This window comes from Embiotoca jacksoni, unplaced genomic scaffold (genome assembly GCF_022577435.1).
Source record: "Embiotoca jacksoni isolate LCO1_2020_lvr unplaced genomic scaffold, fEmbJac1.0.p SCAF_8, whole genome shotgun sequence".
Classification (NCBI taxonomy): Eukaryota; Metazoa; Chordata; class Actinopteri; family Embiotocidae; genus Embiotoca; species Embiotoca jacksoni.
Window position 1 is genome coordinate 4196854 of NW_027185436.1, and position 61171 is coordinate 4258024.

The following is a 61171-nucleotide window of genomic DNA, read 5'->3' on the forward strand; positions in this document are numbered from 1 at the left end:
TCTGCGTGCCATCAAAACCTAATTTAAAATCCACATAAAAGATATCATACTTATGAAGACAGTTGGTTTACAAAACGCACCTGAACACTGCCGCTGTTGAACGCCTCCCTCACTGGACGAGGAAACATGGCGCAGGTGAGTTACTCATGTTGTGTTTTTAAAGGCTCACCTCGGGCTGTCTTTTGTTTCATCTGCAAGATACTTCACGCCGAACAGTAATGTTTGAGATAAATGTGGCTCCGAGTATTTCGCTGGACTTATAGGACGACGTACAGAGGAAGGAGCCGGTCAAAAACAAAAAGCGCAGCGGACTCAATGGGGTTTGGTTGACAGTCGGGGGGTCAAACGTGTTTCCGTGTGTGAACTATAAACATCCAGGTATGTTGATCACATCTTAACATGTCAGAGGTTTAGAAAATAAAATACACTTTCATTGTGTAACTGCTGTATTTATGTTGAATACAGTATATTCGCTATGTACACTATATTTCCTGCTTTTTATGTTGACAAGGTCATTTGTATGAAACAGGACAATCAAAAAGGACTCATCTTATATTGAAAATGTTCTTTCTGAACTGGTGTTTAAAGATTTACACGTACTTCCTCGTTGTTGATTGAGTCACCTGTTTGTTTTTTTTTAATTTTTTTTTTTTACAACAGTGGACAGAGAAGTCCAACAGACTTTATGAGCTCCTGTAATAAACCTGAATCCAGGATGGTTAAAGGCTGCAGGCAGTTTGACATCCTCTGAGAGAAGAAGTGCTTCAGCAACCCAATGTGATCTTCATAAGTCCCTCGCTCGCTCATCATCCCACCCTCGAGCTTGAAAATCCTCTGGATGATCTTTTCAACAGCATCAATTGATATTCAGTCGACAGTTTCGGCTCAGTAACCACAGAGAGCATCTGACCAACGAGCCCGTCATCCTCCTGTGCTGTAAAAATAATCCATTCGGCCCACTTTGGACACAACAAAGATACCCAGTGTGCCGTCGAGCTCGCCTGCTCGCAACCAAGTTTTCATCTCTTAGGCTTCAGTTACCAAGAGTTTTGGAGCTTTTTCTCACTGCGCATCAGCGTTTGAAAGACCGGCTGGTGATTCAACAATTAGTTTGACTCAATTGTAGAAATATCTGTCAAGTAAAAAAGGTGCCATCTGGTATTTTAAAGAAATATTTTGAGAGGAGAATTTTCTTATCAAGTGATCATGATTAGAAATAGTGAATTATGTTGCTGCTATGTTTAACTGCTGATGTATTTAAGATGAAGCAAGTTGTGTAATCTTTGTACTTGTTTTTAAAAGACCGGTCAGTCAGTCTGAGATGACGTAACTGAGTACGCAACAGAAAAGTCAACAGAAAATGTTCGTCATCAAAAGATGTCGAATTTGTTGTGATTTCAGGCTCTTTAATATCCGGTTATGTATGATTGATGTCATGACTTGACTTGTGCTGGATATGTTCATGTGTTATCTGGCATTTTTTTATTAAATATAGGTCATTAATCAATCAGAAAATAGCAGGTAATTAAAGTAACTGTTTGTTCCTCTCTTGTGATTAATTTTTTTTTTTTTTTTTTCCAGTGGCAAGATTACTGCCTTTACTTCACATGATTTGAACTCTCTAGAAAAGTATCCTAGATCAGGGATGTAAACGACATCATGTTCAAAGTACATTTATACCCAAAATCTGTCATATGACAAACCGACGTTTCTGCTGGAGGGCATTTTTATTGCACCGTGATAATCATTTTCTACACTTGTGCTTGTAAAACAGGGAGGGAGCGTCGGTGCAGTGTGAGCGATCAGAGCGTCCAGTGATCAGCGTCGGCCCTGACTGAGCTCTGAGTGTCAGAGGATGAAGATCGCCGTGCTGGGAGCCACCGGGCAGACGGGACAGTATCTGGTCAACCAGGCGCTGCAGCAGGGCCACACGGTCACCGCCATCGTCAGGAACCCGGGGAAGCTCACCGTGCATCATGACAACCTCAAGGTAAGTTACCTGTTCAAAGTTCAGAGGAGTGTATGAGGCGAGACCTTGAGTGATGTTTCTGACCAGTAGTCCTACATGGTCTCTTAGGTTTAACACCACGGTGGGACTTGTGCACACAGCACTGCAACAAAGCGGACTTGGAACTGGGAAGATAAGCTTGACATTATTCTTGAATTTTTTCCTTCCTATGGCCAGCAAATCCCATAAAAAGACCAAAACCTGCAGGTGATTAATTCCATTGCTAAGAATTAATAATTAGTATCTTTAAATATGTCATGTCTGGGTGCTATTGTTGTCTAAAAACTATTAAAACACAACAGAGACGCTCCCTGTTGCACTGCGTGACATTAACACTGGGTCCCTTTATTTCTATGAACACACCAACTGTGGTTTCTTGGAAGTCGTCCCGTGTCCTCTCTCCTGCTGCTGGACTGTAAATACTCACCACAGCTCCACGTTTGTATGAATCCGCAGCTGAAAATAGTCCCAAACAAAACTATTATCTTTAATTGTTTTAAATATCCTCTGCCAATGTACAGTTATTTATTGTAGCCATATAGTTATGTGTAATATTGATTGATACTGAGTGCTATATTTAATTTGGATATCTAACTTGGTTATGGACATTGCCTCATTTACAAAATGTATTGTTTAATAATTGTACTGTTATTCTGCATGATGTGTTAAGTCTCTATCAAGTCTATGTGTTGGAGAAAGTGGCCAAGTTTGATGCAATTCAATTCAACTTTATTTATATAGCGCCAAATCACAACATAGGTTATTTCATGGCACTTAACACATTAAAGTCCTTACAGCAAGACTTTACAATATTATACAGAGAAACCAACAATTCAACAATTCCCACATAAGCTAGGAGGGGGAAAAAAAACTCCTCTTTAAGGGAGAAAAACCTCCAACAGAGGGAAGAAAAAACTCCCTCTGAACAGGAAGAAATCTCCGACAGAACCAGACTCAGAGGTGGAGAACATCTGCCTCGACCGGTTGGGGTGAGAGGAGAGCAAAGAGAGAAAAGGACAGCATAGAGATAGAAGAGAAGAACTGTTGGTGGAGACGACAAGCGCAGGGCAGAGACATGCAGCTCCATGACGGGACATCTGCAAAAGAAAGAACAGAAACTACGTGAGCGAAGGAACTGAATGGAGAGGAAACAGATAATAAGCAAAAACTATGGGAGAGAAAAAGATGGTGAGGTATGAGTCAGTTAAAGAGTAGGAGGAAAGAAAAGAAGCTCAGCATGTAACGAGGTCCCCCAGCAGCCTCGGCCTATAACAGCATAACTAAGGGTTGGTTCAGGTCTACCTGAGCCAGCCCTAACTATAGGCTGTATCAAACCTTGATGTAGGTCACACATTTATTCTTTGGAAAGATAACTGTGTGAAAAGGTTTATAAAGTCTTACAGCAAATATTGGGATATAAGGTTCCTGTGAGTTGTGTGGGACTTAATATGAAATTTCTCTGAACAAAGTGAAATGGAAATGAGAAATATTTGGTTCAAATGCAGCCAAAGAAAAGCAAGAAATCCTTCGAATGGAAAAACTAGAATATATTCAGAGACAAGAAGAAGCACAACTGGAAGAAGATTTTAAAAATGGACATTACAGAACTCAACGAGGAACTCACTGGAACTGAGCTGGTCAACAGGATGGCATGAATATAAAAAATTAAAACAAAATGGGTTATTTTTTCTACCATGTTTTGTTGTAAATCTCTAGTGAGTTAAGGTTTAAGGAGAAAACATATAATCTGTTTAAATGAATTAAATGTTGCTCTCTGTTTTGAATTGTGCTGCATGTGGTGAATAAATACATCATAATCATATCGGTCCTTCTTTCTCCCTGCAGGTGGTGGAAGCTGACATTTTCTCAGCAGACAGCCTGAAGACTCACTTCAAAGGACAGGATGTGATCATGTCCTGCCTCGGCTTCCCGGCCTCCCTCTTCTCGGGGGTGACGGGCTACACCCTGTCCATGTCCGCCATGGTCAGCGCCATGCGGGAGGCCCGGGTCAACAGGATCATCACCATGACCTCCTGGTACACAGAGCGTACGTACAGGACACAGATGATGGTCCGTTATGACGTCTTAAAACACGCGATTCAAAGCTCTTACCCGCGTCAAGTTTTGGCTTTTAAGCGATTGTTTCGCTGTTTCCTCATCAGGATTCAGAACATCCCTCAGCACTGAGACTGCTCTTGTTAAACTCATATATAAGATCCAACCTTCAACACAGGCAGTGGAAAAGATTAATCATTAGCACAGTTGGATCTCAGTGTTGCATTTTAAACGGTCGACCACAATTTATTACGAGGCGTGCTGGAAGCATGTGTGTGACTTTCCGGCTCGGTGAGGTGAAGGATTTCTCTGCAGCAATTCCTGACTGCAAGTCTGAGCGTGGAAAAGGATGTGGCTTTCCCGAAGGCACCTTTTTGAGCCTCTTCTGTTTCGTATCTAACTGCTCCAACTGGCTCAGATGATCGAAAATGACAAAATATAATTTCATAATTATGCATTTTATGGAATTGGCGAGAGTTCCTCCAGTTGAACAAAGATAAATCTGAAATAATTGTCTTTGGGCCAAAGGATTAAAACGACTCAGCCTGGTGAAAAATCTGAAGGAATCACAGACTCGCATCACATTAAGACAATTACAGAATCAACCTGCTGTAACTTCAAGAATTATACCCACAATTAAAGCCCTCGTGTCTCAGTAACAGAAGTAATAGCAGGACTTGTAATGCTTTAGACACTTTATTCAAATCTTGCATACGAGGGTGGATCAGAAAGTTTAGAGACTGCTCCTGTTGTGTGCGCTGACAGCGCCGTGATGTGCAGCGTGCACAGAGAAGGTTCGTCGTTTGAATCGGCTCCTGAGTTACACACGTTTTTGTGAGCAGTGTGTCGGCGGTTCTTTACACACCTGAAACTTGAGCAGTCTCACAACTTTTCAATCCTCCCTCGTTGTGTTTTTCATATCTTGCACTGCAGGTATCTATATCTAAATCAGATCATCTGTCTTGGACTCGTGTCGTTGTACTTGCTGGAAAGTGCTGATAAAGCGTTGTTCTCTTCCTTTGTTAGCTAACTCAGGAACTCAGTCCTCGTACCTGATCCGGTTCCTCCTGCTGCCCATGATCCGAAGCGTCCTCAAGAACATGTATGACATGGAGCAGTTTCTCCAGAAGGCTGAGGAAATCAACTGGACCGTGGTTCGTCCACCGGGCCTCAAGAACCTGCCGGCCACAGGTAAAGACAGACGGACTAGTTCGGTGTTACAGAGAACAGCAGAGCTTCTTTCTCAGGATGCATTTTGTCGTAGTGCCAGCTCGTACTCCCATCACTTCATGCACTGATTATGGGATCAGCCAATCACTTCCTTGAGGTTTAAGCCTGTATTCACACATATTGGTGTGTGCCTTTCAGTATCTGGAGGACCAAATTAAATCACCGTTGTTGTAATCTTTGTGTCCTCTGCAGCTCAAGAGTTTCTGACCGATGGAGGATACTTTGTGCCCGACAGCAGCGGTCAGCCTGTGGGAAGAGGAGACGTGGCTCGCTTCATGCTCTCTCTGCTCAACAGCAACGCCTGGGTCAGACAGGGAGTCGCCATCACTACCAAATGAGAAGGAAGAGGCCAGTGTCGGTCCACCAAACAAAACATGATATTTACTCACCAGTTTTTGGTCGTATCTGGCGATGGAGGTATTTTGAAGCTATCAACATTTGAAACCCAAATGCATTTTTTACAATACAACATGTCCACAGCATGTTTTATTAAATACACTGCATTGAGTAAAGCCGCAGTAAAGGACACAATGTTGATGTTGTATTTACAGTTTAGGTGGACAAAGAATCATCAGATATTACTACTATAAACAGCAAGTATTTGTAAAAAGATGATTTTTTTTTTTCTTTACCACAAACAGAAACCATTTTAATATGTTGAATCTGAACAAATAAAGCCATAAATATCTTCATGGTGAGATATGACCAGAGCTGGAGGAAGAATAGATATTGTTTCTCTGTTGGGGTGAACTGGCCCTTTAGCAAAACAGCCTACTGATGGATTTAATGTTGCCAATGTCCCATAAAATCTGTATGATGAATGTATTTGTATTTACCATTGTTTAACATATTCATGTTTGAAAATCTTTATTGCTGTCATGGTGGTTGTAGTACATGTTTTTAACCACGTGGTGGCTGCATCTTACCATATCTAGTAGCTTTAAGTGAAAGGCAACTGGATTTACCATCAGACACATTTGCTTTTTATTTTTACTTCAAGCAACTAGTATTTATCTCAGAATAAATAATAATCTTCATAAAAATATTGCACCATGTATTCACAGAGTACCTTACATTAAAAATATACTTTATCAGTTCTCTAAAATAAACATACAGTAATGGAAAAGTTTAAGGACCCTTTGTGTAAATACAAGTAAGACGAATTGATTTTCTGGGTCGACAGTTTGGTCCAACAAGTCCTCTGAACTGATCCTGTAAAAAAGTCAAACTAAATGAGTGTTTGTTACACACTTGTTCTCCAAAAGAATATGGCCACTACGGGATGTCACGTGAGTGATGAAGATGACTTTTTTTTTCATTTTTTCACCAAAAAAAACCCCTACTCAGTTTACCGGCCTATCGTAAAATGGTACGTTGTTATTGAATTCAATTGAATCTTTAAGAACGATTGTGGGTTAAAGGTCATGAAGACAGGCCCCATTATATCTGCTTCCTGGTGTTCAGTGTTGATGCCCCTCATGGATTAGACCTGATATCATCATCATCAGTGCACTTAATCCGATGTAGAGAGTCTGTCGTGAATGTACAACCATGAGCCCATCCCAGTTTAAATAGTCAAACAATGCTGGAGAAAAGAATGTAAAGATACGTTCTCATTGTGTCGGTCTCAGATGAAATGACATGCAACACAACCAGTTTGTCATCTGATACTTATGTCTGGGTGTGAGTATGGGGAATTTTATAAACACAGTCTGTCGTGAAGAAAACATTGCAGGTGACATACCAAACAAATCAGCAGGATCAGCAGTGTAGCATCATCAGAAATATAAAAAGGGTATCGCTGATCTCCACTGAACAGCACCTCAACAACAATTTAGGCCTTCCTTTCAGTAGTTTACATGTTTGCCTTTGGCTGCTGCCTGTGGCTTTGTTCCTGTAATTATAGTCCCGAAGGCTATCGACTTTCTAACTGGATCTTTTGGGTAATGAGGTTGAAGCCTGAGGGATTTATTTTTTTCATGTCTAGCTGGAGTTTTACCAAAGCACAGAGAAATGTAAACCGGTGATCCGCTCTGTGGAAAAAAGGAGTTTCATGAGGCTGTGATGCAATAAGCTCAACATTTTCAGCCAAATGTCAGTGTTCAGTTTAATGATTATAACAACAACAAACTCCACAAACTCTCTAAAGATTAAACGAAAAAGCCCAGAAATTGTGTAAAAAGTTGGTTCGCTATCACTTTTAAGAAAAGCCGATGTAAAGCCGGCGGCGGTTTGATATTTTAAAATTCAGCACTCACTGATTTTAAACTTATTTCTCTTCAGAATTAGCAAAACTAAAATCATCAGGCAAATAACTAAGATAACTAACAATCTTGATAATCAATATTCTTATTTCAAGTAATGGCTGCCATGGCATAGTGGCTCTGAGGCCCAGATTTGGTAAGCGAAAATGCTAACATTAGCACACTAGCATGCAGACTTTCAAAGACAGATACCTCATGAGGTGTAAACAGACACATTAACTATTTAAACACAAAGCGCTGACCTGAAGCACAGCAGAGCTAAATGCTAACTTTTTAATGCTAATTGGCTGATGTTTACAATCATATTTGACTTACTTCACCACAGCATGTAAGCATGCAAATAATTATATTAAAAAAAAAAGCTATAAATCAAACGATCAAGTCAAAGAAAATTCCCACAATCGTGTACCAAAACATTGTTTGGCTGGTTATGATGTGTTATGTTTTAACCCTTTGTTTGAGTTGGTTGAAAGTAAGGTAACATAAGCAGAACACACATTTGTATGTAGCATATTCAGTCATGTGTTTTTGATTTGATTATTAATAGTCATTAATCAAGCAAAAGTAGTAAATATTTCAAAAGTCGTGAGTCGTGCTTCTCAGATATTAAGATCGTCTCTCTTTCGGCGTTCTGCACGGTGCTGCATCATATTCTAAAGTGGAAATGGAGCTCATATCCACCCGATGTACATACTCACCAAATTTAAAAACAAAAAAGTGATGATTCAATAATAAAAATACACATTTTAAACCAAGTTTGGTAAATTTGTTCAAATCAGTTACTGTTTTATTGATAATCATGGAATGTGTATCACAAAATAAATATTTTAATTATTGTCAAACTGTACACAGAAGCACAAACTCAAATGCATGATATACAATTTGCAAATGCATGTGATTGGATAAATTCAATGATAGCATTCTGCACATTATAAAAATACTTATTCACTTCCAGTATTTGCCAGACGGGGGATTATCTGGAAATGTGCAATTAATGCTGTAAAATCTTTAAATATGTCGGGACAGAAATAAAATACATATGATTGAGCACTTTTCAAGCCGCAGTGGATTATTCTTGTCAGCATTTCCTTCAGAAAGTTTCCTCATGCTGATGGACACTCATTGGTGCTTTCAAACCTGCATGTGGCACGTTTGGTGCTGAGTAATAGTGTATTTACTTGTATGTGCGCCATATTGCAAGATTTGGCTCTGATCTGGGTGTTTCATTTACAAAACGTGTAGTTACTGTAGAACTGTATGTACATTCAACAGCTTAACTATCTGACAACAGACATAATCCTCCAAAGCCTCTGAAAAACTTGACAGTAAAACAGAGCAACACAAATCTCTATCCTATTAAATACAACGCAATCAGAATCAGGACTTTTCCTCGTGAATCATAAACCTCATTCGCACTTGTAGGTTTATACAACTCAGCTTGATGGTCACATTCCTCCTGACTGTCTCTGGTTTCTGTGCACTACAGTCTACTGTTTGTCTGTGGCCACTGCGTACATTTCGTTTATTTTCTCCTGGTGCATCTTCACAACGATGGGCCTCCTCAGTTTCATGGTGGGTCCTGCATACACACAAAAATACAAATCAGGTTGGTTCAAACTAAATCTCAAGCTAAAGATTCTGTTTCTGCTGAGCAACACACACACATACAAACACACACACACACACACACACACACACACACACACACACACACACACACACACACACACACACACACACACACACACACACACACATCACAGACGTCACTGGATTGTTGTTTGGCTTGCGGCGCAGTCACAAGACATGACCTCGATTAACAGCAAGTTAAAAATTGACGCCAGCAGTGAGCACTTCCTCGTTCTTTAATAATAGAACTGCCTAATGACCTGTGCTCCAAATACCAGAAGAAAAAGAAAGCTGGACATATATATGTATATTTTTTTAATCACTAACCCAGTTCTCCTCCAACGACAGAGAAGTCGTGCTCCAGTATGATCCACTTCTGGATCTTCTGGGCGTTGGATGTTGATCTGGTGTTGACGTTCTCCATGCCTTCCTGGATGGCTTTGTAAAGAGCTGGCTCCTTATTGGCTAAGATCTCTGACACTTTGGTCGCCGTGACGCCGTGCTGCCGGCAGAAGTCCAGCGCCTCGGGGGTCAGCTCGTCTGTGGGCTCGCCGTTGTCGTCCATGACACACTGTAGAAACAGAGACACGGGGGGATCGTTACGGTGCTTGTTTCTATCTACTCAGCAGGTGCGATTGTCTGCAGGAACGGGGCCTCGGTTACTTTAAGTGTGAGCATCATGGAGAGGAACTTGAGCTTGTCACCGATCAGCATGGCGTTGCTGATGATGGGCACCTCGGCCTTCACCGCGTCCTCGATGGGCACAGGGGGGATGTTCTCACCACCGGCAGTGATGATCAACTCTGCAAAAAGAGACACAAAGTGTGTCACCAGTTGTTCAGTTTCCAACACGGTGACAAAACATTGTATTGTGTTGTTTTCTTGTACTTGTTTTTTGCTAATTTTGTCTCTAAGAGAACTACCAGCTGACAAATATCCAGGTGTCACTGTTATCAGCCCTTTTTTCTAAAGCTCTGGCCTAAAAGATCCTAAAAAGTAATGAAAACAGTTATTTAAATTTTGAAGAAATAACTGTGGAGGATGTGTTTTGTCATGAAGCAGTTTTCAAGTTATGTGTTTTAGTATTTGGTTATAACTTATTTCAAAATAAAAAGAGAAGGTAACATTTCCTTGAAATACTCCAGAAAAGTACAAGTACACTAAATTCAAGTCCCGAATGCTCACATCTTTTTTCCAACTGAAAATCTGACAAGTAGAAGTCTGCAAATCCATGTTTCATAACAAACAACTCAAACATGGTTCTTGTGGTGCCTTTTCCCCCAAAGTAAGATGCACCGCTCACCCTTGATCCTTCCTGTGATGTACAGGAAGTCGTGCTCGTCATGTCGTCCCAGGTCTCCAGAGTGCAACCAGCAGTCCTCGTCCAGAGCCTCCGTTGTTTTGTCGGGCATGTTCAGGTAGCCCATGAAGACGTTTCGACCCCAGAAACAAATCTCTCCATTTCCGTCCGCATCAGGATTCTCCAGCTTTGTCTTGGAGCCTTTGATCACCTTTCCACAGCTGGAAAGAAAAATCAAGAGGTCAGCGACGTGCTCATCAAGACCTGATGACAACAGATGCTGATCTGTAGTTTAGACATCACAGGTAAACATATACAATTAATTCATGTCTGCAAGCTGAGATCTAATGGTACTCCACAATTTACAGCTATTAAAACAAAAAAGAAACCTCACCATATGTGATCTCTCTGTGAATCTCTATTTTCTGTTCATATACTTAAAAAGATTACTTGTCAACATTTTGATATTCTACAGACAGACAATATAAGCATTCAAAGAATTGTGCTTGCCTGAAGAAACGGACACATACAAATGAGTTTTTTTTTTGGCATTGCACTGACATTTGGCATCATGCTCACTAATTATGTATAAAGCATGCATAAAGACAACAGAGAGAGCAAAAGGCTTCGTCAAGGAGCGCCATGTTAAATGTCTGTGACACAAAATATCTAAACTAACAAAAAAACTTTCCATGTATGGTCGCTCATCCACGGAGAAATACCATGACTCTGCAGTTCCCTTGACCTCTAAGGAGGTTTATAAGTAACTACCAGTTTATTCTTTCGGCTCATTGGTCACCGCTCTCATCAGTAACGTTTTGGGTCACAGAAGGCGTCCGTTTTCAGCGAATAAACTCCAGTTAACCCACCAAGAAACATACGGACTGAACAAAGTGGAGCAGACTGTGTAAACCCCAGAGAGCCAGGTATTTCTCTCAGGAGTTGGAGGAGACCGAAACAGAGCCAGAAGAGGTAAATATGAGACGTACACTCATTTGGTGGCCTGTAATGTATTTCAAAGTATATGTTAATATGGTCCATCATGTCAACATTAAAAGGTGTTAATATGTTAGCTTTGTGTTTACAGCTTTTCTTGCTACACTCAAGTTGGCAAAATATATGTTCCTGCAGTGTCAAGAATGCTTGACGGTGCTTTGTTTGAAACCTATTTTACGAGAGGCAAAAACAAGAACAAATACTGTCCATCCCAAGTACTGTTGCAAAATGTTGCACATTGTGGTAAAGAGAACAGTGCAAACTGGTGAAAAATGTCTGCACATTGAATGCGCCAGTTATTGAGGATGGGATTGTAAATTTAGAAGTATCAAAATTGATAGTTACAACTAGAGAAATCTCTTCTTTTTTTTTTTTTTTTAAATTCGAAGTAATCTTCCTTGTCAAAACCTGATGCCTAAATTACCCACGATGCAGCTCGGCCACTAACAGTTCAAATATTTGGGTGTGTTATGCTCATAGCTGCTAACGTAGCCTCGCGCCACCAGCCATAAGCAGACATAAGCTACAGAAGCTCTGGTAAGTTAAACTTATTTCATTTTTAAACTTGTAGTCTCGAACCAAGAGACTTTGACTAGTAACTTCACTTCAGTTCATTTGATTTTTCACAACTCTCAGTGCAGCTACAAAAGGCTTCTTACAACCTTTTTCACATATACAGTGGGTACGGAAAGTATTCAGACCCCTTTAAATTTTTCACTCTTTGTTTCATTGCAGCCATTTGCTAAAATCAAAAAAGTTCATTGTATTTCTCATTAATGTACACTCAGCACCCCATCTTGACAGAAAAAAACAGAAATGTAGAAATTTGTGCAAATTTATTAAAAAAGAAAAACTGAAATATCACATGGTCATAAGTATTCAGACCCTTTGCTGTGACACTCATATTTAACTCACATGCTGTCCATTTCTTCTGATCCTCCTTGAGATGGTTCTACTCCTTCATTGGAGTCCAGCTGTGTTTAATTAAACTGATTGGACTTGATTAGGAAAGGCACACACCTGTCTATATAAGACCTTACAGCTCACAGTGCATGTCAGAGCAAATGAGAATCATGAGGTCGAAGGAACTGTCCAAGGAGCTCAGAGACAGAATTGTGGCAAGGCACAGATCTGGCCAAAGTTACAAAATAATTTCTGCAGCACTCAAGGTTCCTAAGAGCACAGTGGCCTCCATAATCCTTAAATGGAAGAAGTTTGGGACGACCAGAACTCTTCCTAGACCTGGCCGTCCAGCCAAACTGAGCAATCGTGGGAGAAGAGCCTTGGTGAGAGAGGTAAAGAAGAACCCAAAGATCACTGTGGTTGAGCTCCAGAGATGCAGTAGGGAGATGGGGGAAAGTTCCACACAGTCAACTATCACTGCAGCCCTCCACCAGTCGGGGCTTTATGGCAGAGTGGCCCGACGGAAGCCTCTCCTCAGTGCAAGACATATGAAAGCCTGCATAGAGTTTGCCAAAAAACACATGAAGGACTCCCAGACTATGAGAAATAAGATTCTCTGGTCTGATGAGACCAAGATTGAACTTTTTGGCGTTAATTCTAAGCGGTATGTGTGGAGAAAACCAGGCACTGCTCATCACCTGCCCAATACAATCCCAACAGTGAAACATGGTGGTGGCAGCATCATGCTATGGTGTTTTTTTTTCCAGCTGCAGGGACAGGACGACTGGTTGCAATTGAAGGAAAGATGAATGCGGCCAAGTACAGAGATATCCTGGAAGAAAACCTCTTCCAGAGTGCTCTGGACCTCAGACTGGGCCGAAGGTTCACCTTCCAACAAGACAATGACCCTGAGCACACAGCTAAAATAACAAAGGAGTGGCTTCGGAACAACTCTGTGACCATTCTTGACTGGCCCAGCCAGAGCCCTGACCTAAACCCAATTGAGCATCTCTGGAGAGACCTGAAAATGGCTGTCCACCAACGTTCACCATCCAACCTGACGGAACTGGAGAGGATCTGCAAGGAAGAATGGCAGAGGATCCCCAAATCCAGGCGTGAAAAGCTTGTTGCATCATTCCCAAGAAGACTCATGGCTGTACTCACTCAAAAGGGTGCTTCTACTCAATACTGAGCAAAGGGTCTGAATACTTATGACCATGTGATATTTCAGTTTTTCTTTTTTAATAAATTTGCACAAATTTCTACATTTCTGTTTTTTTCTGTCAAGATGGGGTGCTGAGTGTACATTAATGAGAAATAAAATGAACTTTTTTGATTTTAGCAAATGGCTGCAATGAAACAAAGAGTGAAAAATTTAAAGGGGTCTGAATACTTTCCATACCCACTGTACATACTGTAAACAGGGGTAGTTTTGTCAACACAATTTTTCCCTCGCAATAAAATTTTTGCTTGAGAGAAAATTAGAAACTGAGTCGTCACAGCAGCCTGCAGTACTCTTACATCCATCGCAACAACATGTTAATTATAGCTGACATGCTCCATAATGCTTTGCTGCTGACCTTGTGATGCGGTATTCATCAATGGAGACGGTGTGTGGGCCCGAGCTCTCACTCATGCCGTACAGCTCCCTCAATGGGATGTTCAGGCTCATGAAGTACTCCAAAGTTTCTTTGGTGATGGGGGCGGCGCCGGTGAAGCAGTACTTGCAGCGGTCCAAGCCCAGCGCAGCACGCACCTTCTTGAAGACCAGATTGTTGGCCAACATGAAGCCCCACGGCACAGCATCCTCCCTGTAACCCAAACACACATACACACAAACAAATAAAATAAAGTTAAAATTCATATGACTGGTCATGTGTACCGAGAAAAATATTTGGACAAACTGTATTTTTATGCTTTGACAACATTGTTTTTGTTACATGCTAATACAGCCCCTTTGAATTAAACTGGATTGAATTGAACTGGATTGCTTACATTTAAGATTTGTCCAGAATTAAGAACTGAGCTATCTCCCTTTTCAGACATGCTACCAGCTTGGCAATGGTGGAAATGTGGGTTTGTCCATAGCTTCATCGCAGTAATCCAGGAAAAAATACCTCAACAACTATTGGTTGGACTGCAAAGAAATTTGGTATCAAACTTCATTTCCCACTGAGGATGAACGGTAACCTCCTTAGTGATCAACTGCATTCACCAAAGGGAAAAAAATGATGTTAACGGGGTCTTTCTGTATCCTTATCACATAAATATGTCTACATATAGGGGCACAATTTATGAACCGGTCTCAAAACTACAGAAGCACAATTTTTGGCAGAGAAATCTATTAAAATAATGTATGTGATAGAGTACCATAAAACATTTACAGTAGCCATACAGCTGAAATTGCTAATCAGCTCACAAAATCTGACGGGTCACAGAATACAGTGAAAGCCAGCTTCAATGTATTTGAGATGCACGAAGCATCGTGTTCAGTTGTGCTGCACCTGAAGAAACACAGCAGCTTTAAGGAGGTGAGAGTGCTCTCCACATGAAATATTGGAGAAATCAAGGAGGAAATAAAAGAAAATCAAATCAGGTAGTTGCATCATGCCTCAATTTTCTCACATAGCAAAGACTGATAACCACCAAACCTTTTCTCATCATTATAAGATACTATTCTTGTGATCAATAGATCCATATCTTCCCCATTAATATATCTCTTTTGCTGTTTAGGAGATACAATAGAAAGGGATCATTATGAAATGTGTAAGTCAGAACTATGAGGTGATGTGTGACCAAATATGTGCAGAATTAAAGATGTTCCCATCAGCCTCAACTGTACTTGGTGTTTAGTCGTAATAAGGGAGTATGTTGAGTTTAAAGATCACCTCCAGATAAAAAGAGGTGTTGTTAACACTGTACAAACACCTGATACGATTACACATGAAACGATCCGTGCTGCTGTCTCACCCATTCATGACACTGTAGTTGTACTGCAGGCCGATGGACTTGGCCCAGTCCGCCACTCTCTTCCTCATCGGGGATGCCTTGGCACCGGCTCCTCTCATTTTCTCCTGCATCTTCTCCCACACACGAGGAACCCCCAGGAAAAAAGTGGGACGGGCCTCTTTCAGGGTGTTAACTAAGGAGCCCTGGACATTTTAAAGGGGATTATGGTGAAATGATTTATTCATAATTAATAATTCAGTGTTTATGCAATAAAAGCCGTACTTACCTTGAGGGCATCTGGCTCTGCAAAGTAGGTGGTCCCTGCTAAACTTAAACAGACCCATATGTCAACCATCTGGGCTGCGATGTGGCTGAGGGGCAGGTAACTGACCAACACATCCTCATCGCTGTCCCCCTTCACCATGGCAGACGCCACGCGGGCCGTCCACGTTATCTACACATTTAAATTGGGAGAAGAGTCATCGGAGAGTTTTTTGTTCAAATAATTTTCACGTGCAATTCAACAAACTCCTCACACAGACCGAGCGGTTTAGCTGTTTGAGTGTGAGATGTGTCTTTACATCTTACATCAAGTGTTTATGAGATGGTGGCACAGTTTAGTTTGTAGTGTAGTGGAGGTGAAAGCTGCAGCTTGATTAGTGGCAGTCGTTGAATCCTGGGACTGCCACAAAATGGCAGTGAAGGGGTTGAGATCAATAACTGTACATTTGAAAAGATTGCTGCAGTTGCTGTTTATTAGAATTTTATTTCATTTTACTTATATTACAATCTCTTTAAAAAGCCTGATTGTCTTGATAAATAATGGTTAAATAAATATAGGAGCTAAAATAATTTATAAATGAATAGATCAACTGAAAACTAATAGGCAATTATAATAAGCTATTATTAGGCTCTGGGAATTTGTGATAACTTTTTAATGAACTGAATCTAATTAGTAGATTAATTGATGGAAATAATCTTTAGTCACAACCCTGAGAGGCAGCAACATTTAGAAGTTCAGTTGTGCCAATAAAATAAAAGCACAAAAAAAAGGGAAGTGTGTTTTGTGGGTTACTCACATTGTCATGGCTCAACATGACTCCTTTGGGGTTTCCAGTGGTTCCAGATGTGTAGATGAGGGTGCAGCACTCGTTTGCCCGAAGACTGTCAATCATAGCGTTCAGCTGTTCATTGGGCACGTCCTCTCCGAGCTTCATGAACTCTGCCCACTGCGGAAACGCAGATGTTATATTAAAACAATGAGTCTAAATTCAGACTGTGCTGAGAATCCCATTCCTCAAATAAAAAAGATAATAATCGAGGCCAACAGTACAACTGTAGGCATCATACGCAATATACTATCTATGTAATCATGTAACTTCTTTGCTTAATTAGTTATGTTTGTTATTTCAACATACTGTATACAGGAACGGGGCTTTCTGCTGTGGCTCTCCTTTGTACTGGACAATAGCTTTCAGATGAGGCAGCTGATCTTTAACCTGGTGATAAAGGTGAGATAAACCAAGCCATGTGAGGACAGATTCTTTACCGTGTTTGGAGACACGCTAAGAGGCGGTGTTCTGACCTTCAGAATTTTATCGAGCTGTTTCTGGTTCTCCACAACCAGGATGTTGGCCTCACAGTTGGCAGCCACATACTGACAGGCCTCTGGTGAGTTGGTTGTGTAAATGCCGGTTGCCAGACCCCTGAGCACAAAACAAATATTGGATCAACACATTTTCTTGCATGATTCACTGTGGATTTTGCTAATTTACATACAGTTTGTGATAACAATGGGCTAATAATTGCATGCTACATTTTACTGCATGTGTCTATATGTAGTGTGTTTATTTTATCTTTTTTTTTTAACCTTAGTTTAACCAGAGAGGTGAAATTGAGGTGAAAAATCTCTTAATCAAAAGCATTCTGGCCAAAAAGGCAGTAATAACAGTGAATTATGAATATAAGACAGATGAACACAAGATCAGTCATGCATAAGATTCCTCCCACAAGGCAAATTGTCACATTAGACCTGTCTAACTATGTTATACATTAGAATATAGAAAAAGCTCACATCCACATTAGGTTGTCTGAGACCTTAAACTGGTTCAGCACAAACCGGCGTGGGCAGAGATGCAGAGATTCAATCTGCTACAAGCATGAAGAGATAAATGTGCAGTGTCACATGAGACCGTGCTGAGGCATGTCAGGTAAAAGAATAGTGTTAGGTCTGCTTGAAATCTTATCAACCTCAGCTCCTTAAAGACGATCTTACCCGGCCAAGATGCAGCCGATGTCTGCGATGAACCACTCGGGGGAGTTGAATCCCAGGATTCCCACACCGTGGTAACGCTTCAGCCCCAACTACAAATGACATGTTGTTTTCTTAGAGAACGTGTACCATTAATGACACGGTGGCACAGTGCCTCTGTTACTTTTGATCTACATTTCATGTCAGAAGCCACTCCACCCCATGGGACATGAACATGAAACAGGAGACGTAACACAAGCTGAGAACCTCACACACCCAAGTGTTTGTTTTCAGCAGCCCATTCCCTCCCCGAGGAGCCGGGGAGTAAATTCTGATGGACTGTTTACAAAAGAGGGGCCAGGAGTGAAAGGCTTTGTGTCGCCTGTAATTAAGGTGCATGTCACATGAATGTCAAAATCGAAAACAGCCCCTGTGCTCACTTAAATCATAAGTCTAGAAGATGCCATAAAATGCATCACATTTTGGTGCAGCTTCAGCAGCACATTGAGTGTAAATGAATGTGACAGTAAAGAGGTTAAGAGGCTGCATTGTAGAAGTTTGTATAGGGCAATGCATGTTCTTACATATAGAAACAAGGCAACTCAGATCTTTTTATGGCCAAAGAGAGGATTTTTTTTTTTTTTTTTTTTTATACCTCAGTCCAACAGGTTATGCATTTTCTAAAAGCCCCTGAAGCAAAGGAGAGGTGAGGATGGCTGCAAAAACAAAAGTCTGGAGGGGCATCACTGGGAAATATTTGCTTATTATGTCTTTGGGCTGCACTATTAAATATGATAACTTTCTGCCAAGTTAGTCCCTTAAACCTGCTTCTCTTCATGAAGTGTTTTTGGTAAAGAATGGATGAATTTGCCAAGTTTCTGTTTCAGATGTTCAGTATGCATAAAAAGAGGCTAAAATTCTTACATTGTGACCAAAACAGATGTAAACATCCTTAAATAAAGGCTAAAACTCGGCACTTTTTTTTTTTTTTTCGTGCTTCAGTACAGAGCCAACATATCAAAATTTGTGCCAGCACAAAAATATTTCCACTATTTCAAGCGCACAATAGAGTACATGCAGAACAAGTTAAGGAGCAAAAATAGAAAATAAACACACCTTGAGAAAACTTTTAGCAGCTGCACGACACTGCTCGTAGTATTGCCTGTAGGTCAACTTCACTAATTGGCCGTCTTGTTTGGAAACCAAAGCCGGGAGATCCCCACATCTTTCCACCGTCTCCAGGAACATCTGATGGGCGGTGATGGGAGTCTCTGAGCCCGGGCCGGAGCCCTCCATCCGCAGCCGGACAGCCTCGTCTCTGCTGCTGCTCCACAGGTGGTCAGCTGGGGCCAGAGTTGTTGCTAAATTCGGCTGTGACAGGGGGATTGTCCTGGGCTCTGGATTGGGACAACATGGACAGCTGCATTTACCCGCCATCAATGACGTCAAACTCAGAAGGCACACCGGCTCCACGTCAAGGCGCAGCGAGCCTGCCGCTTTGAAGAAGAGTCAAGTGTGTGCGAAGACCGCCAACATCTATGGACTATCCCTGTGGGTGTGTTACACCTGCTGTTTCAGACTAACGTGATTTGCAGTTGTGTAGCGAACAGGGAAGGATCTGCTGTCACCTGAGACAACAGGAAGCTGTGGCATGTCCATGGCTACCTACCAATCAGGTTTGGTTGGAGGAAGGAATATGGTGCGACTACAAAGTCGGCTTGATTTATAAGATTGAAATTCTAAAAGGACAAAGACGCAATGATGCTATATTTGTTTTACAAAAATGCACAAAGACCTTGCTCAATTTCCTTGTTGTTATATTCTTGGAATTAATTTTTTTGGTAGGCTAATTACTGTTTTTTTTTTTTTTTTTTTTTTTTATTTTCCTGCCACCATTTTGAATGTTTTATTTGGAAAAAGTAAATCTAGGATGGAAGAAGTCAAAGAGTTTTATCTTGCACTCAGCTTCTTAAAAACTAAAAAATGTTCTCCACAATTTAAACCCCAGTGCTTCTTATCTGTTTGACTTCAGATGCCTTTTCTTCTCAGCGAGGTGCGTGTCTGCAAGTACTTCACTTCACTTAAACTCTAATTCAGTCTTCAGTTTGATTTTTAACAACTTCACTAAATTATTCTGACAAAGATCACAAATTCCTGTCATTTGACGTACAGACAGAACTTTAGATCTACATTTGATAAAGTAAATCAGGTGACAACAACCTCCTTATAAGACGTTTCAGACAAAGCTTTGTTTCAGCACACTCTCATCTAACTCTCCTCTGTAACACAGTATAACTCTATTTTGCCTTTCCCTTCTTTCGTTGGTTATTAATCCACAAGCAGAGAAATATTTCCCTAAAATTGCAGTGACCCAACATGCCTATCAGATTATTAAAACTGCATGTAAAAAAACCAACGCTTACCTATTTACAAAAGATGACAAAATAATCATCCTAATCATGATCATTTGAAAATTTGCTGCTGAGAATGAGAAATCGTCATAAAAATCGTCAACTAATTTGGAAATAGTCAGTCTTTTGGTGTCCCCTGAGACTGATCCGCAGTTTTACAAAAAAAAACGTTTTAAAGACTATAACCTTTAAACTAAAAAGGAGTTGCTGGAAACCATTTTGCTCTAAAATCATAAAGTCAAAAAGCAGTCTGTTTTGAGGCTTTTGCAGTTTTTAGGCTGTTTGTCCACACCAGATTAGTTCCTGGACAGTCAGGCTCTTACCTGGTGAAAGTCCTTCAGCAGCTCCCTCAGGCTCAGGAGCTTTAGCTGGTTGAACCGGAGACTCATTGTGACTGAAAGGATTAGTCTCCTGGCTCTCTGAAGCTGGCGTCTCCCTGCAGTCAGCTGTGGTGGGATTTCCGTTGAGGACGACAGGGGAGTTGGTCTTTAAATCTGTGACGTCTGACTCAGACTGTGTCTGATGGGACAGGATGCTGTGACAGCCACTGAGATGACATGATGAGAACTGATTTTCAGTAATGGATAAACATCATTTTTGAATATGAAATGGTCCTGAGTGGATCAAGTCATGAGAACCACCTTGTTTCCCCAATCTGGGACGTTTCACATACCTTTCAATGAGACCATCCATGGCTGCAACACCATTTCTCACAACCTCACTTTCTTTGACGCTCATCTTGTATCTGCTAGAAACAGAGAAGGTGAAGTAAAGTTAACATTAAAACACCTCAGATGTCTTCCGCTGAGGACTTGCCGGGCAGATAAATGTATCTATGATGAAACACAAGCGCTCTGCTCATTTATATGAGACTGACGTTCACCGAAGTTATTGCAACAGGTCAGAGCCCATGATGGCACACTGCAGTGTCCAGATGTTGAAACTGTGAATATAGTGCCAGGGAGCATTGCTCCATCTGCATGCAACCAAATAATCACCACAATGCTAATGACAGCAAACTGGTTAACAAACTGACTCACCAACGTTTCAGGTATTAAATCAAATGAGGCCTGAGATGCTCCAGTTTTCATGTCTTTACTGCACTCAGTGAAATAATCCCCTCTAGTGTGTATGCTTAGCAACAGTGGAAACAATTCAAATACTCCACACATGCAATACGTTTTGTTGTAATAATATACTTTAAGTATATATATTTTTTACTAGAATATAAAAAATAATCAGCATATCTTCCAGTGGTGTGTAAAGTACATGAAAGCAACGCTTGAGTAAAAGTCTAGACAACTTACAAAAAAATGACTTAAAGTATCTGATATTTACTGTACTTAAAAAATGTTTTTTTTTTTTTTTTTTAAATTAAATGTACTCAAGTATTTTGATAAAAAAGTAAATGTAAAGTCTGTTAATAAAAAGCATGTGGTCATAATTTTGAAAATTATGAAGTTAATTCTTTTAAAGCAACACTAACATCTGCTGAACTGAGGCCACTGTGGCTACAAGGTCAAATCAGGATGAATCTTTTTCAGTTATCATGACAGATCATAACATCTGCTGTGCCTGAATTTGATGGAAAAAGAAACTAAACCAGAGTTTTGAGAGCACTTCTTTCCACTTCTGCGTTCAGGTGATCTAGTAATGATGTAGCATGCAAGCAGAAGCACTGATTCAGCAGCCCTGCCTGTGGGCAGTCTGTATCAAGATATAAAATATTCTACATATTTATTTTGTAGTATTACAGTAACTAATATGTGTATAGGGGAAATGTATTGGAGTAAAAGTGAAATTGAACAGAAAAGCAAAGTAAAGTACACATACTCCCAAAAAATACTTAAGTATTGCAACAAAGTATGATTACTTTGTCACATTACACCGCTGATATCTGCAGAGATACAGTAAAATCTGACAACACATTGGCCCCACATTCATCACAAATGTAATGTTAGATTTGTAATGGAACCATATTAGACTAAGTTCTGTCAAGGCAGCAAGCTCTCAGTCTGACCTCTGGTTGTTCAGATTACTGATGTCAAGATTTCTCTGGACCAAAGTTCTTACAACTTGCAAAATTTATAGTGTGGCAATATAAAGGGGCAGCAACAAAATCTTTGCTCTGGGTTATGCAAATACCAATCAAAGTGTCCTGTAAAACACAAAAAGTAGATTTTTTCATTAGTGACTTGTACATTACCGAGAAAGGCGACATAACCCTTGAAAATCCATTAGAACTGTTTAATAAAATCCACAGTTGTAAGTAAAGATGAAGCCCAGGAGAGGACGACTGGTGTTTGCAGGTGTTTGTGTAGCTTTTAATTGGAGCCAATCGTTATGGAGGGACAAGGAAGGAGGGGGGGTTACAGAAAGATCCGTCTCTGTTGACCAAACAATAAAAGTCGAGGAGCCTGCTCACATGAAACGGAGAATATCCATCTATTTGTCATCTGTGTGTCTCAAACATATTTACTGCACATCTCCGGAGGCTGCTGAGCTGTCAACATGTCAAAGAAGAGCATGTTTCTCACTTAAAATTACAAATATAACAGTCTGCTGGAAAAGAAAAGACCCGTAACGTGTCAATAAATAAGGATTTGTGTGGAAATCTTCACACACACTCAGAAAAGCAGAAGATTTGGTATAAATTCATTGTGAATGAAAGCTTACCTTCAGTGCTGACAGAGCTGAGTGGCATCAAGCTGACAGGAGCAGTGAGAGGAGTGAGGAGAGATTTGGTTCAACCTTTCCCCGATGCAGGTACATGTACTTGACTGTTGCCCCCCCCCCCCGGGGTAAAAAAAAAATAAAATAAATCCACCTGTAGGGGAGCTGCAGGAGGGCAGAGCAGCTTCCACTGAACTCACGCCTCGTCCAGACCCACAGACACTTGCACAATCCCTCTGAACACCTGCTGCCGAGGCTGCGTCAACCAGTTAAAAATCGACCAACCAAAACTGACCAAAGGTTATATGGCACATCAAGGTGAAGAAAACTTGGAGCCTGACAGCACAAACAGTCTGCTCTGTATTTATTAATTATGGCATCTGATAACTGTTGGCATTGGTGACAGTCAGTGACATTCAACAGGATAAAATATGGACAGATCCTTTAAAGCCTCAGTGGGTGGGTGGAGGGTTGTTGTTGAGACTTTTACCATCTCAAATGAACTTCTGATGACAGTCATGTAGAGGCCTGTCAGAGAAATAATGATAAAAACCAGATAAGATCTCTTGGGTTTATGAGGACAGATCAGACTTTGACCCATAAAAGTGTCAAAAGCTAACCAAAACTTTTGCAATTCTTAACTTTTTGTAGCAAGATTGACACATGAAGAAAGAAGCAGATGACTGCCATAAAATACGAGAAACATTTTCTTTAAAACTCTTTTAATTCTACCACTGGTCTTTGTGACCAGAATAAAGCACATGAGGGGAACCAGTTGGGGACAATTACTTTTAGTTGGGAAGCAGTTGAAAACATCCAAAATCAAATTTCCTCTTTTCAGCTGTGCCCCGTATTATCTCTCAGCTAAAGCTCTATCAGTCTTGTTCAAGGAACCGCACATTGTTATGTAAGTAAATATAGGGGAAAGGTAAAGCGTGCTGCTCCGGTGACACACAGTTACCTCTCCCATGGGAACCAAGGTCACACAATCGTACCACCCAGTCACACGACAGCTGTCCTGACTCCGACCCTTGCTGCTAGTGTCTGGGCCCGAGCCTTTCCTGGAGGTCCGTGATTAATTTGTGACATAATTCATCAGTGCCAGAGATACTTAAAAGAGACAGTCGGAAACGAGAATACAAGGTGCTGCAGGTCATGAACGTTATCTTGTGTGCCTGTAAACAGGATTTCTCATATGGCGCCGTTATAAGTGTGTCAGCTGCAATTAATGTGTTTATTGATGTTTTATAGATCAACTATTGAGGACAACTTTCGGGTTGCTGAATTGTGAGAAATCCTCCTCTATTCCAACACTCTTGTTTTTTCTTTTTTAGCTCTTTGATTAGAGAGACATCTCCAATTGACGGTTTGACTGGCTTCTGTCTGGAAAATGGTTTATTTGAAATTCTGAAACTTTATAACTGCAATTCTTTTACCTTATTAGTTTTTATTCAACAACCCTGATTACTCTTGAATTGTTTAACTGTTTATACAGTATGCATTACTCAAACATCTGAATGGGAACTTTACTTAAAAATTTGATAAAAACAGCATTTTAAATTTACTGTATAATTCTCTTTGCACAGTTTCAGCTTTTCATTTCAACAGCAAACTCAGTTTACAACATCATAAAAGGTTATTCCACAAAATATCTGCAGCTGTAAGCATGAATGAGCAGTTTATGAGGATTTTTCACAATCTGGCAACCCAAATGTTTGTCTCATTAATGTCATAACTTTATTATCTGTAGAGAATGAGTATATGACTCATAAAATATCAACAAACGCATGAACTACAGCTTGTAAATTCTTTATAAATGGTACTACATTTTTTCAAGTGCCATTAATGATGAAACTATCAAAAACGGAGCGCCATTTTTTTACTTAATGTTACAAACCACTCAGATATTCATTAAAAGATATCAAAAATATATATAAAAAAATTAGACAGCTTTAAATAAACTCCATCTAACCTACTTTTAAAGCTGGAAATTGTGACATATTTAAATGACATGTACATTTCAATATGTTTATTATGAAGAGAAATCTTTATATACACTTTCATTTTGCTTTTTTAAATTCCAGTTGACATTTACTGTTTGTCTCATTTAAATGATGTTGTCATCAAGTATGAATGTGTCAGTGTGTTAAAGTGACGCTCACATTTGGCTCATGTGTTTTTACAGATTTGGTTTATGTTGTTTAACATTGTGAATATGATGCCTCGAAAAAAAACAAAACAACAAAAATTATCTTTATAGCCTAAATGTTAATTTGAGAAAATGTAAAAATAAATAAAAACTAGTTTGCAAAGAAAAGTCCCAGTGCTAAAAACAACCAAACAGGTTAGGGTTAGGGTTAGGGGTTAGGGTTAGGGTCTTTGACTGTCGCTGCCTGGATTAAACTTCTCATTGTGTTTTTTTTATCACTGCCGGTCGTATTATCGGTATTATTTCACTGCAGATACTTGACAGTGTCACTTTGAAGAACTGATTTGAGTTTACAGCTTTCTGTATCATAAAACATGTCTTTATTTGAAACCTTATTGAACATAACGTCTTTACTCTTCATTTAATTTATACATTTGTCATTATCAACATATTTACATACGATATGTTGTGATTTTGTTATACAGAAAATGGGATGGGATTTTTTTTTTAGGATAAACAGATGCTCAAAGGGATTAATCACATGAAATTAGGCTGTAGATACAGAGAGAGAAAAGACTGACAGACACATAAACATGCATATAAAGGTGTTATCCTGGTGGCCATGTCAGCTGTCTTCCTCCCAGGACGTGGATGTGAAGGTGGTAGACAGACTGAGCTCCGTGCTTCCCATCGTTGATCACTGAGAATTCAGTTAAGAAAATTAACAGCCTTTATATCCACAGAAATGTCTGTTTGACCATCAGTGTCCATTAAAGAAATTAAATAACTTACCCACTCTGTATCCTTCAGTTAGAGACTCTTGCTTTGCCACATTTTTGGCAACAACCAACAAATGTCCAAGGAGCTGAAAGTGGGGGAAAAAAAACAGCTGACATCACTGGAAGTGTGAATATTATTTAATAAGAAATGAGCTAGTGATACAGCTGTTATGGCATTTCAAATATTGTTCAGTGAGTTCTCAGTGTGACCTGACAGGGAAGGAATTTTAATGTAAAAATGGTCAGAAAACATCCTGGAAAGACAGGTTTTAATCTTTATCACTTCTTACCGGGTGCATTTAAACATAAGTCCTGTTGAATTTCACTGTAATAAAATGTGCTTCATACTCAATAATTCATTAAGTAATTCATAAATCTACTGTATGTGGTATTTATGTTCCAAAATATGTTTGTGTTTCCCCGGTTATTGACTCCCCAGAAAGAAGCAAAATAATGTATTTATATTATTTACTTAATTTATGTGCATCTGTTTCATTTCAGCTCAGTGTGTCAGTCTCGACTGTGTTTTGCCGTCACTGACAGTCGCACCAGTTTCTCTCTTCTACTGTTTTAACGAAGAGTGGAGTTCAGCCGCCGCCACACAGACAGATGACGTGAGGATAACGTTACTCAAGTTGATGACAATTACACTCGTTACGTTACAGAAAGTGCAATTAAAGCCAGCAAGATCTATTTCTCATTGGACAGACATGCTAGTAGTCCCGGCCAGAGCACCAGCAGCTCTCCAGCTGACACAGCTGCACCCCGCGATAAACACAAGAGGGCAACGTGGGAAACACTCTGCTCCATTTGTCTGTATGTGATATTATAACTATGATTTCCACTATATTCAACACCACATCACTTGTTTAACTATAATTTAAACTTAATAATAATAATAATAATGAATGGACATTTCATGTTGTGCCGGGGGCCTGCTGTCCTCAGTGTTTGTTTGAGGATTTTCAACTATTCCAGTTTCCCCCTGCAGTCCAAAGAAATGCACATCTGGTTAACTAGGAAACAACAAAGTTATGTTGGTATACGTCACTAAATGCCCTGGAAAGTGTGTTGACATACCTATTTAAATACATTTGTCTGGTCTGTTTGGGTTGGTTTTTAACATAATGATACATAAATAAAATTAAGGTATATTTAGTGATATGTCAATTGTGTGCTTCCAACTTTGTGGCAACTGTTTGTGCCAAACGGTTTCCTGAGCAGGAAAATGCACTTGAGAACAAAAACAAATTCTATAAAGATTTGAGTTTGGTGTTGAGCACAACCTTCGGAAACCTTTTCAGAAGAGCGTAACGTGGACATCTTCATCACATAAGGGCTCAACGTGTACATGTGTTGACAGCGTGTGAGAAAGTGGTTTGGAGTTTGATGTGACAGCCTGTCCGGGATGTACCTGGCCATTCACCCACAGTGACCGACTTACCTCGGTATCATCGTCTTTGGCCGCACTTATTCGGGGAATAGGGACTCTTGGAATAACCAGGAAGTGAACAGGGGCCTGTGGGCTGATATCCCTGAATGCCAAACACTGATAAACAAAACACACAAAATCACCATACAGTATATAATGTGATGAATTGCACAACTTTACTTGAAGACAACATTTATCTTTGGACTCCACGTGGAAAAAAGATGAAGCTGACGTGTTTTGAAGCCACTTGTTCTTTACCTTCTCATCTTCATAAATGATATCTGCAGGGATGCTTTTGTCAATCACTTTAGAGAAGATGGTTGGAGCTGGGGAGCCGTATTTCTTGCTGGCCTCCTCTGCCAGCCTCACCTCGTCACTTTTGGTGCACAGTGGTCTCTGAAAGGTGAGAGAGAGAGAGAGAGGTGGTGGCTGCTGCTTACAAACAAACATGAACAAATAAAGTGCCACAATAGTTTATTTTCAGTGCAGCTACCTCGGCTCGACAAACACGGTGCAGACGGCTGAGCTGAGCCACTCCGGTCCCGACGAACTGCGTCCGCACAATCTGACGAAGATACATCGCGAACTAACCAGCTGTTAAATATTTCTGTCGTAAATACGTCACCGTTTATTACGGGGTTGTTGTTGGTTTTTTTTACGGTCAAGCAGGTTGACCGCAACGGTACACTTTAAAGTACCACGCTGATGTTGCCTTCCGGTACCCTCTGTAATGTAAAGTGTCGGAATCAGACCAGACGTAAAACAAAATGCAGTGTGCATTAAGTCACCTCACCGCAACGGTCATGTTGTGTACAACTCAGATTTACGACCTTTTCGAGTGCATCCAAAGGCGTCATTTGTTGCGCAATCAGAGGGTCGCTTCAAGAGCGTCAACGTTCTGCGATGCTAAACACGATGCTCACATCAGCTGACGTAGCTGAAGTAAATACAAGCGCCTGAAACTTTGTTAAACTGCAGTAGTTTAACATAATTCCTCCAAATGAGTCGACGTTTGGGCAACTATCACACAGTCGGCTGGGTTTTGTCTGGTGTGGTGTGCCGTGAGGGGGCGCTGTTGTGGGCGACTGATGGTTGTTTTTTTTTGTCAACGAAACGGAAGAGCGACTCGGGACTCGTATAAGAAACATGGCGGCCCGTACACGGCTGCCCTTGCTGTTCCCTAAAAACTCGCCTCCGTTTAGAAACCAAAAGCTTGCCCACACCGACGCCGCGGTCAAGGAGCCAGCCTATCCCCCCATAGTCGCCTCTCTCACGGCTAAAAGCAAATCCGCGCGGCTGCGACAGATCAAGGAGCAGGTGGACAAGATCCGCGGCTCTCCCGTCCGGGACAAGCTGTCCCTCATCACTCGCGTCCAGCGGAAGAAGTTTGTGGTTCACCCGCAGACCTTCGCACGAAACTCGGACAGATGGTACCAGCACTTTACCAAGACCGCATACATCCCGGGTCTGCCGGAGAAATTCAGCCCGGGCCCGGAGAAGCCCCGGCCGGAGGAGAGCTCCCCTCCGCCGGCCGGGGCTTCGAGCGCAGCGCCGGGGATCAACGATGGTGCATTCGCGGACATCCGGACTTTAGTGACCCGCGCGATCTTACAGGATCACTGGCACGTCAGGAAACGCACACCGTCCCTGTACAAACACCAGGAGCAGGTGGTGGGACCTTTTCTGAGGACCCTGGTGACTGGACTCACCCACAGCCTGGTCAATGACAACCCGCTGCTGCTCCTCTCCAGTCTGGGTAGGGAAGATCACAAATGGTCAACAACTAAGAGTATTATAATTTAAATGATTAACAAATATTGGTAACTACTAGTGATAACTGATAACTTTTTTTATGCAAAAAAAAATCCTTCCAAAAACCTTTCCAGCCTCTCAGTCATAGTTTCTTCTTTATATCACAGTATATATATATTTTTTTATGCTTTTAGGCTGTTGGTTGTACAAAAACAAGACATGAAGACATCATCCAGGCCTCATGTCATGTCATTTTATTAATTAGTTCATCTAGAAAATACTCCTCAAATTAATGTATTATTACAACGAATTAATTCCAGCTCTAAAATATGATGAAAGCACCAAAAGTTAAAGTAGTCACTATGCAGATTGTGATTTACTATAAGAAGTAAAGGAAATCCAATTTAAAACATCTTTCAACACAAGCAGCCGCTCATGATATTAGTCAAGTAGTGACCGCTTACATTCAGTAACATCTGTCAGTACCCGTCTAGTCGTAGTCGTCTGTGCTACACAACAGTTACCAAGTATATAAGTAGAAGTATATAATCCTGTGTTGTCTGTTGTTTCTGATGTTTATTGTCTTTTTCAGATATCAGTCCTCAGGTGAACTTTTATTGGAGGAGAGGACAGAGAATCATCCCAAAGGGGCACCGCAGAGGTCGGCTAGAGCCAACCAGGTTTCAGATCGATGACTTCCCGCACAGCCAGATTAGAGTAACTCAACAACTGCCGGAGGTAAGAAAACCCTCCTCGAAACAACAGATGATGTGTGAACCACAGCAACACACGGCGAGGCTTTCAGATGGGGTTGTGATCGCGACAAAACTGATGAGGCAGCGGCGCGAGAAGAAAAACGAGTCACTTCACGCCATTGAAGGACACAAAGATTTTAAACCGGAGACACTGAAAGATGTGATGAAATGTCACAAAAGTGGAAATGCACACTGTTGTATTTCCAACATGTCTTATTTACCTCTTGTATTATTTGACCGGCCGAATACTAAAACTTTTCTCAACTATCGACAGTCTTGTTAATCCAGCTCCAAATGCCTCCATCACCTCAAAATCAAGATGTGAAGAGTTTGCTACATTTTTTTTCAGGACAAAATTCGCTAGAAAGAATGAACAAGAAACTCTAATGTTTCTAATGTAAAAGATGCTAAAAAAAAACTGAAGTACTGAAACTTAGACCCTCCACCTGTTCACCAGACCCGATCCCCACCACCCTTTTTAAAGACGTGTTTAGATGTCTAGAGGATGAGGTGCCGCCCATTGCTCACTGCTGACCGGTACTTTTCCCCACGCCACTGAAAACTACCGTTGTGAAACCTCTCCTAAAGAAAAGCAACCGTGATCCTCTAGTAGTAAACAATTTCAGGCCAATTTCAAATCTCTCTTGTGAATCTTGAGAAACTGGCATTTAAGCAGCTAAATGAGTACCTAAATTCTTCCTGTATATTTGAAAAGTTCCCGTCTGGCTTTCGTTCTCACCATCGTACTGAAACAGCACTAGTTAAAGTTGTAAATGACCTGAGAATGAACATGGGTGACAATAAACTCTCAATATTAGTCCTCGTAGACTAAAGGGCTGCATTTGACACTGTTGATCCTTATTGACAGATTACAGGACTGCGTTGACTTCTCTGGATCAGTTTCAGTCTGGTTTAGGACCCGTCTGTCTGGCAGAGACGACGTTGTCTCTCTTGGCGACCGCTCATCGGTTAACGCTTCCATAACGTGGAGTTCCTCAAGGCTCCATCTTGGGACCCGTGTTGTTCGGTCTCTGTGTTGCCTCTCGGAAATATTATCAGACAGCATGGGATTCATTTTCATAGCTATGCCGACGATGCTCAGCTGTATATCTGTTTACCACCCAACGACATCACCCCTATCGATAAACTGGCTCGCTGCATTGATCACATCAACTTGTGGATGCCTCTGGAATATTCTGCCAGTAGAGCTGAGGGCTTCAAAATATTTATACACCTTTTAAAAGAAATCTTAAGACATACCTTTTTAACTGAGCATTTTCATAATTAATTTTATATATATTTTATACTATTTTATATGTTGGGTTCTCTGCCACCTCACTTATTTTATAATCACCTTTTTTTTCTTTTTTTGTTTCTTCCCTCATTTTATCTGTTCTAAAAATTGCTGCAGGTTTTTATTGTGAAGCACTTTGTATTGCAACTTTGCACAAAAGGTGCTATGTAAATAAAGTTGACTTGACTTATTGCAAATGTTTTAATCCTGGTTCGACTCCGTAAAGCACTTTGTAGGTAGCTTTGCTTTTAAAAGTGCTGTAAAAAAAAAAAAAAAAAAAAAAAAAAAAAAAAAAAAAAAAAAAATCAAGCATAAATGTGTTTCTGTTCCTGTTTGTCTCAGTTCACCCCGCTGGAAGCCTCCTATGCAGCTGAAGTCCCAGAGGTCAGGTTTGCTCCCAACGTGATGCCTCTGTTCAGAAGACAGTACGACAACAACATCTTCACAGGTGACACAACAGACGGCACTTCCCCTCTGTCTCTGCAGCTGCAGCAAATGTCATCCATTTATCAGTCTGATCTGCTTCTGTGTGTCGACCATGTGTGGGTGCTGAGCTGGAATTTCCTGTCTGCTGGTTTCAGTATCATCAAGTCACCACGTTGAATTTTTCATTCGGTTACCTCTTGTTGTCGCTAGGGGGCGCCAACAGGCAGCTGTCACAGTCTGATCAGGCAGTCACAGACCAACCTGCATTTTATCTGAGGCATAGTTAATGTTTTATTAGATACCGTTACTGGAAACAAACATTGGTTTGTTGTTTTTGTTCTTAGTGTCACGACTGTGCTCGTATAGTTTCATAATTCAGGCCACTGGAGCTTTTCATGTGGTATGTTTTAGTTTTTTTTTTTTTAAATAAGTTTTATATTTTGATCTGTCTCCACAGATCATTGCAGCAGCAACATAAAATCTAATGATTTTATTCTGCTGCTGCTATGTGTATATTTATTAATATTGCTATTCTCAGTATCAATAGTTAGACCCAATGTTTTCTTGGGTAATCAGTTAATTGTTTGGTCAATAAAACATCAAAAGAATGTAAAAAATGCCTCACATTTTCCTGAGTAGTTGTTAATATAAAATTTCTTGTTAAGTTTGAACAACAGTCTACAACTCTAAATATATAGTCAATTGATAGTAATGTAAGACATTAAGACAAGCAGCAATGTGTAGCAGGAGATGTAGGCTATCAGATATTTGTCATTTTGGCTGAAGATGTACTTAAAACAGTTGCTGATTATTTTTCTTTTCATTTATGAGTTGATTGATCGTTCTAGCTCCAGACAGTCTGTATCAGCTGGCTACAAAGAAAAGTTGTCATAATTATTATACAATCGCCTGATCACAAAAACTTTGAGGTGCCTGCAATTATTTTTAATTGTAGTTTCATCTTTATAAAAACATGATGAAACTAAGAGAAATGTCACATTTCCATTAATATTTTCCCGCCGTTTTCCACCTGTTGGTGCTGTGCTCCGTTCGTGTATTAAACCCGTCCTCTCTGTCTTATCAACAGGCGCCAAGCTGCCGGACCCGGCGTGCTACGGTCACACTCAGTTCCACCTGGTGCCCGACCGGTACCACAGAGACCGGATGGCTCGGCAGCAGCAGTCGGACCAGGTGGAGGTCTTCCTCAGAGCCAACGCACTCGCCAGCCTCTTCGCCTGGACAGGAGCTCAGGCCATGTACCAGGGTGAGTCATCACCACACAGAGGACACAGCAGAGTTTACTTTTACAGCGTAGACAAAGATGATTGAAGATTTATTTTCTCTTTTCCTTTGTGCTGAAGGCACCAACTCAACTCTTGAGGGGTGCATTTGGATTTTGAAGCTTTGTGTTTTACTTTACAGTCGTCATCAGGAGCTGGTAGACATGATAGGAAGCAGCTAATAAACACCAAGAGGGAAATATCAACAACAACTGTTATTATCTGTTCAAAATATCAGCTGGTTTCTAAACTTTTTATGTAAAAAGTTTCCGTTTTGAGACGGTACGTTACCGGTGCAGTGCTACAAACACCCTGATGTCACATTGTCTATTCTTTGAATGTTGTTGGAGTCTTTTTGAAGCAGCAGCTGGTGGTCAAGCTTCCTTTTTCACCTCCGCAGGCTTCTGGAACCACGAGGACGTCACCAGGCCGTTCGTGTCCCAGGCTGTGATCACAGACGGCCACTTCTTCTCCTTCTTCTGCTACCAGCTCAACACCGTGGCTCTCTCCGTGCAGACGGACGTCGACAACCCGAGGAAGAACCTGTTGTGGGGCACCGAGAGCCTGCGGCTCTACGAGAGCGTGCAGGACAGGGAGGTGGTCGGTCTGAATGAAGACGTCATCAAGCTGCTGGTTCAGTTCCTGGTGAACCAGCCGTAGAGCTGTCGATCAGGGGGGGGGGAGATGTGTTTGAAGTTTGGAGACACGTAGACATGAGGAAGATTGTCTAAAATGTCAAATCTGCTTTAAGATGTGTTAAACTAAATGAACAAAGAGCTGAGAAAATCCTGTAAGAACATCCCTGGTTACAACGGAGCTCCTGAAAGATCACAGTGGGGGATTTGTATGCGTTACCTCCCAGTAACTTTTCATTTCGATCTGCATGAGCTGCTGGTTTGTTCATCCAATCCAGTTATAACGCACCGGCAGTTGAGGGAAGCACTCTGCAGGTACAGAAAGGAGAGCTGATACGACACCTACACGATGTATTTAGTATTTATGACTCATTTTACAAGGCCGATGCCCGACAGCATCCAGCTGCTGATTGTGAGCACAACTGCAGCTCCTCTGGCTTCTGACTACAGCTGCTACCTGTATCACAATACAACTTAGTCTTTCTCTGTAGGCCAGAGGAAACGCAACGTTATCCAGAGAAAGATCCCCCACCAATTACACTTTCAGGAGATCTGTTGATCATATTGTGTTTATGACGAATAAAATGATTTCGTTTCAAACTGACACTTGTGTTTTTTCTCAGTGTGGACGACAAAAATCTGCACATTTATATGATGTGTTAGACTCCACCGATTGAGCCCTGCACTCCTGCGATGTTCTCGGACTCATGATGGACATTTTTATGCCTCCATCCTGCCAACAGTTGTTGCCACAAGTCGTCTGTCTGTCCAATTATTGTGAAGAAGATATCTGAGGAACACCTTGAGGGGATTTCTTTGAGGTTTTGGTGGCCAAAGATCACAAGCCATAAATCAAGAATTTATAGGCTAATTATGAAAAACTTTCACACAAATCTCTAATGGGATAAAATAATGAAGTAATACTCGGGAACAGAAGAGGATATTGTGGCCATATTTCACATTTCACCAGACACCGAATTGTCTTTACTACATGTATGAGAATACGTGTGGACAGATACGGATCTAAGCTGCAATCTGACTTGTCAGAGGCAAACAACCATAATGCACTAATTCTACTGAAACAAACAACGTCAGTAATGTGTGGTTTTATTCTGTTTGTTTGTATACAGTAAACAGTGCACATTTAGGAGAAAATAGGACCCCTGACTATTTCAGACACGAGCACAAAAAAATGTCCAAACATCCGCACATATGAGGAAATATGTTGAGATATATATCATCAGGTAATACCGTACGGCTTGTTGGACACATCACAGTGAGGAAAAACTAAATGCGACACTACAAGCCCAGTGACTGGTTAGTTGATTGCTTTTTGAGAGTGCAAGGCGCTGCTCACAGACTAATATATATAACAGCCGTAGAGATGAGTTGAGGTTGAAGCTGCTGCCAAAGAGAAAACAAACTTCTGTTCTGACTCAAACGTGCCAAAGTGATGTGTGAATGAAACCACACGAGTAGTTTTTCCACAGGAAGCGGCGAGTACAGGTTTCAAAACTAAAAAGAGGGGAAATGCTCTGCTCGTCAGCCACTGTATTGTTTAAAAGTGAAAATCATGTCACCCAGTGAGACAATAAACGTTTGGTGAAAATATTATGATATGAACATTACCTATATATTCCCAAAGTTGTAAAACTGTAAAAATATTGCTCCAAATCATTCCCATTTCAAAATAAACAAAACATTTTTAAAGATGCTTGAATTTGCTGAATTTTAGTATTTGCAGTCTTTAAACTTTGCGCTGTCTCGTTGAAGAACTTCCCTCTGCTCCGCTATCTTCTCCCTGCGACCTGGTGAAGGCACATTGATTCAGTTATTCCTCATGAACACTGCAAATATTAAAATCAAATTTAAAAGGTGCCTTCAGGAAAATTCCCACAGTACTCACAGCATGTTCTTTTGGTCCGCAGTCGCCTCATTTCCTGAGAACAGCGCAGAAAAATACAATTTAAAAACTTCTAAATGATGGCTCACCAGTCGGTTGAGAATTAGGGTTTAAATAAAATGATGCACAAGATATTATATGATGGCACAACTCAAGAGTGCTACGTGCAAAGATGAGAAAGATTAAATGAGGAACGTGGAACAAGCTGAGACTGAGCAATAAGATGATCTGAACAACCTTACAGTTACTGAAGGTAGAAAACCTTAAGTTGCTGTACTGTGCCGTACAAAATATACTGATACACACAAGAGCCACATGTTGTCTGACCTACCCGCTGGGTCCTTTTTCTTAGACTGACTCCTTTCGTACAGCAGGATGGCGGTGACCAGGATGACCACTTCCGCCACGATGGCGAGGAAGGGTTTCAGAGGCTCCATGATGGTGATGACCTTCAGCGGAGGTGGAGGAGGCATTTAGATTTTCTACTTAAGTAACAGAACCAGTTCAAAAATGTCTAAAGTCCTGTTCAAAACCTTAAAAACAGATGTTTGCAAAATGCCCCATCAGAGATGTTATCAGACTATAATCAGAGTGTGAGCAGCCTTTTGAGGTGGAGACAGTTTTATATAGTTTATGTATTGGGATTGGGTAGTTGTGTGGTTTCCAAGCTGGGGTGCAGCCCCTCCAAGAGGTCACTAGATAGATTTGAGACGTCATTGGATGATTAACAGAAGAGAACGATGAAAAAACTAAGTTGTTCCATAAAAATGTGTATTTATTTTTTTTGGACATTTTAATAAAAATCTTTAGTAAAATAATGAATAATTTTATTTCTTTGAACATGAGAAAGTAGTGAGAGAGTATTTCTCCCTTTTGGTCGAAATGTAAACAACTCCCAGACATCTAAGACATGATGGGGCGTCTCAGCTTGATCGTTTATTTGCCACAAGGAGTCTGAAGCTAAAAAGGTTCAGAAACAGTGTTTAATATTTAAAAGCTGCTGTATTTTATCAGTTTATATTATGTTTTAGATGGTTATAGCTGTGATGTAAATGTCATGCAGTATAAATATTGAAGGTATTTTTGTGTCTTTATTATGCAAGCAAAAAAAAAAAACTGTTTTGAAAGCAAATTTCTCGTACTGCAATCAAAAATCTGGTTTGTAAGTAAAAATATATAAACTGAGAATAAATTATTTGCATTGCAAAAAAACAAATTCTCATAATTTTGCTAGTTTTGCTTATGAAACTAGACTTTTTGGCTGCAAATCAAAAACCGTTTTAAAGCATTTTAGACAGAAAAGTGATATAACGTTAGCAGACCTCTAATGTAGTGAGGCAGCGAGTTGTGTGTCTGCAGTGCTGTGTGGCTGAAGTCAATCCACCAATAGAAACTCCGCCTCCAGCGTATGCCCCGCCCACTACATCCAACTCAACTCGTAGGTTTTTGATTTGCAGCCAAAAAGTCTAGTTTCATAAGCAATGCAAATAATTTATTCTCAGTTTATATATTTTGACTTACAAACTTGATGTTTGATTGCAGTATGAGAAATTTGCTTTCAAAACAGTTGTTTTTTTTTTGCTTGCATAATAAAGGCACAAAAATACCTTCATATATAAAGACTTCTGAAATGTAGTCAGTAAAAGTATCTCTTAATGGTACTTCAGCACAGTATTTGAGTAAATGTCCTTAATTAGTCATCCAGGACTGACCTTCAGTTCCAGGGAGCCCGTGGTGGTTGTGATGGCGTACACGGCACCGCAGTAATACAAGCCGGAGTCAGCCTCCTTCAGGCTGTGCACCACCAGCCGCGTCTTCCTGTCCTCATTTTTGATTTCATAGCGTTGCGGCTCACCAGCGGGGAAGATCTGCACCTGCAGGACGAAAGTTATCATGGTCCTGTCAGTCCGAAGAGGTCAAAGGTCGTCCATGCGTTTAAACGTCGGGGCCGTCTCTGTTTGGGGTCTGAAGCTTTTTCTTTCACAGTAAGAAAACATGCGAGGTTTATTTTTAATGGAATAACCTTGATGGGAGACAAACGTGGAGCAGTGACACACAAATCTGCATTTCAAACCACTTAACGAAAAGCCCCGAGCAGCTCGCTCACCTTTTCTGTCCCGTTGCTGCTGTACCAGATCCAGGTGTTGGGCTTTGATTTGCTCGTCCCCATTTTACACTCCATCACCACAGAGTCGCCGACATAGCTCACTATCGGTTTATCTCGCACCTCACCGATCTCTGGAGCTGAAGGAAGAGAGGGAGAGAGATGATGGTGACAAACTGGCTGCGTAAAGCCTCCATCTGGCACCTTTTTAAACATAGCGAATGAAAGTAAATATAGACGTTCATTACAGGTGATCCAGATGTTGGCCGGGGGTTGTGAAGCGTCACACAGATATAGTTGTGAATATAACTCATACGAAAGGACGTACCCGCCAAAATGAAATCTATTTTTGCTTCATCTCCAAACACGCAAGAGTAACTTCCGAGGTTTTTTTCATTGACAATGCTGAAGCTGCAAAACAAAAATAGATGAGATGTTTTAGATGTTACATTTAATTGAGAGTTATTGTGAGACAAAAGACATTAGGTACACAAACAAGTGTGTTTCATGTTCATGTAAATACTTTCTATAAAAATATGAGCGTACTTCCATCATAGTACATATTTTAGTAAATGGTGATGCACACATGCGTGATTTGAATTATCAGACAAGACTCAGGGTGTTTTGTGAAGCTTACGGGTGAAATATGAACATGAAGTACTTACACTCGTTTAAGATTATACTGCTCATTCTCAAACTGCACTGTGAGCCGACTGTCCTGAATTTCCTCCCCATCTTTCCTCCAGTAACCGGCTATGTTTGGTAGTTTGTTGTGACCACCGGTCCAGGTACACTCCAGAGACAGACTGACGGGGTTCAACAGCTCTATTTTCTCAGAGTGACTTTCACCTGCGTCGTAAAAAAGGTTGTTGTTGTTGTTGTTGTTTTCAGATACAGACAGAGGGCCCAGATCAGACTTCAGTTTAAATGTACAACACATCCGTCGAGGGTTTTTGTTCTGCTCTGAGATTCCTTTGCGATGTTTACAGAAGCAGCTGGGATGAAGACAATATGGTGACACGTGAAATGTGAACATATATATATATATATATATATACTCCGACGGGCTGGTGTTTGAAGACAGTTTTACCTTTAAGGACGACGCTTTTCACGTCTGTTGGCAGAGGAGTGGGGGGAACCAGTGACGGGGCCGCTGGGACGCCCGGAGTCTCTGACACGAGGAGGAATAAATGTGTAAACATACACATAGTTGACATATATCTGTACATTATTCAAATGTAGCTCGAGCACACAATAACGCCCTCCAAAATAAATAAAAATGAAAATGGACCCGGTGTTTTGCCAGGTGTTGCTAAATGTGTGGTCGGGAGATGGTTGTTAAGGTGTTCAAATTTAGTTGCTAAGGTGCCAAAAGTGGTTGTCACGGTTTCTCTGGCTGGTTGCTAGGGTGATCGTGGTGGCCAATAAGGAGTTGCTATGTCTTCACAGACAGCTCAGACCCGGAAGGAGAGGATCGTCTGGCCGCTGGAGGCAATGTGACGTATCTTTTTCACGGTCTATCTATAATGGAAACCATGACGGCAGATCAAATTTAGTTGGTTTCAGACTCCTGAGGCCGTCTCATCTTCAGACGGGGCTTCTTCTGGGCGCTGCTACATTTTCGGTGGAGGCGGTTGTGGGAGTTAAGTGGTTGCTTGGTGATGTTTAGGTTGTTATTGTTGTTGTTCTCCTGGTACGTGGTGGTAACTAGGGTGTTGCTAGGGAGTTGTAAGGGTGTTAGGAGTTAGTTTTTAAGTGGTTGTTCATGGTGTTTTACCAGGTTGTTGCATGTACTTACTATGTGTTGATAATCTTCATATAGTCCTTTTAAAAGAGATGCAGTTAAATCAAATATACACAAACTAAAACAACAACAACAATGCAAATAAATAAATGCATGAAAATCTGGATGAGATGAAATAAAGTAAAAGGATCAAATGTCATCTCAAAAACTAAATTTCCCTGTGAACATTAATCTACTTACAACCAATTACTAAGCAGACTCCATACAAAGACCAAACTAGTAAGCTTTGTGGAAAAAAAAAACAACGAATCACAACTTTACAAAAAAAGCTGTTAATATCCCAGTTTGTCTTAATTTGTTTTACATTACAGCTGCTACTTAGTTTTAATGGAGAGTTTCAGTGTCCCATTATGACATACTGTAAATGCTAAGAGGATTTTCTAACCTGACAAGAATTTAAAAGGTGAAAAATAAGGACAATAAAGACTACGAGACTACCATGCCAAAGTCTTATGGCATTTTCTTCTGCCCCTCACAAGGTTACAGGAACATTTAGTGGAAGACGGAAGAGCCAGAACAGAGCTTTAACACAAACACATAACACCTTCAAAATTTAACCCAAATTTAATTTACTTGTATTGATGTGTCTGCAGGAGACGAGAAGCAGGAAGACCTGAAAGAAGAGCTGCTTCCAGGAGGCTGACATGGTTATTATCCCTCCGTCCTCTCTGAGAGCAGGTTTCTCCCCGTCTCTGCTTGCTCTGCTGCACGATGCAGCCCCCCCCCCCCCCCTACCCTACGTCCACTGCTGCACGAGTGACGCAGCAATGAGATCACCCTGCAGCCTGTGGGTGCCTGACTCCATCCATTATTCAATCAGACAGGGTTCCCATCTTGATGCTATGCTGCACTGTGCTTCGTCCTGCGGGACTCTGCATGGACAGAACAATGCACCTGTTCTTTGAGGACAGATATCACACCTGTCCTAGTCTGAGTGCTATTTTGCTGCTACTGTGCAGCTTTCTGCAAGATGAGAGGACCTGGCAACGGAGGGTCACATGATCCGCCTGCTTTTATGAAAACAACAAGGAGGACACTTACTACTAATGTTGTTACTGTAACAGACCCCCTTTATCATACATTTACAATTTTATAGAATGTACTCTATATTTATGAAGATAGATTTCAAGAGTTCCTTTTAAACCATTACTTGAGTAGATTCAAACGGGAGATGTGTCACACCTACTTGAGTAAGGTGAGTGTATTTGTGCTCGAGTAGGTTCTCTTGCCACCTCTACAGGCAGCCTCCATGAACAATATTTACAGTAAAACTGCAGTCATGTGTTCCATCATGGATGTATAGGCTAAAAAGTCACATGCAGCACTGATATGCACACAAACACTAGATTTAAGTTATTAGTACTGTAACCATATTATTCCTCAGACTAGAGGTGCTCATATTGTTTCTGAATCATTCTCCATTCAGTCCACATATGTACCTTATTATTGCTACATTTTGCTGTTTTTAGCTATTTGTCAATTTCCTTTTTTTAATCTCTTTCTGATGCAGTGTTTTTGGTAATACGTTCCTCTAAATAAATCATCTCTCGACTGAGTGAGAAAAGTGTAAAAAAAACAAAAAGGGTTTGAACTATTGAACTCGGGCTGTGTCTTTCACTGTGTGGGACATCCTGGCACAGTGCCACATAGTCACATGCAGTTCAAATGAGTATAAGGTAGGACCGTCGAGCAGCACCTGATGTTTGCAGCTCCCGGGAGTCTTTGAGTGCAGTTCAAGAACAGACATAGGTTGATTCACTATGGAGGGATTTTTGGGGCAGTCTTTCTCCATTATGTGGAGAAAAGAGATTTTCATGAAAACAAAAGGCTTTACAAGTTACAAACATGCAATACATGCAGGTCCGGTTTGTATTTTACATTTAGATATTGACCTTAAGGAATAATGGTAATCATTCCTTTCAGTGGACAACATCAGCCCTCAGTCTGTGAACTCATGCCGTCAGGCCAAATCCAAAAGCAGCAACATGAGCTTGTGGGAGATATTAAAGAAAACAGTGGTGTAACATACACGTAACGTTTACATAAAGGATTATAAAATATAATGCATTGTTAAATAATAAACTCCCAATATTTCTGGCTTGTGACTGCTTTCAAAACGGTGACTGCTTTGTCAGATTGGGGGCTCACGTCACCTTTTGCTGTCTTCTTTGGGCCTTTTGTCACATTTCAGCATTACATTACATTACATTTCATTTAGCTGACGCTTTTATCCAAAGCGACTTGCAATAAGTGCATTTCAACAATGAGGGTACAAAACCCAGAACAACAGGCAGTGGTGAAAGAAGTAGTCACACCCTTTACTTAAGTGAAAGTACAGACACAACAATGTAAAAATACTCCAATACAAGAAATAGTCCTACATGAAAGTAAATGCAATATGCAGTTAACGTATCAAAATAAAAGTGCTGTTTACTTATTGTAAGTTATTATAGATAACATTATTAGACGTAAATACGTAAACTGCAAGTTACTGTTGTCGCCGCTGCAGATGGAGCTAGTTTGAACTACTTTATATCTAATTTTATATCCAGAGACAGCAGATAAATGTGAGGGGTTGTCAGATGATTACTGAGAGGAAACAAGAAAAAACAATCCACAACGATCCACAAATCTGTTTTAAGATTTTTGACTCTTTCTTGAGCTGTTAACAACTCAGAAGTTTGACCCCGACTACACACTGATTTCTGTAAAATGTCAGAAGACAAAGAGATTTAATCGTTAACAATGTGTTGAATTATCCATTGTATCAAATCTTCCTCTGAAAAGTAATTAAAGCCATGAATTAAATGTAGGGCAGTAAAAAGTACAATATGTCCATCTTATCAACCTCTTTCTCTCCTCAGGTTTATTGTTTAATCAATAGAAGATGATGCTCTTCTTTCGGCGCCTATAATTTGTGCACACTTGGATTATATCTTAAATAAATCTTTGTAGGAGGTACAGCTCCAGCTCTTCTTAATATTGCTCCACGAGGGCTGCTGATCTCTGTCCAGCATTTTAGCTTCTCTATTTTGGAATTAGTAAATCCACAGCTCTACAAAACTACAACTGCAGCAATCACCATCTGTCAATTTCCTGAAATGCACAATTTCTCTAAAAGTGTATTGAAGAAGTCAGCACATAGCTTGTTGAAACAAATAATGCTTATAAATGCAAGAATATAAAATCTTTTTGGAACAGAAAGAGGAGTGCAGTATTCCAGACGCAGCACTAAAGACATTTAAAGCTTCTCTTCTGTTTCACTGCGGCTGAAGCTGCAGACTGTTGATGAACACAGTCTGTAGGGGAGCTGCAGGAGGGCAGAGCAGCTTCCACTGAACTCACACCTCGTCCAGACCCACAGACACTTGCACAATCCCTCTGAACACCTGCTGCCGAGGCTGCGTCAACCACTTAAAAATCGACCAACCAAAACTGACCAAAGGTTATATGGCACATCAAGGTGAAGAAAACTTGGAGCCTGACAACACAGTCTGCTCTGTTTGTATTAATTATGGCATCTGATAACTGTTGGCATTGGTAACAGTCAGTGACATTCAACAGGATAAAATATGGACAGATCCTCTAAAGCCTCAGTAGGTGGGTGGAGGGTTGTTGTTGAGACTTTTACCATCTCAAATGAACTTCCGATGACAGTCATGTAGAGGCCTGTCAGAGAAATAATGATAAAAACCAGATAAGATCTCTTGGGTTTATGAGGACAGATCAGACTTTGACCAAAAGCCAGTTGTTGCTCGCTGCTCGTTAGGTGACTGCTATGGGGATCCATGTACTTACTATGTGTTGATAATCTTCATATAGTCCTTTTAAAAGAGATGCAGTTAAATCAAATATACACAAACTAAAACAACAACAACAATGCAAATAAATAAATGCATGAAAATCTGGATGAGATGAAATAAAGTAAAAGGATCAAATGTCATCTCAAAAACTAAATTTCCCTGTGAACATTAATCTACTTACAACCAATTACTAAGCAGACTCCATACAAAGACCAAACTAGTAAGCTTTGTGAAAAAAACAACAACGAATCACAACTTTACAAAAAAAGCTGTTAATATCCCAGTTTGTCTTAATTTGTTTTACATTACAGCTGCTACTTAGTTTTAATGGAGAGTTTCAGTGTCCCATTATGACATACTGTAAATGCTAAGAGGATTTTCTAACCTGACAAGAATTTAAAAGGTGAAAAATAAGGACAATAAAGACTACGAGACTACCATGCCAAAGTCTTATGGCATTTTCTTCTGCCCCTCACAAGGTTACAGGAACATTTAGTGGAAGACGGAAGAGCCAGAACAGAGCTTTAACACAAACACATAACACCTTCAAAATTTAACCCAAATTTAATTTACTTGTATTGATGTGTCTGCAGGAGACGAGAAGCAGGAAGACCTGAAAGAAGAGCTGCTTCCAGGAGGCTGACATGGTTATTATCCCTCCGTCCTCTCTGAGAGCAGGTTTCTCCCCGTCTCTGCTTGCTCTGCTGCACGATGCAGCCCCCCCCCCCCCCCCCCTACCCTACGTCCACTGCTGCACGAGTGACGCAGCAATGAGATCACCCTGCAGCCTGTGGGTGCCTGACTCCATCCATTATTCAATCAGACAGGGTTCCCATCTTGATGCTATGCTGCACTGTGCTTCGTCCTGCGGGACTCTGCATGGACAGAACAATGCACCTGTTCTTTGAGGACAGATATCACACCTGTCCTAGTCTGAGTGCTATTTTGCTGCTACTGTGCAGCTTTCTGCAAGATGAGAGGACCTGGCAGCGGAGGGTCACATGATCCGCCTGCTTTTATGAAAACAACAAGGAGGACACTTACTACTAATGTTGTTACTGTAACAGACCCCCTTTATCATACATTTACAATTTTATAGAATGTACTCTATATTTATGAAGATAGATTTCAAGAGTTCCTTTTAAACCATTACTTGAGTAGATTCAAACAGGAGATGTGTCACACCTACTTGAGTAAGGTGAGTGTATTTGTGCTCGAGTAGGTTCTCTTGCCACCTCTACAGGCAGCCTCCATGAACAATATTTACAGTAAAACTGCAGTCATGTGTTCCATCATGGATGTATAGGCTAAAAAGTCACATGCAGCACTGATATGCACACAAACACTAGATTTAAGTTATTAGTACTGTAACCATATTATTCCTCAGACTAGAGGTGCTCATATTGTTTCTGAATCATTCTCCATTCAGTCCACATATGTACCTTATTATTGCTACATTTTGCTGTTTTTAGCTATTTGTCAATTTCCTTTTTTTTATCTCTTTCTGATGCAGTGTTTTTGGTAATACGTTCCTCTAAATAAATCATCTCTCGACTGAGTGAGAAAAGTGTAAAAAAAACCAAAAAGGGTTTGAACTGTTGAACTCGGGCTGTGTCTGTCACTGTGTGGGACATCCTGGCACAGGATTCATAGTGTCTTACGTAAGGGGATTAAATCTGCATGTGCCACATAGTCACATGCAGTTCAAATGAGTATAAGGTAGGACCGTCGAGCAGCACCTGATGTTTGCAGCTCCCGGGAGTCTTTGAGTGCAGTTCAAGAACAGACATAGGTTGATTCACTATGGAGAGATTTTTGGGGCAGTCTTTCTCCATTATGTGGAGAAAAGAGATTTTCATGAAAACAAAAGGCTTTACAAGTTACAAACATGCAATACATGCAGGTCCGGTTTGTATTTTACATTCAGATATTGACCTTAAGGAATAATGGTAATCATTCCTTTCAGTGGACAACATCAGCCCTCAGTCTGTGAACTCATGCCGTCAGGCCAAATCCAAAAGCAGCAGCATGAGCTTGTGGGAGATATTAAAGAAAACAGTGGTGTAACATACACGTAACGTTTACATAAAGGATTATAAAATATAATGCATTGTTAAATAATAAACTCCCAATATTTCTGGCTTGTGACTGCTTTCAAAACGGTGACTGCTTTGTCAGATTGGGGGCTCACGTCACCTTTTACTGTCTTCTTTGGGCCTTTTGTCACATTTCAGCATTACATTACATTACATTTCATTTAGCTGACGCTTTTATCCAAAGCGACTTGCAATAAGTGCATTTCAACCATGAGGGTACAAAACCCAGAACAACAGGCAGTGGTGAAAGAAGTAGTCACACCCTTTACTTAAGTGAAAGTACAGACACAACAATGTAAAAATACTCCAATACAAGAAATAGTCCTACATGAAAGTAAATGCAATATGCAGTTAACGTATCAAAATAAAAGTGCTGTTTACTTATTGTAAGTTATTATAGATAACATTATTAGACGTAAATACGTAAACTGCAAGTTACTGTTGTCGCCGCTGCAGATGGAGCTAGTTTGAACTACTTTATATCTAATTTTATATCCAGAGACAGCAGATAAATGTGAGGGGTCGTCAGATGATTACTGAGAGGAAACAAGAAAAAACAATCCACAACGATCCACAAATCTGTTTTAAGATTTTTGACTCTTTCTTGAGCTGTTAACAACCCAGAAGTTTGACCCCGACTACACACTGATTTCTGTAAAATGTCAGAAGACAAAGAGATTTAATCGTTAACAATGTGTTGTATTATCCATTGTATCAAATCTTCCTCTGAAAAGTAATTAAAGCCATGAATTAAATGTAGGGCAGTAAAAAGTACAATATGTCCATCTTATCAACCTCTTTCTCTCCTCAGGTTTATTGTTTAATCAAAAGAAGATGATGCTCTTCTTTCGGCGCCTATAATTTGTGCACACTTGGATTATATCTTAAATAAATCTTTGTAGGAGGTACAGTTCCAGCTCTTCTTAATATTGCTCCACGAGGACTGCTGATCTCTGTCCAGCATTTTAGCTTCTCTATTTTGGAATTAGTAAATCCACAGCTCTACAAAACTACAACTGCAGCAATCACCATCTGTCAATTTCCTGAAATGCACAATTTCTCTAAAAATGTATTGAAGAAGTCAGCACATAGCTTGTTGAAACAAATAATGCTTATAAATGCAAGAATATAAAATCTTTTTGTAACAGAAAGAGGAGTGCAGTATTCCAGACGCAGCACTAAAGACATTTAAAGCTTCTCTTCTGTTTCACTGCGGCTGAAGCTGCAGACTGTTGATGAACACAGTCTGCAGCTCGAGGATGTCCTCGGTGGCCTCTATGGGGATGCTGAACCTGCCCGGTGAGCTCGAAAGCCCACCGGTGGAGTCGCAGGGCGGCTCGTAGCGACACTGGCCGAGATTGTCGTAGAAGGAGTTCCCCCCGCCGCCCACTGCACCCTGCAGGTGCTCACAGATGTCAAGATAGTGGTGCTGCGGGGAGAGGCGGTTGTGGTCCTGGAGCTGGTGCGATCCTTGATGGATGTGGAGGCGGTGTTCGGGCCCGGGGCTGTGACAGGGGCTGTGGGAGGGGCTGTGGGGCATCTGGCACGTCTGCAGGCAGCTGTTTCTCCGCATGGCCCGGTGGAGGTCCAGCCGAGCGATCAGCGGCTTTCCGATGTTGACGCTTTTGGTCCAGTGGACGGGATGATCGTCGTCCATGGCCAAGAAGGTGCCCTGAAGGCACACGGTGAAGACCAGCTCCTCCTGTTGCATGAGGATGAATAGTGGTGTTAATTAACACAAAGACACCTTTTTTTGTTTTTATAATCCAGAATTGTTTCACTAAATTAGACCACATATGTTTTGGGATGGACACATGAACAAACGAGGGCAGAGAAATGGATTATTGTCTGGTAACTTTGTTCATTTTTCAGCCAACGATTAGTGCGCCTTTTAACACGGCCAGACTTAAATATCTCAATTTGAGAAATCTATTGAGAGCTTCTACACACATTAATGCTGAGCAGAAGATGAATCGAGCCAGCTGTGGTGACTTTTCCTCTGGTGCCACCATGAAGTAGATATAACTATGACATTTCATTCAGCCCTGCAGCAGGTTAAAGTTTTCCTGCGTACAATAAAACACTTACACCTGCTGGATCAGGGATCAGTAATTGGCTTAAGGCCATTTTTCTGGCATAATTCAGGCACTGTAAATATTTATTTGGCCATAAAACTAGAGAAGAGGCAGTATTTAATGTTACTAGGGCAAACTTTGAGGACTTATGAGCCTTTATAAACAGTTCGATCTACAGTACTTTCGTAAAAGCCTTTCAGAAGATGGTGACACTTCAGTTTACGTCAGGTGGCACATATTTTTGTTGGAGGTCCAGATTTGGGCCACGAGCCGCTGTTTGCCTCCCACTGCCCGAGAGGGGTTAGTGTAAAATTTTGTACATACATTTATGCTCTCCTAATGATGAATTCTCCATTTGTGGTCGTTCACAAACAAATACCTAGACCACGAACAACACGTATGTCGGCACACACGGGCTGCAATTTTTTCTACTTTGTTTGAGGCTAATTATAACATGCTGACATGCTAAACCACAGCAGTAAACATGGTTTATATCATATTAAACATCAACATGTCAGTGTGAGGATGTTAGCATGCTGATGTTAGCAAGCACCACTTCACCTACTGTAAGCATTGCGCCTCACAGAGCAGCGAGCATGACTCTGATATCTTTCTTTATTTTAACGAAGTAGAAATTATTTAAGGGTTCATGGTTAACATATTCTGCACTGCTTCTGAAGTTTGTTATTTTTTACTGTTCAGCTGATTGGTTCTGTGTCAACATCATTCTTTGCTTATTAAAACGTCCCAATGCTGATGCAGCATTATACAACGAGTAGCTCCGCCCCAGAGATCTGATTGGTCAGGTCTTAGATGACAGGCGTCCCAACAGAAACATTCCATCAGGTTAAATGTGCTTCTTCTTCTTTTTTTTTTTTTTTTTCCCCAAAGTCATAGTTTTTGTTTTGTTCTGAAAGAAATGAGACTTTCAAAGTAATTTTTGTGGTGTTTTGGCGTTTTTACCCGAAGCTTCTGCAGCGAGCTGAGCCGGGTGTAGAGGCAGTGCTGCGGCAGGCTGCTGGACAGGAGGTAGATCCCCGTCTCCTCCGGAGTCTCTCTGTTCATCTCTTTAGGATCCACATCTAGCTCCTGCAATAAGAAAAGGAAGTTTGAACATACATGTTGTCCAAACCAAAATAATTTCAGGTGTTTTTCAATAAATGAATGTTGTGACGACAGCAGTGACCTGTGAGAAGTCGGTGACGTGAGCCTGGCAGACGGACATGTCCTCGGGCTTCTTGACGATGTGAGTGTAAATGACGAGCACGTTGGAGAACTCTGCAGCGAAGCCCAACTTGATCTGAGCTCCACAGTCGAAGTCGAGACTCATGCTCTCAGGAAGCTCTGGAATAACACAGAAACAAACATCTCTGGTTTTAATGCTCCATTCCCAGAGTGCACACGTACAATCGAATCCTTTTGTACTTATTAAATGGGCCTATCTACTGTGAATGTTAAAGGAACGCAAAGATTTTCATGAATATTTTTTTTTGTGCAAGTGTCCTAATAATTATTTATAATAATGTTATCATTAGTCACACCTACTTTGTGTCTGTCTTAAATCATTAGCATTAGAAAAGGTGAAATTACCTCCAAACTTCAATGTTATTTCCGACACAAAAAGTTACTAGAAAAATATAACTTGATACAATACAAAACAAAATAGACATTTCTGATACACAAAAATGTCTCTGAAAACTGTGAAATGCAGGAAACATTCACCACTTCAGATCAACAAAACTTTTCAAATTAAACCAGCGGTCTCAGAAAGATGAATCAGTATTTTGGTAGAACTGTTCATTACTCATGTCATCACTAAGATATGTGATGGAGGCAGGATATCTCACTGAGCTCCGAGCCGCACGAAGCAAATAGGAGCTTCCCAGTGCAGTAATAACAGATGAAAAACAAATAAACTCACCGTGAGCTTTTGTCCACTGGCGGCTTTGAGTGCGAGCGAGGTCGGCGCTGTCGCTGGGCAGAATGGGATCGGTCAGCGCTCGCCTGTCTGACAGACTGCTGCGGATCTCCAGGGCCTGTTTCCCCTTCGTAGCATCGAACTGACCCATGTCTGAGCACCAAGACATAAAATTAAAAAAAAAAATCGCACGTCAGCTTTTCAGCGACACAAAAATATCCCAAACTAGGTCATATGAGCTGAAACTGTCTCCAACCAAAACTGTTAATAACCCTGCAGGGCGGCAAGGAGCACTGTAAGGAGCATTTTATTTTAATTTATTCACCCACCCTGAGCTGATGTAGATAACTTTACAGAAAAAAACACAGGATATTCACATGTGTAAAAACTTGTAATCACTTGTGACCACACACATATGTGTTTGTGCACGTGTGAAACATGTATTTTGCCAATGGAAAACATGTAGGAACATTTTCATGGCATAATGTGTGAAGCTCATGTAGACTCCCATGTGAAATCTTTTCCACCTATTTTCCGCATGGTATCATGTTGCGACATTTGGTAAACATGCGTCATCCATGTGATCACGTGTCCCATGAGGAAAACATGGTAAACTCTGTTTTTTTTCTGTAAGGGTTTATCCTGTAGATCTTTTTCCAAATTTCCCTTCATCTTAAAGAAAACCCCACCTGCCCTCAAGCAAGTATGTAACATTTTTTACATTTAAAAAAATGGAAAACAAGCTACATTGAGTTCATTTTAAAACAAAACGCATCCTATGGGAAACACCTGAACTGTAATAATGCTAAATCTGTCTGATGATTCTTCATATTTTTCATGGCAATGATAATAATTTGACAAAATTGACAAATTGATTTTCAGACAGAAGTGCTGTCCAGGTTCTATTTGATGTCACTACATATCACGTTTGTGTCCAATCTCTCACCCTCAGCGACTCTGTCCAACACCACAGTGATCTTCTCGTTGTCCAGCAGACGCTTCTTCAAAAACTTGACAAACACACCGTTGGTGAATCCGCTGGAGCTCAGCTCAAAGGCCTCGGCATCTTGGCACCTGAAAAACATTTTGTATTTGTAAAAATCAAAGATGTATAGTATTACAGTATATAGTATGAGTTTGTTTTTAATGGTAGTTATGTTTCAGACTTACGTAGCGTATCCAAAGACAATGTTGGCCGTAACTCTTAGGACAATGTTCGGAGTGCTGTCATCATGAATATTCCTGGAAAATGAATAAATCTATAAAACTTCTATGATGTAAACCAAGGTATTAACTCTTTATTAGCTCTACACTGCAGAGAAAATAATTAATTCATCGCCCCATCGTGGAATTACACAGAAAAGTACTCTCACGGATATAAAAATGTCCTGAGAGTCGAATACTTGTTATGCAGATACCAACAACAACCCTGATTAGATTGTGGCTCGAGAACTTTGTTGCATTTCGTACCTCATTTACTGTTATATGTCTACTATCATCTCCAATACAAGCAAAAAAATAACATTTAAAAAATGTAATTCAAAAGAAACATCACAAGGACAAAAACTCTACTGATAATAAAAGGTCAACTTCATCCAGATAACAAATCTAGAGCTCATACAATTAGTTGACTAGACATTTAGTACAAGTATTGACTAAAAATTAGTTAGCAGCAATTTTAAATATTTGGTGAATTGTTGATGCAAATCTGACAAAAAACAAGTCGTGCCCCTTCTCAGATATTAAAATTTGCTGGTTTTCTTTGTCTTTCATCATGATAAACTGAATATTTCTGGGGCTTCTGGCATTTAGTTGGACAAACGTAATTTTTTTGTTTTTTGACATTTCATTGAGTTAAACTATCCACTGATTAATCTAGAAAAAAATGAACAATGATAAAAATACCTGTACAAAACCATTTAACAGAAAAGAAATGTGGTTTTAAAAAAAGTTTTCAAACCTAAAATACCTCAATATTCCCTCCTGTAGTCTAAATAGCTGAAGTTCACTCTAATTTTAAGGCGAGTGTAAATTTCTAAACAGTCAGTTATTAAAGTTTTACTCATTTTTTTTCTCTGCGGTTGTGGAAATAATATGAATATTTTTTTTTATAACATTTTAGTGACCAACTGACAGTGCACATTGTTGGTGACATTCACGAGTAATTATACCCTTTTTGTGCGTATCTGCTAAACTGCTCTATGTAAATAGATCTCAGATGTCTTAAACATGAGGGACTCACCTCTTCCTGCACATGTCCAGCAGGAAAACGTTGAGGCCCGTCTCCTTCTCCTGCATCAGCCTCAGGATGCTCTGCACACACAAACAGTTGGCTGAGCGATACGGGTTCGGAGCGTCCACCGGCACCATGAAACTGTTCCCGTAGTTCTCGTATCCGTGACCGGCGTAGTACAGCAGGCCTGAAGAGGGACGTGTGCATTTCAGTCATGTAGCTCAGATGCAAAGGATAAAATTCTGGCAACATTAAGAAGTCGTGAAAGGCTTTCAAATGAATCTTACAGGATTTATTTATATTAATAACTTTTTCTTAGGGTTACATTTTAAAAGCACTGCACTAATTCATATTTTCTCATTTTATTTCCAATTCTTATATAGTATTTACTATCATGAATGGAGTAGAGTGTGTTAAATATCCTGTTTCAAGGGCAATGACGATCCAGGTGTTAACCCTGATGTATTTACTGATATATATGCAGTGCATAAACTCTTCGTTTAATAATATAAAATGACAGTGTTTCAGATTAAATCCATTTTACGTATTGTTTTGGAATGTGTGCATTTCTTTCACGTCCTGGTCTGAAACAAAATCCTGAACCAACCAGAGGTCTGTAAAATCCCAACATACCATAGACTCCCTTGTGAAGCAGCAGCAGGAACTCATCCACAGCGTTTCTCATCTCCGACTCTGTGAGATCCAGCAGCGAAACCACCTTGAAGTTGAGCTGCCTCAGCAGGTTGGTGAGGTCGTACACGTCCACCATGGGAGCTTTGAGCTGCGGGTGGTTCTGGTACGACAGATTGCCGATCAGCAGGGCCACTTTGTCGGTCGCTGGGATCAAATGTGGAAGAGGTAAAACAAAAAAAAATCCGTGTTAAACTACTGGAAATAAAACAACCCAAACACGATAATATGCATCAGAAAGACAGTTCAGAACTGAAAAGTGAACCGTGAGTGTAAAATAAGTGAAAATGTCTTGGCATGATGAGACCACACACTTCAATAGCAAAGAGAACAGCAGACCCTCGATGTCAGAGGTTTAGATAAGACAGGATCCCCCCTGTCACACCTGGAGGAGGTTCTAATCATTGATGCCTAATCTGGTCTAGTCTCAGTTTCTATTTATTTAAATAATGGAAATGACTACATAAGAACCAGCATATGCGTCATCTGTTTGAGTATTTTCACCTTTATTAATAGGAACTGTACAAAGATAATCAATTGTTTACTTGTTCAAATATGTTGAAAAAGTCAAACCTGGACCTTTTTCACAAGACTGACTTTGTTGCAGCAAAGAATTCTTCCCCTTTCGTAAAAATAACAATCAGATGAGAATTTAAATTCCCATACAGTCACAACATTTGTGACCAATACACCAGAAACTCTGGTCGTGGTGATAGAAATCACAATTACCAAGAAGTGCAGGGAGGAAGGAAGTGGATCATGATGCGATGAACACCAAACACAATAACATGAAAGTCGCTTTATATCATATAATACATCAGCTCTTGCAGTTTTTCTTTTGTAGTGACACTGTTTTTTTAGGTCATATTCTGGTTTGAATATGAAGTTTGAATTGTGAAGTGTTATTTTGTCCACCTGTGTGGCTGCTGACACGAAGGTTTCACATCTTCATTTTGTTGTTCATACTGAGAGGGGCAATTGTGCTCCAGCGTTATTGATCCCTGATATAAGTGAGAACTGTGAATGAACACATTTTAATAAGTCACCGTAAGTGATACGTAAAAAGTCATAAGTCATAAACACTCACCATAAAGTTGGTCTGGAATACTATTTAGGAAAAATTCACTGGAACCTGAAATTGCAGCAAACACAAAACTAAGGATTAGACAGGAAGTGATGTGTTTGAATCAGTATGTATAAATGTTCTTTAAGTATGTTTTCGCTTACCTCCTCCAATGGTGTAAATGTCATCTGGGAATTAAGAATATAAATATATTGCCATTATATAAAGGTCAGCATTTTTACATCTGTACTAGAACAATCTTTATATGGAAGAAAAGTTCAGTCAAAAATGAAGGTGAACCTTCAAGTAATTTTCATGCAATCAAGCAAAGTAATTATCATTACTGTAAATTTAAAAGATAAAGTTAGTGGGATTCAGTCACAGGTGTAGTGCAGCCGGAGCGCACCAGAACAACACACCACCACTTTTGTTCTCCATATAAGGAAATAAAATGTTCACAGTCTCTTTATCTGCTCATTTTTTAAGTGCCTTAAGATTCGATCAGCTCTCAAACATCTATCACGCATGAGAGACAAAAAAAACAAGCAAATAAACGGAATGGTCAAAGTTGTCTGATTCAGGACTCGCAACCTTGTTTTGATCCGCTACCGTTTACCGCAGTCGGCCTTAAGACAAACTTCCTGTATCTGTTTCAAACTAAAAGCCCTCTTCAGTAGTCAGAAACCCTTCAAGGCTTTTATTGTGAAACATTTGCGGGAACATGTGACAAAAATCTGACAATCACACTTTAGAAGAATAGTCCAGAACAACAGTGGAAAACAGCAGGATTAATATTGTTGCCTGTATTAGATGAAATCCTTGGAAAATATACATTATTGATTGTTTTAAGTAAACGTGCCACCACAATGGTTACACGACCTTAGAAACAGCAACAAGCTCATCATGTTGTGCGCTCTGGTACTTCAACAAACAGCAGTACACCCCTGAATTCAGTGTTTGTCTTATTACCAACAAGTCCCATGAAAAGACCAAAACTGGGGGACACAAGCCCATTTTTAATTAAAGTTGTAAATGACTGAAGGACTAATATGGTTTCATTTTTAAAAAGGGCTCAGTAATTTCATAAAACAGATGAGCACTGTATTTTTGAGTAAATATAACAACAAACAGAAGTAACTGGTGCTTTTTTGGGGACTATTTTCAAATGCATATTAAAGGATGATTTTGATGATATTCCCTTTTCACTCCAGAAATTTGAGGGAAACGAGGAGTCGCATAAAACAGCACGCCGTTGTTAGGGCGACGAGCGTGAGCTCCCTACAGCTTTCCAAAAAATACATGTTTTCCTCTTCCATTTAATTTACTTGCTTGCCTGAAAAGTTTAATCCGACGATTAAACTGAATGACTTACGACTTTTATCACAATGGTCATCGAGGTAATCTACTAGCGCACTGAATTTGAGTTCCCAGAAAGTCAGCCTGCGTGGATGAATATAGAGAGTAATTAGGTCAGTTGTCAACAATCCCAGGAGGGAGATCTGTGATGCAGTGAGAACAAACGCCTGATCCAGGCAGCTACTTTTGTGTTTACTTTCAGTCAGACTCGAAAAGAAAAAAGAAACATTTAAAATGATTCATGTAAAGATGATGTTTTTTGGAAAGCTTATTGCCCCAATAAATGCCATTTTGTGAAACTCTTGTTTCCTTATATAGCTACAATTTAGGTGGACAGTGTGAAGTTAGCATGAACCATTGAGCCATAATGCACACCTTAATGGGAAATACTCCTGATTGAAATAAACTGGAATTATTAATTTGACACTATAGTGAGTATCTATTGCAGTGGCTGGACAGCTCATGTGGAACTGAAATAAACTACAATCTTAATTATTTTAACAAGGGAATATAACTCCTACAACAGCGGGGCTCAGTAATCAGTTTTTTTTTTAGAATCAATAATATTTTTCATACAATAATGGAGGTCAATGACACAAAAAATTCACAATTTACAAAAAGTCAATTCTTTTCTGGTGATTTGTTGGGCACTGTATTTTTAGCAATGGGAGGCGGAGCTTCAGTTTTCAGGCTCCTCCCCTGTGGAACCAGCTCCCAGTTTGTGTTCGAGGGGCAGAAACCCTCTCTAGCTTTAAGGTTAGACTCAACTTTCCTTTTTGACAAAGCCTATAGTTAGGGCTGGCTCAGGTAGACCTGAACCAACCCTTAGTTATGCTGTTATAGGCCGAGGCTGCTGAGGGACCTCGTTACATGCTGAGCTTCTTTTCTTTCCTCCTACTCTTTAACTGACTCATACCTCACCATCTTTTTCTCTCCCATAGTTTTTGCTTATTATCTGTTTCCTCTCCATTCAGTTCCTTCGCTCACGTAGTTTCTGTTCTTTCTTTTCCAGATGTCCCACCATGGAGCTGCATGTCTCTGCCCTGCGCTTGTCGTCTCCACCAACAGTTCTTCTCTTCTATCTCTATGCTGTCCTTTTCTCTCTCTGCTCTCCTCTCACCCCAACCGGTTGAGGCAGATGGATGCCCACCCCTGAGCCTGGTTCTGTTGGAGGTTTCTTCCTGTTAAGAGGGAGTTTTTTCTTCCCTCTGTTGGAGGTTTTTCTCCCTGAAAGAGGAGGTTTTTTTCCCCCTCCTAGCTTATGTGGGAATTGTTGAATTGTTGGGTTTCTCTGTTTAATGTTGTAAAGTTCTGCTGTAAGGACGTTAATGTGTTAAGTGCCATGAAATAACCTATGTTGTGATTTGGCGCTATATAAATAAAGTTGAATTGAATTGAATTTGTCGACAATAACACAGATAACAGAAAACTAACATATTTTCATGTTGATTGGAAGTCATGATATTAGTAAGATCACAATCCATGCATGTGAAACCTGGAGATTAACGTTAACGTTTGCATGCAGTTAATACTTGTTAATTGCTACCCCATATAACCCAGCATGCACCGGAGTTTTCAACTCTACCTTCAGTACACTCCATCGCCCCTGAAAACTGGACAGATATCCTTGGTGCTTTCAGTTAAGAACAAAGGGAAATTAAGCACTCAGATATAATGACAGTACAGATTATTTTTACAGCATCAAGAAACATCCTCAGTTGTGACATACCTATGATAACATCAACTTCATTGGTCCACATCCTCTCAGTGCTGCTGATGATCTCACAGCGATACCTGCCATGATGATCCTGCATGGTGTGAGGAATCTGAAAAGCACAGACACTTTATATTCAGCTTTGTGCCCGATGAAACGATCGACAATTTAGTGAACTGCAAAAATAAACTCTTGTGTTTTCATAACCCAATAGCTTCCGCTTCATGCCTTGTGACATCTCAAATGAAGCGTACCGTAAGTTCTATCAGGAAGACTATCTTTGTGTGTAATTCATCCTCAATTCATCAGGTGATTCTTCTCATCACCTGACTATTGGCGGTTTCGGTAAACCAATCAAATTTCACCACGATCCTAATGAACCAATCATTCCACTGCTGTCCAAATTTAAATGTTCTCCTCTCCTCTGCATCAGCTGTCACATCAGAGCGATCCACTGCGACCCCTCGTCAACCCCCTTCACCACCAGTCTTCATACCCAGTCCCCAGGTCCAGCTCATCAGAATCCTCTCTTCATCACAGCCAGTTCTGTTGATACCGGCACACCAACCTACTCAACGTTTATCGTCATGTCTGCGCTGTTCTTTTCTCTCTCTGCTCTCCCATTAACCCAACCGGTCAACCGACCACCACAGAGCCTGGTTCTGCCAGAAGTTTCTCTTCCTCTTAAAATGGAGGTTTTTTTCCCTCCAGCTGTTGCTCAATTGGGAATTATTTAATTGTTCGTTTCCTTTCTATTATGTTTAAGAATCTGTCAGGACCTTACAGTGTTAAGTTCTCTGTGATGACTTATTTGTGATCTGGCGCGATATAAAGTGAATTGAATTAATCATATCATCAACACCATCATGTACTAAGCACCCCTTTAAATATCATGACATCACAACGAGTCACATATGACTCTCAAATCATTCACATTTCTCTTCTGGTTCTTGCACATGGCAATAAAGTCTTGTATTCGTTCACTCAGATTAAGTCTCTCCTGATTGAACTATAACTATTTTGAAAAAAGATCCCAAAGAAGAAGTAAATAGTAAGTGAATAAAAAAAAAATATCTCTAACAACTTCTCACCATGAATTTCCTCTTTGCAGCGTTGAGCATCGGGACTCCATTTCTGTGCCACTGGTATCGAGGGATCGGCCGTCCCACAGCTCCACACTCCAGCTGCAGGGTTTCCCCGACGTGTAGCCGCTGGGACTGAGGCTGGATCACCAACTTCAGCCGGCCGTCTAAGGAGTGATAGCTCTGCCCTGGTGATCATTAGTACAGGTTTAATTCCCACAACAGCGTATATTCTGTCCTGGAGAGACCTCATCATGGGACAGTGAGCAGGAAACAGGGCTCACAAGCGAGACTCAAACGCTCGCAACATCTTACCGTGGGATATGCCGACATTCAGGACGTCCACCTGAGCCCACTGGCTGAACTCGAAGGCATCTCCACTGTTGACCCTGCAGATGTAAAAGCCAGCGTCCTTCACATGGACTGGACTTATCACCAGGTCGGGAGAGAAGCTGTTTGGCACCTGAGGTTGTGAAAATGTGAGCCCCATTTACCAATAGGCCGAGTACAACATCATCCCAACCCAGAGGGGAACAAGCCGTTCCACATCTGCAACTGAAATCGCATCTCGACACATTCACCCTCCTTGGCTCCCTCTGCTCGCTCTTTAAAAAGGTCATTTTGTCCAAGTATGTGTGTCCCAGTGCATCTCAGTGAATACATAAGATGTAGTGTAGGGTGTTTGCGAAGTGTTACAAGTTTTGTTGCTTGATCAAAATCAGTACCTGTTTCACGCACCAAACTCCGGGCACACCAGCGATCACAAAAACGTGTCACTCAGGAACTGATGATAATTTGTAACCCGTACTCATAAAACCGTCGTCCTGCTCTGTGCACGTCATCGTTGGTGTGTAACAGGAAGAGTCTCAGGACTTATTGATCCATCCACCCTCGTACAACTACATTTAGGTTACTTTGGTTTTTTTCTGACTCCCCAGTCAAGAAGAATAATGCTGGAAATATTATCACAAGTCAAAATTATGGATGAATAAAGGAAAGATATGTAGACATGTTGCTCAAGTTGAGACTGTAGAACTGCTTTTCAGCCAATAACCACTTTAACTGCAGTTTGTGACTCATTGTAAATTTCATTCAAGTCCTGCATTGGGCAATACTGTTTTAGTGAGTAGCTACATTTAAAGGACAGTGATGCACAATGATAGAAGTTACAGATAAAATACTTAATAAATTGATACAAAGAAACACAGCAGAGACAAAGAAGTGACAAACAGCTTCCTTTAAAGTCAGGAAGAAAACCGTGTGTGTGTGGGGGGGGGGGCAGTTGCAGCTCACCTCCTCCTTAGATTTGAACCACTGGTACTGCACTGGAGATTTGCCCACAGCGTGGCAGCTCAGGCGCAGATTGTGGCCACTGATCAGAGCTACAGACTGGGGCTGAATGAGGATCTGCAGGGCTGCACATTAACAAGAGGTTCACTTTGGATTCACACTTTGTATTATGCTGTTAGGAGCTGCATGAAGTTGACATTTAAATGTGACATATCAAAATCTCTCAAATCAAGTCTCAAGTGTTCAAAGTGTAGTTTCACTGCAGCTACCACCCTCGCAATAATACAATTCTGAGGTAAGCACATAGTCGTTACGGTTCCTCTTTCAACAACCCAAACGGATTAAACCCTGCTTGCACTGCCTGTAAACTGGCCCGGCAATAGTAAGTGTACCACCTGCAGTAGATGGAGGTCAGCACGTCTCCATGTTGGAGAAGCAGGCAGCTGTACCAGCAAGGACGCTTAACGTCGTACTGTTGTGAACGGGGTCAGAAACATAATGTATTTCAGCCGCCTAAAAAAAGTCCATCTAAAAACATTAACATCATTTTAAGTATACACTAGACGTAGAACATTTGTACTGTTTACCTTGCTGTCACAAAGACACTTTGATGGGGAAATGAAGCCATTATTATCGCTTCAAAGCCGCCAGATTACATTGATAAAAACAGTAATTTGATCTCACAGGACACAGAAGCTGCTGGTCTACCGTTGCCTCGATCGTTTGATCTGTTTGTGATATTGTGTGACTTTGGTCTTAGTTCGGCTCCAAACTAAAGTGTTAATACACCACCACTCAAACAGATATAGATCTTTTTTTTAGGTGGCTAAAATATGTTCTGTTGCTGAGTTTCTGTGACAGTAAAGCTGCTTGCTTCTCCCACCTGACTGACTCCCATCTGTTGCAGGCAATACAACGGCTCCAGATAAGTGTTTCATACAACCCCCACAAAACGCAGAACTATGCCTTTAACACAAAACCACAACACACACCACAAAGATCCCCCAAGTCTGACAACTTAATAACAGGCTCGAGGCGGTTTTACGGCACCTGATGGTTTGAGGCACTGCAGAGCCTCTGAGTTGCCCAGAGTTTGGAGGTAGTCCATCAGGTGACCTGTCGTGCAGCCTCGATCTCCCATCAGCCTCAGCAGCATGTGGCTTGGGCTGCCCTCCAGCTCCAACACCTTCAGAGAGCAAATCTCCATGTCGTCTGAGCTGCAGGCGGATGCAGGAGATTGACAGTATTTCATATTTCAGACATTAAAGCTAAAATAACAGAACACGAGTGACACTGGGATGATGTCACAGCTGCAAGATGACAGTTTGAATGAGGAAAAAAAATATATTTTTAAGAAGATATTAACAGCCAAAGATTAGTCATTGTCATTTTTAATTTAAATATATGTAAATAAACCCACAATGTTTACGATTTGTTTTTTTTATAAAATAAATAGGACTAGGCCTTTCATTTCTGAGTGGTACAAACAGATGAGCAAGCCGAATTTTTTTTTTGCCTGTCGTTTTACATTTATTTTTGTCATTAAATCTCTATAAAGTTGTATAAACACAAATAAGGTTGGCTATTCTTACCACTATAATTATTAGCCCATTGTTACTAATGCCACAAAACCTGTCACACTTACGTTTACATCCTGTGTCGTGCTCAATCAACACCTCTATGAAAAGTTTAAACACGAACTTTCATAATTCATTGCACGACTCTTATTAGACTGAATTCAATAAACTGAAGTCATAATAGGCCTTCTACAAAGACAGTAACATTAAAGTATAAACAAATATCATCCAATAGATAACCTACAGTGTTGAGTACTGATAAGTCATCTGCAACACACCTGACTTTAACCCGTCTGTCATTGCCGACAATCTCTCCAAGTTTTCGCCATCCTTTTTTGCTGGATTTGTCCAGCACCCCGCAGAGCCTCTTCACAACCGGCTCCTTCAACAAGCTGATCTTCGTGGATCGATCCAAAGAATCCGACATGGTAACAAAAGTTTACCATCTATCAGGCTGGGAGCGCTGCTGATACACTTTACAACAGAGACACAAACAGACAAAAAAAACCCAACTCTACTTCCTGAAAGAAATGGTAAAAGTTATGAAGACACGCCCACTTCGCTGTCTCAGTTCACCCCCCCCCCCCCCTCACACACACACACACACACACACACACACACACACACACACACACACATACAGCAGCGTGCTGGCTTCTGCCGAAGATTGTCTATAAATCCAGAGGAGCCACTGGTTGTGTTTTTTTGTTGTCCGACTCACCGGATGGAGAATCTTGGTATGTACCTGTCATTGATTGACTATTTCAGTTGGCGTTGTCCTCCTCCTCTGCTGTCTCTGTGTTGCTGTTTTCATAATCGTCCTCTAAATACAAAACAACAACATCTGAGCAGCAACCTTCAGGCTGAAAATGTAAAGTTTTAATAAAGATTTGGATCATGCAATAAGGTTTTTCAGGTCTTTTGTGGAGATTTGAATGCTAAGGCTTGCCAAAGACTATTTTATAAAAGTGGACATAGTTGCCTGGTCCGAAAAGTAAAGCCAGTGCAGAAGTGCCTCAGATACATAGCATCTTGTCTAAATTATGAAAATAAAGTCATACTATAGCAAAAAGTGACCCAAAAGTCATTTTTGGGTCACTTTTTGGACGACATGACTTTTTTTTTTTATCACATTTTGGATGACATGCCACGGGCACACCGATTGACGAAAACAAATCCTTTTGATAACATTTAATTCCAAACATGTTAAGAGTGCACAGACTAAATTTCAAGTCAGTCTGACAAAATTCCTAGGAGGAGTTTGTTAAAGTGCAACATGTGAATCGCCAAAA

At 40.6% G+C, this 61171-nt stretch overlaps 6 protein-coding genes and 1 long non-coding RNA gene across 9 annotated transcripts; 2 read left to right on the top strand and 5 right to left on the bottom strand.

Annotated features, from left to right (window-relative positions):
- The first annotated feature begins 36 nt into the window (after positions 1-36).
- On the top strand, positions 37-6425 carry LOC138215867 (flavin reductase (NADPH)-like). 2 transcript variants are annotated; one of them, XM_069178315.1, is made up of 5 exons: positions 37-135; positions 1775-1990; positions 3854-4055; positions 5090-5254; positions 5486-6425. In XM_069178315.1, exons 2-5 carry the CDS (start codon positions 1856-1858, stop codon positions 5629-5631), a joined length of 648 nt encoding a protein of 215 aa, XP_069034416.1. In that variant the 5' UTR covers positions 37-135; positions 1775-1855; the 3' UTR covers positions 5632-6425. The 2 variants fall into 2 exon arrangements, with proteins under 2 accessions (XP_069034416.1, XP_069034415.1); XM_069178314.1 differs by lacking the exon at positions 37-135 and adding an exon at positions 142-378.
- A 1985-nt stretch (positions 6426-8410) lies between these two features.
- Positions 8411-22695, bottom strand: LOC138215853 (long-chain-fatty-acid--CoA ligase ACSBG2-like). Of its 2 annotated transcripts, XM_069178296.1 has the most exons (15): positions 22673-22695; positions 20670-20744; positions 20320-20543; positions 18702-18982; positions 17610-17698; positions 16920-17040; positions 16753-16833; positions 16414-16563; positions 15621-15788; positions 15356-15537; positions 13966-14196; positions 10490-10707; positions 9850-9989; positions 9514-9757; positions 8411-9136 (listed from the first exon to the last, which is right to left on the bottom strand). In XM_069178296.1, the coding sequence occupies exons 2-15, from the start codon at positions 20732-20734 to the stop codon at positions 9045-9047; spliced, it is 2286 nt and encodes a 761-aa protein (XP_069034397.1). In that variant the 5' UTR covers positions 20735-20744; positions 22673-22695; the 3' UTR covers positions 8411-9044. The 2 variants fall into 2 exon arrangements, with proteins under 2 accessions (XP_069034397.1, XP_069034398.1); XM_069178297.1 differs by lacking the exons at positions 17610-17698; positions 18702-18982; positions 20320-20543; positions 20670-20744; positions 22673-22695 and adding an exon at positions 17409-17597.
- Positions 22696-24683: 1988 nt separating this feature from the next.
- Positions 24684-28182, bottom strand: hint2 (histidine triad nucleotide binding protein 2). The gene is made up of 5 exons (XM_069178316.1): positions 27523-28182; positions 27288-27425; positions 27042-27146; positions 25611-25683; positions 24684-25518 (listed from the first exon to the last, which is right to left on the bottom strand). The coding sequence occupies exons 1-5, from the start codon at positions 27607-27609 to the stop codon at positions 25427-25429; spliced, it is 495 nt and encodes a 164-aa protein (XP_069034417.1). The 5' UTR covers positions 27610-28182; the 3' UTR covers positions 24684-25426.
- Positions 28157-33775, top strand: mrps30 (mitochondrial ribosomal protein S30). Its single transcript, XM_069178307.1, has 5 exons — positions 28157-28785; positions 29374-29519; positions 31173-31278; positions 32344-32520; positions 32937-33775. Exons 1-5 carry the CDS (start codon positions 28176-28178, stop codon positions 33194-33196), a joined length of 1299 nt encoding a protein of 432 aa, XP_069034408.1. The 5' UTR covers positions 28157-28175; the 3' UTR covers positions 33197-33775.
- A 487-nt stretch (positions 33776-34262) lies between these two features.
- On the bottom strand, positions 34263-39689 carry emb (embigin). The gene is made up of 9 exons (XM_069178311.1): positions 39556-39689; positions 38269-38349; positions 37844-38027; positions 37507-37589; positions 37182-37318; positions 36787-36948; positions 35406-35523; positions 35078-35111; positions 34263-34979 (listed from the first exon to the last, which is right to left on the bottom strand). The coding sequence occupies exons 1-9, from the start codon at positions 39626-39628 to the stop codon at positions 34919-34921; spliced, it is 933 nt and encodes a 310-aa protein (XP_069034412.1). The 5' UTR covers positions 39629-39689; the 3' UTR covers positions 34263-34918.
- Positions 39690-39722: 33 nt separating this feature from the next.
- LOC138215869 (uncharacterized) lies at positions 39723-43519 on the bottom strand. Its single transcript, XR_011179767.1, has 3 exons — positions 43359-43519; positions 40875-40972; positions 39723-40764 (listed from the first exon to the last, which is right to left on the bottom strand). It is a non-coding gene; the product is annotated as an uncharacterized lncRNA (long non-coding RNA).
- Positions 43520-45125: 1606 nt separating this feature from the next.
- malt1 (MALT paracaspase 1) lies at positions 45126-60335 on the bottom strand. Its single transcript, XM_069178293.1, has 17 exons — positions 60158-60335; positions 59353-59519; positions 58306-58427; positions 57328-57475; positions 57022-57200; positions 55946-56042; positions 55802-55849; positions 53025-53048; positions 52885-52929; positions 51741-51944; positions 51117-51294; positions 50045-50116; positions 49821-49948; positions 48878-49027; positions 48143-48300; positions 47920-48045; positions 45126-46583 (listed from the first exon to the last, which is right to left on the bottom strand). Exons 1-17 carry the CDS (start codon positions 60304-60306, stop codon positions 46089-46091), a joined length of 2490 nt encoding a protein of 829 aa, XP_069034394.1. The 5' UTR covers positions 60307-60335; the 3' UTR covers positions 45126-46088.
- Positions 60336-61171: the final 836 nt, after the last annotated feature.

What these genes read in the sequence shown, in the direction of transcription:
- emb (XM_069178311.1), bottom strand. Translation starts at nt 39,628, where the DNA reads ATGTCAGCCTCCTGGAAGCAGCTCTTCTTTCAGGTCTTCCTGCTTCTC. An exon ending in GCAGCAACGGGACAGAAAAG is followed by an intron (nt 36,949 to 37,181) that starts GTGAGCGAGCTG and finishes TTCGTCCTGCAG; the next exon opens with GTGCAGATCTTCCCCGCTGG. An exon ending in CGGGCTCCCTGGAACTGAAG is followed by an intron (nt 35,524 to 36,786) that starts GTCAGTCCTGGA and finishes CCTCCGCTGAAG; the next exon opens with GTCATCACCATCATGGAGCC.
- LOC138215853 (XM_069178296.1), bottom strand. Translation starts at nt 20,734, where the DNA reads ATGAGCGTCAAAGAAAGTGAGGTTGTGAGAAATGGTGTTGCAGCCATG. An exon ending in TCATGTTGAGCCATGACAAT is followed by an intron (nt 15,789 to 16,413) that starts GTGAGTAACCCA and finishes TTAAATGTGTAG; the next exon opens with ATAACGTGGACGGCCCGCGT. An exon ending in CATCACAGGAAGGATCAAGG is followed by an intron (nt 9,990 to 10,489) that starts GTGAGCGGTGCA and finishes CTCTTTTTGCAG; the next exon opens with AGTTGATCATCACTGCCGGT.
- hint2 (XM_069178316.1), bottom strand. Translation starts at nt 27,609, where the DNA reads ATGTATCTTCGTCAGATTGTGCGGACGCAGTTCGTCGGGACCGGAGTG. An exon ending in ACCGTGTTTGTCGAGCCGAG is followed by an intron (nt 27,426 to 27,522) that starts GTAGCTGCACTG and finishes CTCACCTTTCAG; the next exon opens with AGACCACTGTGCACCAAAAG. An exon ending in CCAAAGACGATGATACCGAG is followed by an intron (nt 25,684 to 27,041) that starts GTAAGTCGGTCA and finishes CCCCACTTTCAG; the next exon opens with CTCCTTGGACATTTGTTGGT.
- mrps30 (XM_069178307.1), top strand. Translation starts at nt 28,176, where the DNA reads ATGGCGGCCCGTACACGGCTGCCCTTGCTGTTCCCTAAAAACTCGCCT. An exon ending in GCTGCTCCTCTCCAGTCTGG is followed by an intron (nt 28,786 to 29,373) that starts GTAGGGAAGATC and finishes TGTCTTTTTCAG; the next exon opens with ATATCAGTCCTCAGGTGAAC. An exon ending in AGCTCAGGCCATGTACCAGG is followed by an intron (nt 32,521 to 32,936) that starts GTGAGTCATCAC and finishes TCACCTCCGCAG; the next exon opens with GCTTCTGGAACCACGAGGAC.
- malt1 (XM_069178293.1), bottom strand. Translation starts at nt 60,306, where the DNA reads ATGTCGGATTCTTTGGATCGATCCACGAAGATCAGCTTGTTGAAGGAG. An exon ending in ATTGTCTTTGGATACGCTAC is followed by an intron (nt 49,949 to 50,044) that starts GTAAGTCTGAAA and finishes AATGTTTTTCAG; the next exon opens with GTGCCAAGATGCCGAGGCCT. An exon ending in GTTGGACAGAGTCGCTGAGG is followed by an intron (nt 49,028 to 49,820) that starts GTGAGAGATTGG and finishes CTTGGTGCTCAG; the next exon opens with ACATGGGTCAGTTCGATGCT.
- LOC138215867 (XM_069178315.1), top strand. Translation starts at nt 1,856, where the DNA reads ATGAAGATCGCCGTGCTGGGAGCCACCGGGCAGACGGGACAGTATCTG. An exon ending in TGCATCATGACAACCTCAAG is followed by an intron (nt 1,991 to 3,853) that starts GTAAGTTACCTG and finishes TTCTCCCTGCAG; the next exon opens with GTGGTGGAAGCTGACATTTT. An exon ending in CAAGAACCTGCCGGCCACAG is followed by an intron (nt 5,255 to 5,485) that starts GTAAAGACAGAC and finishes TGTCCTCTGCAG; the next exon opens with CTCAAGAGTTTCTGACCGAT.